The sequence below is a fragment of the Benincasa hispida genome, chromosome 3 (assembly GCF_009727055.1).
Source record: "Benincasa hispida cultivar B227 chromosome 3, ASM972705v1, whole genome shotgun sequence".
Taxonomy (NCBI): domain Eukaryota; kingdom Viridiplantae; phylum Streptophyta; class Magnoliopsida; order Cucurbitales; family Cucurbitaceae; genus Benincasa; species Benincasa hispida.
Genome location: NC_052351.1, coordinates 13,182,097 through 13,254,185, shown reverse-complemented (window position 1 = coordinate 13,254,185; position 72,089 = coordinate 13,182,097). Strand labels below are relative to the sequence as shown.

Here is a 72,089-nt window from a genome sequence, read left to right as displayed (position 1 = left end):
GTAGCACCTGAATCAAGGATCCAGGCAGAATCATCATTCTCTACTAAACACGTCTCCAAGACCAATAAATCACATTTACTATCTTTAGACATCCTCCTTTTTTGGATAATAGTGGGATCAATATCAGAACCTAAATAAGCTCCAAGTTCCATATCAAAGAACACTTCTCTTTTATGAACTTTAACAGAGTCAGCAACACTTCTCTTCTATAAATCACAAAGTCAACTTTCTCTTCCTGGAGTTTAACTTAGGAACTGACACTACTGGTATTGTCATCCATCCCTCTGTGCTCTAAAAGTAAGAACTAATGTTCAAAAAAATCTTGCAACGAGTCCATGATCTCGCGTGCAATAACCATGTGCTCAACCCATTTGGCCAATGCATCAGGTATGCTAGCCAAAATGTGAAGTTGGGCCAATGAATTAGCCTTCATCCACACCTCATATGCATTACGAACATTTCGCGATACATCAAGGGTCAAGACTTGAGGACACTCCTCAACCATGACAAACTCGACGTCGTTTATCATGAAATACAATTTACAAGACTCTTTCCACTGTATGTATTCGGTCAAACTAGAGGCATTAAATGAAAAATCAAACATGTTGTTGAAAACAAAAACACATTGACCCACGTTAGGTTTTAAGCAAATACCCGTTGAAAAAACATACAACATCCAATACGGTTTAGCAAAACTAACATGAACCCTTTGTGACATCTAGTTTTGTAATGACATTTCAAAGGTTTGGGACAAAAGTTGTCGAAGAGTCATCAATTCATCCCTCCTCTTAATTGAGACATTCTCAACCAGCCATTAATACAGAACAACTATTGCTCCGATAATGACTAGCCATCGTTGATTTGGTTAAGAATCATTAACTTACTTAACAATTTCCCGTAAGTGTGACCCGCCATTTTAGGCCCTAGAGTTCCGCCCCAAGCAACCAATCCGAAGGGAAAAATCCGATTGGGATAAAAACTTAAGTGACCCTATCCATTTCTGGAGTTCACCTTGATATTGACCAACTGCACAAAACCCATCCAAAGGGGGACGCTCCCAAGGCGCCACGAGGGAGTATAGAATGATCTCACGGTACGAACCAATGACAAAGACCGAAGGACGTGTTGACACACACCTTTCTCCGTCCACCTTGATATTGACTCATGCAAACACCATCCGAAGGGGGATGCTATCAGGGCATCACGAGGCTAAGCATGAATCTCACGGCATGAACATTCAGGGAGAAACGTGAGAGGAATCATTGACATATCAAATACATCTCTTCCTTCCACTGAGTATTTTATAATCTAGGGTTTAGTTTACTTAGAAAAAAACACGGCTAAGAATTTTAACTAAGTGGTTTTTTAGGTTTGTCCAAGAGTAACTTTTACCTTGGATAGTTGAACAAGTTTTGATCATCATCCATTAAACTCTTTAACGGAGTCTTTGACCAATTGACGCATGCTTCCATAAAATCTATCAAATTCACCTTCCCAGGTAGGTTCTCAGGTAGGGGTGTTCCATTTCTATCAGCTTAAGTACCCTAGCCTAGATAGAACCCGTTTTAGACAAAAGGTCCCTTATAGATAGATTTAATATAATTTTAATCTTTTATGTCAATCAATTTAATCCAATTTTTAAAAAAACTTTTAAAACATGAGTTCACCCTAAGTCCACATGCAACTCTTTCTTATCAATTTTAGTTCTAATTTCTATTATAACTCTTATAACAGAAACAACCAAAACCATGCACAACGCAAAGCAAACACAGACAAGGCATTCATAACACTTATAAATAGTCTAAGTGTCATGTTCCATGCATTGTTCATTCATTACTACCTTTTTATATAACTCTTATACAAACAAGCAACGAACCAAGCAAACATGCTTCCATTCACCCTTATACTATAACGCTTATAATATAAAGATGATGCATGAATATGCTTGTGCACAAATATAACTCTTATATTTCATGATGTATGTGCATGCTCTCTTGTAATTTCATCATGCCATATTATAACACTTATAATGCATGATGCATGAATAATTGCACAACTTAAGGTGGGTTTCAAATCTATATGTCATACACTATACCATATAAACCACATACATCTCATGTATATTAAGCAAAAGTTGATGAACCGGAAAAATTAGCCTCAAATCCTCAAAAAACAAAAACCAACTATTACAAAAGCAAAAAGTCTCCGGTTCAAACAGGTGAACCAGGTCTTGAACCATCCAGTCAAAGTCTGCATCTCCAATGATCGTGTACCAAAATCCAAGCGATCGTCTACACGAAAGAGTAAACGCTTTCCTCAATTGTTTACCGTGCTTCCAGAGCTAAACGATCGTTTAGCAACGATCGTGTACCTTTTACTATGCGATGAAGCATGAGGTACACAATCGTGCAATGTGCAACGCATAATGAAATCTCTAAACGATCGTCTAAATGACAATAATGCGGTGAAGCACGATCATCTAAACGATCGCTGAACGAGCACCTGAGTATCGTATATCGCATGATTGTGTAGGCAATGACTATGCGATGAGCATGCTAACCACACAATCGTTTAGTGCGTGTGTCTTTTACTAAACGATGAGCATCAAATGCTCCCACTTGATCATTTACCTCTAGCGTCTACGCGATCAGGCAACCAACGCTAAGCGATAGAGTAAACACTTTACCCCAGCTAAACGATGGTTTAGTAAATACTACACGATCGCATAGAAAATCTACAAGATCGTTTAGCCATATCTCAACGATCATTTACCTGAGGCTACCCGACACGACCAACTTTTGGTCTTCTTCTTTGCTGAGAACCGCATCTTCATGCTTCGAAACTTCATCACGAACGACTCGAATAAATCAAACACTTTGAATTACAGACTCGATTGCATGTTAATTATGCCCAAAAACACAGGGGCCCTTATAAATTAACACTTTGTAATTGAAAGAAAGTTTTGAACATAGGCAATTAACCCGTAAACATTCATCAATGCCATCCACAAACGCATTTAACACTTAAACGCAAATGCAGAAAACCCACCACGACTGTAAAAGAAGTTCAAAACATAAGTGAATTTTGAAATATCAAAACAACCTGGCTCTGATACCAATTGAAGGAAATCAGATATGAGGATTTCCATGAGCAACGGAATGATCGTTCCAAATTTCATTCATATTTGAACAAACACAATTACAATCAAGATATGGAAACTTACAGGTCATGCATAAAACAAAATTATAGCATGCTTTCAATAAGATCAAGGGATAAAGTATCATACCTTTGAAGACTCATCTTCAAACTCCCTCAATCACAAATGCTTGATCAATCTCCAAGACTGCAATACACGAATGCTCGTCCACCACGATCGTAATACAGCACGATCACAACAACCACGAACACAGTAAAAGGCCTCCAAAAAACTCGACCTCAGTCAAGTTGAGTACGACACCACTACAATGGCTACATTGATATTCTCGATATGAGAATCCAAAAGTGTGGGCTCTGTGTGGACTTGGTTAGAGGAAGAGACGGAGGATTAACAATCGTGTAAACGATTGAGCAACTGGGAGATGACAAAGGTCTATCATATAGACGAATGCCCAATCAATTAACAAATGTTCCGCGATCATTTAGCAAAAGCTCCATGATCGTTTAGCTAATGGCCAACTAAGTGAACTATCGTGTAATGTCACTCCATGATCATTTAATCTCTCTTCAGCTATCGTTTAGTGAATTTTATTCACTTGACATCGATTTTCTATGAGTGATTCCGAGAATGGAAACTCTTGCAACAACGACTAAATTTAGGAAAACATTTTTTCTTTTATCTCATGGTTACCATGAAACTACTAATAACCTCCCATTCAATTGGTTATTAGAGAAAAAGAGATAATTATCCAATAATTAATATTATTATAAATATATATGATAACCAACTTACCATAGTATATTTATAACATATAGTTTTAATATTTTATCTCATGAAACATATAAACCATAGCTCTTTTTTCTATGTCATGATACTTAATGTAAATCTCATTTACATTAATCCTCCACTTGATGTATCTCATACATCACACCGATCATATCATGTATAATCGAATTACCTCTTGTCAATTTGAAATTTTCAAATCAACACCAAGAACTGATTCTCAACTTGAATCCATTGAGCTACTAAAGGGATCTTATGGACCTATAACTCGAAGCTCCAACGATACGTGAATAACTGACTAAACTCTTTAGTCACGGGATCCACCATCCGTTAACTGCCAGGCACTCCACTATAGACCGACAGCTGAAATCTCCTTACTATTGATATATTATGTATCCATATCAACCAATCAACAGTGTAATAACCCTTCATAGATCACTCGTAAGTATAGTTGGGCCAATAATCGTTATACCCCTGTAGTTACATCTAACTCCTTAAGTACCACTGATCCCTCTAATGAACATAAGTCATAGTCCTACTATGACTAAGTTTTCTCTTCCAAAGAGAAGTTGTGGCCACTATGTTCAAGACCCAAAATCATCCCTTAAGGGAGCAATCTATCTACTTACCCCTACTTCGGAGAATGAGTGAATTCCATCTTGTGTAACTGAGTTCCCAACTCCGAAATCAAACAAGTCCCCAAAAAGGTAGGCATGTTGAGTTGGCAATCTGGCCAATCTCACCCATACTAATCAAAGGACCGCCCTCAAAAGTAGGAGTTCACAAAACACTCAAAATTGAGGTCATGTCACCTTTGGTCGTTTAGGTGAGATATAAGTCTTAAGTATCAATGACGTTATATATAGAGACTAGTCATCTCGTGGTCCGATCTTATTCAAACTCTTTGTATAGGACACCCCCGCTCGCATGTCTCCATATTAATGGTCAGGATCTACCATCTATAGTAGTTCAAAACATTTTCAAACCTCTACAAAGCGGGCTATATCCGTAGTGTCACCAGGATCAGGTATCCTTCCTTAATCCTTATACTACAGACCTTTTTAGGTTATCACTTAAAGCATGATCCACTTGTATATCTCATATACGTGCTTAAGTTTTTATACAATAACCATGGAGCTTTGTTTATTGGATATGAGAAAATACCAAATAAAATAACTCTTATTTTATTCATAATATTGTGTACAGTTTACAAACTACGAGACTTTGGGAGAATTAGGACACCAATCCCAATACTAGGCTGGATGGTGGTTTTTCAAGAAGAAGCTGAAGCGGTCGACGGTTTGGACAAGGAAGTGGCCTTTGATGAAGGGGATGGCGATGATGAAGATGAAGGAGAAACAAAAGAGGAGAAGAAGGAGCTCACAACGAGTCTCCGGTGAAGCACAAGGATATGTTTTAACTGTCAGAAATGTCTGACATTGTTCTCTAGTGTTCAAAAGCTTGGAAGAATGGTCGACTAAGAGTGGTCAGACGGCAAGAAGGCTTCGAGAACTCTGAGAACTAGGGTTGAGAATCGGAAGGAAGAAGAAGATGAAGTGGGTTATGAACCCTTTTTATAGAGCAACGCAGGGGAGAGAGAAAGTAGGGGACAAAGTTGACAGGTGCCAACTGCGGGTGACATTTGGGTTGCGCATTAAATGCAGATCTGCAAAGGTGCCTTGGGTCACTCAACCACTCGAGTGGTTTAGCTCCCCATATAACGTCTTTTCCTCTTCCAACGCATGGGTATGCATTGGCTAAATTCTAACGCCTCTACTTTAGTACCATCCCCAAATTTTAAAATCTACAAAGTTGGTTTTTAAATAATCATTCAAAAGTATGCAAGGTCAATAAACATGAAACAAACTTAAAATTTCAAATTCCAAACAAAGATTCAAATAAAGAATCAGAAACAAATGCATAGTATACATAAAGAAAAAAGTAAAGCAAGAAAGAGGAAGCGTCCCTGGAATATATGTCTGTCTGCATGCAAGAACACTTTGACGCGAGCCTCAGGCACCCTCTCGTAGCTTGATGAATGTCTTGTCGTATTCCATATGCCTTTCAAAGTATGGCTTTACCCTCTGGCCATTTACCTTGAAGGCATTAGTGTCACCTCTTGAGTGAGCTCCACGACTCCATAAGGAAAGATTGTTTTGATAACGAATGGCCCTGACCATCTGGGCTAGCGTAAAAAAGAAATACATTTTTTCTTTCAAATCACCATTAAAAAAAATCTCTTATAACTTCATCATTTGAAGAAGAACAAGAACCTAAATATAACATTCTATCACCATCGTCACCTGTAACGACCCTAATTTCCTACAATATTCTAAGACGCTACTTCATGCATGTATAGACTCCATCGTACAACGTCTTTTAAATCATCAAATTAAAGAGCCAAAAATTTTATTTAATAATACTCAAACGAGCAAAGATGGGCAAAAACATAATTAAATAATAATAAATAACTAAACCAAGATAAAATAAAATAATTTACCAGTTAGGGTACCCTTAATTTCTACTAAAACAAATGTTTGAAATTAGGTAGTCAAATAATAAAATTGATATATTTTGCATAATAGTGAAAGACGCCTAACTCCTAAACCAAAATTCAGAACATAATGCGATATGCGAAAGCAGTGAAACGTCCTAATCACCAAGTCACGGATCTCTCTTGTCATGCGCCAGTCTGTCATTACTCTTACCTGAAAAATAGGGAGAGAAAAGGGTGACTATAAAAATATACTCAGTAAGTGGCCCACTACTGGCCCCACTCAGTGACCTATTAGTCTATCCATTGGACCAAAAATGCACAAAAGCATCATAAACATAGGTATAGGCATAGGCATAAGGGGCGAACCTGAAGGTACACTTTCATAAGTAGTGACTCAAAGGTCACAGCATAATTACAACTGGTGATCCCAAAAAGGACACCGTACATAAATATAGGGTGTGGCCCAAAGGCTCACACATGTGATGTGCATGGCCCAATGGTATACTAACAGTCACTAAAATCTCATACGGACATAAGCTTACAAACATCAATATATATTTAAACATAAACATGCAATGAAGGTCATGCATCAACATTAAACTTTAACACCGCTCCCCATATTTCTGCTTCAGTCTACTCTTAACTCATACATCAATACTTACCCATAACTCATACTCATAACTCATACATCAATACTCAACATCAGGCCTTAACACATTATATCCATGCTTCAACCTTATCACAGTATCCTTTAATCCTTACATCCAAATTCATCACAGCAAGAATAATTCAAATTCAACTTATCGAATTCAGCACAACACCCATAGCAGATTCATCACAGTTTCACATATGAAATAAAATATTTCACACCAGGCCTAACAACAACCTAAGGCAACCAGCAGTAAACCCCTTACCTCAAGATAACACACTGTCCCAAAACAAGACCTTACTCCGATTGAGAAGTCTCTTCACCAACATACACTCCTGAAACCAATAACAAATTAGGCCCAAGAATCCCCAAATGACAATGAGCTGCCAAGAAAACAACTTACCCTCAACAAACCGCTCGACCAGACTACCGCGAATCGATGACAACCGACATTGTTCTGGTGCACAAGACGAACGAAGGATGCTCTAACGCGCATTGGGCTTCGACTATTGATGTGTGGCAGACGAAAAGCGGCATGGAAGAGGTTCGCACGACTAGGCCTCGCACGAAACAAAAGCAGATGGCATGGATCGGAGGCTTGCGGCACGGATCGAAGCTTATGGTGCGGAACAGAAGACGGCGTGGCTGGACCTCGAGCGGAACGGACGACGTGGCTTGCGTTGGGTCGAATGGCGGTGGATCGGAAGAGGAGACGACCGGCGAAGGCGACTATAGCAAAGGGGGGGCGGCTAGAGGAAGAAGAATGGGGAAAAACCTCTTTTTTTCTTCTTTTGCACGCATCCCAATGCCACTTTAAAACCCTACTTCCCTTCCTAAAAATAACCAATATTTTCCTCCTTTTTTCCTTTTTTTTTTTTTTTTACAACAAAACTTTGGGACGTTACATCACCTACAGTACTATTAGAAGTAGAAGACCCTTCCAAAGAACAAACACTTACATGAGCAACTAATAGATGTCTACTGATTGCATCTTTAGCCAAAGTCAGATATAAAAAAACATCTTTGTCCTTTTTTATTGGAACCACAGCTTGAATACTACTTTTACCAAAATCCAATCAAACTAACAAATCTACCAACCCATTCAATTGAATCTTTTCATATTAAACTAGCTAAGTCTACTCGATCATCTATCAAAATTCCACCACCCTCATAATTCTCATAGGAATGATAATCATTCCACTATCCTCCATAAAAAATAACTATAGGAATGGTCATGCTATTCTAAAAGATGAAAAAAATATATATAAGAAACTCATAATATAAATATTAATGAACTCATAAAGAAAATATCCAATAGTGATAGATAGAAATTGAGTTCTATCTTTGACTATAAGTGATAGGTAAAGATAGAAATATATTAGTGTCAACTATAAGTGATAGACAAAGATAGAACTCTATTAGTGTCTATCAGATAGAAAATGATACAGTTCTATCTCTATCTATCACTGATAGACAAAGATAATGATAGACAAACATACAGTTCTATCTTTGTCTATGAGTGATAGAAAAAGATAAACTTCTTATTAGGATGTATGCCCTAAAGCCTTGTAGTTTTATGTTAATTGAATCAATGGTTGGTTGATTTTATATTACTTGTGCAATAATCCATTAACCTGAGATCTAAGGTTATCTAATGTAACTTAAACGTGTATGTGGAGACATATAAGTGGATCATGTTTAAGTGATAACCTAAATAGTTTGTAGTATATGGATAAGGTTGGGTGCCTTATCCTAGTAACACTACTAATACGACCCGCTTTGTAGTTGTTACAATCATTGTAAAGTACTAAAAATGATTTGATCTTGATCATTCTTGTGGAGGCATGTAAACAAGGGTATCTTATATAAAAGAGTTTGTATAAGGATCGGACCACAAAATGTTAAGTCTCTCTTTATAACATCGTTACTAGAAGAGACTTACATTTCACTAAGATGACCATAAGTGACTTGACTTTAATCCTAGTTGAGTTCTGAACTCTTGCCTATGAGAGCGATCCTTTTATTTGTATGGGTGAGAGTGACCAAATTCACCGACTCAATAAGTCTACCATTTTGAGGATTCGTCTTATTGGGGAGCTAGTAACACAACTACACAAGAAGGAATTCGCTCCTTCTCTATAGTTAGGGTAAAAAGATAAATTGCTCTCTTAAGAGTTGATTTCAGGGCTTGAACAATGAGGGGTCTCACCCTCTCCTAGCTCGAGAGAGGTTCGATCATAGTTGGACTATGACTAATTGTTCATTAGAGGAATCAGTGGTACTTAAGGAGTTAGATGTAACTACATGGGTAAAACGGTAATTTAACCCAGCTGTACATATGAGCAATTTGTGAAGGGGCAATGCACTATTGATTGGTTATATCCAATGGACACATAAATATATTTATAGTGCAAAGAGTTCAACTGTTGATCTTTAGTGGAGTGACCGACAGTTAATGAATGTTGATTAATTTGATTAAAAGAGTTTAATCAATTAATCTCGTATCATTGAAGTTTCAATTTATAGGTACATAAAGTCCTCTCATTAGCTCAATGAGAACTTATGGGAATCAAATTAATTTTTGTGTGATTTAAATTGTTCAAATTAATTAAAATGAATTAATTGTATAAGATATAGTTGAATAATGTATATTGATACATTTTATAATATAATATATGTTGATACATTTTTATGAGAGAAATAAATATTTGAATATGACTTAAATATTAATTATATGAATATGAATCATATAAAAACTATATGTTAAAATTTAATGTGAATATGATTCATATAAAATTTATATAGTTTTGTGAGAGAAATAAATGTTTGAATATGATTCAAATATTAGTTATATGAATATGATTCATATGGGAACTATATGTTAAAATTAATATGAATATGATTCATATTAAATTTATTTATTTTAGTGAGAGGTATTATAATTTTTATATGATTTAATTATTATTTATATGAACGTGATTCATAAAAACTATAGGTTAAAATTAATGTGAATGTGATTCATATTAATACCTTAGGTTATTTGAGAGAATAATAAACTATGGTTTACTTTATATGTGATATAACATTAACTATAGGTTACATATGTTATATGTGATATAACATATAGTTTGTCTGTATAATATATATATATTAAATTCAAATTTTTTAATTTGAATTTAATAAAATTAAAATGGGGGAGTAGTAACTTCCTCACCCTTTTTTTTCAAGATCTCACCTAACAAACTAGGTGAAAGGAGAGAATTGTTCTCTCTCGTTCTCTCTCTATTTTCTCTTATGCATATGAGTTTTTACAGAGAAGAAAATTTCTCTCAATTCTCTTCTCCTTCCCTCATGTCAATTTTAAGTGCAAGTCTGCCTCTGCACGATTAAGACCATGTGGTGGTGTCCGGTTGCGATGTTTATGAGATCAGGAGAAGACGACACGAATTGGGGAGGAACTCGAAGAATTGGTCTTTAAGTGTATGTGGTTCCCTTTATATCTTTCTTCTCTGTTTGCTTAAGTTAATATTGTTTATCGTATTCGTCTCTCTATATTTTTCTATTCTGTAAAACGAAGTTTAGAGACCAATATATTCAATTGCTTCCGCTGCAGGAAATTCCAATTCCTTCACTTCTATCTCTGTTTATCACCAATACACTCAATCACAATGATGAGTGATATATAAAGATAGTGATATATTATTATCTATCAATGATAGTCAGAGATAGGCATCTATCTCTATCTATCAGGGATATTCAAAGATAGAGTTCTATCTCTGTCTATCACTGATACACCCAATCACAATGATAAGTGATAGATAGAAATAGTGATATATCGTTGTCTATCAATGAATAGTTGTACCTCACTGATACGATATAATACAAAGTAGTGAATTCAATTCAAAATAAAACAGGACAAAATAAAGAGATAGATAAAGATGATTGTCTATCAAGTATAAGCAAAGATAGAGTTTATCTCTGTCTATAGGGATAGGCATCTATCTCTATCTATCTAGTGATAGACAAATAATAGTACAATTCATAATCCTTCCAATATTGATATCCAACTTTTTGTGAAGAAGAAGAAGAAAAAAGAAAGAGACAAAAATCCAAAAAATAAAAGAACTAAGCAATTGATATGGAACTGAACCTTTTCCTCCTCACTTTTTCATATTTCAATTTTCTGGAGAGGTGAATTCTATTTTTTGGATTGAAGAAGAAGAAGAAGAAGTGTACTTGTGATCGATGAAATCTACGAAGAAGAATGAAAACCTGGTGATGATTGATCAAGAAGAAGAAAATGAATTGAAATCAGCGATCAGATGAATTGAATCGAGAATACTAAATTGAAATTGAAGTTGAAATTGTCGTTGAAGTTGAAGGCGTGACTGCAGTTGTAGTTGAAGTTGTCGAAATATTGATCGAGCGAAATTGTGAAGTTGAAAACTATACTCAGAAGTTGTCGTAATTGAAATCAAGCAAAGAAGAAGAAAAAAGAAGAACGAAGAAGCAACGGAAAAAATCGGTGAATTGGCAATATATGCGCAAAAAATTTAAAATATGGAGAGGTAGTTTTGGAATTTTTTAAAAAAATGAAGTTGTTTCCGTTGACATTTTTTTTGTTATAGGATGTAAATAGTTTCCTATTTTTTCATTTTGGACAATTTCTCCTAAAAAAATTTACATATGAAATAAGAGATTTAAATTCGGCTAAAAAGAGGATAGCTCGCATAAATTATACTATCAACCTTAATCTTAAGGCCAAAAATTCGATATTGTAGAGAAAAAAAAAAAAACAAGCGTTTAAATTCTCAACTTATTGAATTTGTTTAAAACTAAACTTATACTTAATATTTAAATTACTTTTATAAATATTTTTATATATTTTTCAATCCAAATGCCCATTACAGGGAAAATTTTTAATTTGTTTTCGTTCCCTTTCTGAAACAGATAATTTTCTTTCATCTACTGTATTATCATATTCTCAACTTATAAATATCCATTGCATTAACCAATCACACGTGAAGAATGATCTTCACCACACATTAAATTCACTTTTTTCTTGATATAAAATGTTATATGGCTTTGACATCCAAAAATTAATTAAAGATTTTCAACATCCAATAAAGTACATCAGCAGCATGTCTAGATAAAGACTGTATAATTTCATAGTAACATTCTGTTTCAACAGAATTGTATAGTCTGTGTACTGTTTCACACAAGAAATGAAATATTATTACTGTTTGATAGATATTTTATAAATGCCCACAATTGACAGAGTTCCCTAATTAGAGCTATGAAAACATATTTTTGAGCATTAGATCTAGAACAGTACAAGAGAAATGAAACTAGAATAAAAAATAAATAAACAAACAGCAATTAAAAATGATCTTATTCGATCTTCATTTTGTGTATTATCTGCCTTCATCTTTTAGCCTGTCTTTGTTCACCACCATGATCTGATCTGCTTCCCTTTGGTACCATTTTCTTAGAATCTGACTTGCTCAAGGACTTGCTATCCTTGCTTATCTCTCTGGTCCTACAACTCTTCACTGACTTCACATCAAGTTCTGATTTATCATCTTTCATTTCCTTCTCAAGTGGCAGCTTCACATCTGCTCTTTTTGTTCTATGTCCATCTCTCTCACTGCATTCAGAGAAGGCCTTTCTTTCTCTTACTTCTTTATCGACGCTACTGTCGATATCTGGTTTTAGCTTACCGTGATTGTCACTGGTGATTGTCGCCTGTTTTTCGACAGAAATCAGCTGTTTTGCAGTGGGTGTGAAACTTGTAAGTTGCGAGCTTTTCTCTTGATCAAAGAACAGGACCTGCACAACAGTTCTCAACGGTAATCGCTCATTCTTTACAGCATGGGCTCGGACTTCAGACGATAACTTTTGGCAGTCTAGAATTCGACACAGTCGCTTTTTATCTGCCTTGCTCAAATCGGGGTGTTCCTGCTCGACGTTAAAATATGTTTTATTAATCAATGTAGGAGAAGTCATAAAATAAAAGGGAAAAAAAGAGTAATATCTTCCTACCTTGAGATACATGTTTATTGCCTTGTAAAGATCGTCATGGTTTGGGCGAGCAATATCTGGCAGAGCTTCAACGAGTTGTATCACTTTAGATACAGGCATGTTGATATCCATCACAACCACCCGAAGATATGAATCAACAAGCTTCCCGACCTTTCTAATATATCTCAAGAAATGACTGTTTTCAGAAGCCCCAGAGTATTGCCTTCGCCACAGTGCTCGAAGACATTCCAACACCGCCACAACCGAGTCGACATCATAGAAGTGCGTATTGGAGGTTGACTGTGAAGGAAAGAGCAAGTCACTCACTCTTGCCTCCTCAAACTGCAGACTCGATCTTCGAATTATTTCAGTTTTGGTCATTGATGATACGGCTAGATAGTTTGCTATGTTAAGGAGTCTGAGCAAGAAGCCAACTGAAACTGATCCCCGATCTGAAGGAATCATACCAACTATTTTCTCGAGAATTTGTCGGCTCTTTTCCAAATCTTCTTTGCTCTGAGTAATCTTAGTCTCTGAAGGCTTGACATTTGCAGCATCAGGTAGCCAACGACAGGCATAGACGTGCAAGGCTTCTCCAATAAGTTGTGGTGGTAGAATGTATGTAGATCTAACCGCCAAAATTATACAGCGGAACAATTCAATGTCAAGATCTGACAGATCCTCAGTCCACCAATCTTTTGGGACACTTTGATTATTTTTTTTCGTGTAACCTGGTCTTGTATAAGTGTAGGACCATGAGACCTGCAAAGAATGATCTAATGTCAGAGCAATTCCAAGAAGAATGGATCCTAGACCCAAATTTTGCCAACTCTATTCCTCTTTCAGTTTAATATCAAGAGTGTTGAATGAATAAATATTCAAGCTGACATGTATTCAGAATAAATTAACGGTTGAATTTGTATTAGTTGAATAACTTCAAACTCTGGGGTTAATAGTACTCCAACATTAAGAAGTCATCTTTTCTCAAAAAAAAAAAAAAAAAAAACTTAAAGAAAGTAAGAATGCAGATTAACCTTCGAATGTGGTGTTAAGATTTTCTCAACAATTGAATCGATGCACTTTCTGACAATTCCAATATTCTCAGACCACTCAGGTAACTTTACGGTGCTTTGTAGGGTGACAATGGAATCCTTCCAGCCAACAAGGATGCACGAGTGGAGGAAAGACTCTAGCTTCAGAACAAGATTGCCCTTCTCCACTGCTTCGGTCATGCGAAGGAACTTAGCAGCACATAATGCGGGTACGAGATTATGGGCACTAATATTAATAGTCATTCCATAACAAAATTTAGCACACAGTTCAAATGCTTCTGCACCTCCAGGAACATCATGAAGTTCAACAGTGGCGATGTTGGAATCTCCCAAGTCAGGGCAGAGATGTTGCAAGAGGCCACACTTTGGTAGAAGCTGAAACTGTAAAGCAAACCAGCAAATAAAAAATCCTGGTAAAGAGGAAATTCTGTGTATATCATTTGTAAACTCTGCAGTGTATGTTAATAAATAGGAAATCCTTTTGTCTTTGATTACACATTTCATCATTTCCGAGTCTAAAAATGATTTACGTTCAGAAACTTGAAAGTTTGAAATTGAAGTTCATATCAAGAAAAAGAAAAGGTATACGATGAGTGAAATGCATAGAGTTAAGAGCTTAGATATGTCATCCTCAAATTATGAAACAGAACAAAAAGTAGACCATTGTCAGTGCTCCTACCTTATGGAGAAGGAAACTAAAGTTGTCGATGCATATAACAATATTGCCTGGGACATCAGAAATAACCGTCCTGCAGTGTACAATTAATGTGTTGTTTAGTCAAGAAACTTTCAGGGTTCGTTTTTGGAGGGTGGTTCTGAATTCTGAAATGATACCTGGTAGCTGCTTCTGTGTAGAAGGAGTCAGGCCTCGTTCCCAATTTCATAAACTTCATTTCTAGAATTGCCTTTTCTTTTCATCGGTCTTCAGTATTTAACTTTGAAGCTCCTTTCATATATAAAAAGCTACATTCAATTCTCAACTACAATGACTGAATGAGGTATAAGAAAAAAGAACAGCCGACAACAGCTTGCTATTGCAGTTATCTGTGCTCTACAGTACAAAACACATAGAATAATTGAATAGAGTGATTTGTATATTTTCTAAACTGTTCTAAACCAACCAGATTCATTGGCAAGTACTGCAAATTAAATGCCAGAGTGAGAAATAGTGGTTGTGTGCAGCGCATATTGCCTTTTTCTACAGAAATGTTAGCTTACATTAAGTAAAGAAGAAAAAAAAAACATGTGGATTTAAGCAATCCATCTATGAAAGCGGAAACTAAGAAGAATTCAATTCAAATCAATTGGAAAGACAATGGCCAGAACCGTCCAACTTGGAAGAAGTCACGATGGAGAAAAATGAGGGAGGCCGATGACTTTATTGATGCAGGAGCATTGCATTAAAAACCAAACGACAAACACCAGTCGGCCCAATTGCAAAAACAGAGGAAACAAAACTTTAAAATTTACAAAAAGAAGAGTTGATAAGAGAGGAAAAAGGAGGAGGATCGAATTGAAGTTGCAAAAAGGAATATAGGCTTTAAACAAGTGAAAAGGAGAACGGTAACACCAAAAAAGTGAAAAGCTACTGTTGCTCCTGGTGGAATAGAATCCAGTATCCTTGTTATAACTTATAAGACAAGAGAAAATGCCTTCCCACGATGGATTATTCGCAATCTGACGTAGCAATAAAACAAGGATTGCGTTTTCACAGACATATGGGGTTAAACAGAATGTTACAGAGAGCTATCTCGTTCCTTTTCCAGAAGGAAAGGTCTCTGAGGTTCTTCTCTCAAAGGGAAATACAGTCATACGTGGAATATGCGCGTTGTAAGACCAATTTTTCCTTTTCTCTCCAATCTTGATTTGCTAGATTCTCGACAAGGTTTTTGATTTGTTCTTTTTGTCCATTTTCTATTGAAAGCATTCTGAAAACGTCCACACCAAGCATAGTGTGGTAAAAAGTATTCTTCCATATAAAAGAGAAGAAAAATGGAAGGTATCTAAGCTAAATTGAAGATTCATTTAAGATATTGCCTATTAAAGTAAAAGGGTTTTGTTTATTTTCACAAGTCAAAAATCCATTACTTTACTTCACTAATCGACAAAATTACTACCATAAATGAGGCCCTGAAGTAAACTCACAAATTAAATCTAGCAAGAAAGAAGAGATGAGAACATTTACCGTCGGAGACGCATACAAAATGCAGTTGACACGGTCCAGTTCCAGAAAAAAAGAGAAAGGGACAAGGTAAAAGCTGCAGAAACACCAAACAAGCCCAGGTGATCGGAGGAAACAACTGAAAAAGCTTCTCTGATTCAGATTCAACCACACAGCGCCATATGTTATGATGCAGAAGATGAGAAAGCCTTAATGGTGAAAAGGGTTTGGAAATCACAAGCTGATTTATTCAGATTTTATGATGGAAAAAAATGGGTGTTAAAAATCTACTGGTGAGGCACGCCAAGTAAAGGCAAATTGGGTTATTGAGTGCATGGGGACAAGGAGAGGGACATGGGTTTGGAATCTCCTGATTAGTCAACCTAGTAATAATCTAAAGCAACGCTATCATAAACCGCTTGAAGATATACAGAAGGGAGATGTAATGAAAAAGTTAATGCAGGCAGTCTTTAGACAAAATGGTGTTCTAATCATAAATCTCCAAATGAATCATGCATAATCAAGATCAAGAAAATTGAAATGCACTGAAACATTTCACATATACAGTCATAAGTTGATCTACAAAAGGTTCGCCAAAGAAATTAAAGCTGAAGTTCGCTGAAAGTCAAAATTGAAACAGGAAATCGAGATTATAAAAGTGAGAATTGAGATAGGGAAAAACAAAAACAAATTGCAGAGGTGGGGTTGGGGCTAGGGTTTAATGCTCTATAGCTAAGAAAAGGGAAAAAGGAGGCTTTACTGGGTCCCTGTGATCCTCGAGATTGAAAGATCGCCAATGGCAGCCTTCATCATGATTCCCCCCACTAACTCCGCTGATTCTTCTTCCATTAATCGTTGGTTGGTTCTTCTTGATCTGCATGTCGGCCACGTGTCGCCGGCTGTATCACTCTGACGTTGGATTACTCTTCTTTTTGTTGGTGGTTTCGGAGGCCAATCGCAGACAACTCTCTCTCTTTCTTTCCAACTATGTCGCCTAATTTCTCCATGCGCGAACGGAACTGCCACAACGCCGCCGCCTGATACGGCGGCGGCCATTTTCCACCGGCGGCGTTCGCTTTGGCTCCAAACAGCGGCGTGAACTTCGTGCAGAACAAACCTTTACCATCGTCTTTCTTACAATTTCATCATTGATTTGATTGCTCAAAATCATGGAAGCCTGCTCAATTCGAATGTAATTTATGTACTCTGTGACCCACCGTTTCTATCTTTACTTTTGTTGGGTTTTTTAGGGGGAAAAAACCTACTTTTAGGGTATTTTATTTATTGGGTTCGAGTCCCCATTACTTTTAACAAATATCAAATAAGACTTTTTAAAAATTCATTAATTTAAAAAATAAATAAAAATGAAAATAACTAGCTTAAGTTTATACTATCAATTTTCCAACTTCAATTAATCCCAATATGATAAAAGAAAGAAAGAGAGGAAAAAAACTACATCTACCATTTAACAAATTCAAATTTTATCACTTGTGTCGTAGTTGTAGTCATGTTTTATGATCCATTCAAGGGACAAAAAAGCTTTTTGACAAAAAAATTACAATTAGAGATAGAAGATTTGAACATAGAACTTGTATTTATTAACACACTAGTATGTCAATTGAATTGATACAAATGTAAATATTATTACAACAATTATTCAAATTTGAGGTAGAAATCGAAGTTTAAGATTCAATTGGATAAATTTAGAAATTTATAATTAAATTTAGATTTAAATACTATTTTAGTCTTTGTATTTTTTGTTTTTGTTTAGTTCGGTCCTTATACTTTCAACTTTAATTTATTTTGATCCCTAAACTTTTAAAATGTTCATTTTAGTTATTGTACTTTCAACTCGAGTTTATTTTGGTCATTGAATTTTCAAAAAGTGACTATTTTTACCTCTTAAAAGTGAAGTAAAAATGAAAATGATGGGACCAAAATGATTCTTGGTCCTTGAACATTAAAAAAAAAAAAAAAAAAAAAAAAAAAAAAAAACTATGACCTTTTAAAAGTGAAAAAAAAATGAAAATGATGGATAAAATGATCCTTGAACTATCATAAAGTGACTATTTTGACCTCTTGAAAGTGAAGTAAAAAAGAAAATGACGGAACTAAAATGGTCAACTTTTGAAATTACAGTATTGAACATGAACATGCTGAAAGTTTAGAGACTAAAATGAGTATTTTAAAAATATATAAACTAAAATAAACCATATTTAAAAATATAGAGATTAAAATAATATTTAAACCTTAAGCTTAATATAAGCAACAATGTCTAAAATAAAATGACTATTTTCTATTTTAATTCGAAATAACGTAATAATTAAACCTTTTTCTTTTTCATTTAAAACAAATAAAACTTTTTATGAGCTCAAACCGAACCCAAAAAAAGGAAATAAAGAAAGGGAATAGAAAGGCAAACTTTTTCTTTAGTTTTTCTTTTTTTTTTTTTTTTTTAAGGTAACAAGAGAGGCAAGCATTTTTAATTATTCTATTGGATTATCGGTAACCTAGGTGATAGCCTAAAATTCATAGGGAATTAGGCTTTATAGTTTTGACTCAAATCTGTCTCTCATTTTGTAATATTTTATAATTTTTATGATTTGGCCTCTTGAAGAAATTATTAAAGCATCATCGACCGAAATGTATCAAAATTGACCGACATTAATATATTTTGTAACATATGATGTTATTTTCACTCTAATATGTTGGAAGATCAATGAAAATCATTTGATAACGATCTCGTAGTTTCGGGATGGTTACAACCTTTTTTTTCCTGAATAATGGTGGATATCACACACTTGATAACTAATTAAAAAAGTTCGTATCTTTTATCTTAAAGCATAATATAATCTAAAACGAGAAGATTTGCATTTGAATTTCTCCCTCTTATGCATTTTTTAATTCAATTATGGATCAAAGTTTTAATTTCTTATATTTTTATCAATACTAATATCTCTATTTAATTGAGCATGACTTGAGTTGACTCTCTTCCATCAATTATGAGATAAGAAATAGGACAAATATCAATTTATACTTCTAAACTTCGGGGGTTGTATCAATTTAAATCATAAACTAAAAGTTATATCAATAAACCTTAAATTTTTTGGGTTGTATCAATTTAAACCCTGAACTTTGGGATTTGTATCAACTTAAACCCTAAATTGAGAATTATATCAATTTAAAACATGGACTTCCATAAGTGTATCAATTTAAACTCTGCACTTTTATAAATATATCAATTTAAACTCCGAACATTCATAAGTGTATCAAAAAATACAATGGAAGGTTTAAGTTGATACAATTATGAAAATTCGGTTTTTAAATTGATACATCTATAAAAGTTCAAGGTTTAAATTGATACACTTATAAATAGGGAAATTATTTCAAATGGTAAAACTGTTGAAAATGTTTACAAAAATATAACAAAATTTTAGAACTATACATTCGTTGATAGACACTGATAGACTTCTATCAGAGTCTATCAATATTAATGATAGTCGCTGATAGACTTCTATCAGTGCCTATCGGTGATAGTTAGAAAATTTTACTATACTTTGTAAATATTTTATTTTATTCTTTATATTTAAAAATAGCCCTAATACTTATAAACATTCGGAGTTTAAATTTATACAATCATTAGTTAGAGATTTAAATTGATACAGTTCACAAAGTTCACAATTTAAATTGATAAAATAATTAGTTTAGGATTTAAATTGATATAACACCAAAAATTTAGAGATATAAATTGATATTTGTCCGAAGAAACATGATAAAATAGAATATTAATCTAAATATTTTTTATGGACTATTTGTGAAAGTTTTATTAACCAATAAAGGCTAAATTTTGATTATAAACTATAATAATCAAACTATAATATTTTTCGAGCGGTAGGGACCAAATTTTATAACTGAATCATTTATTTTTAAGTTTTTTTTTTTTCACCGTTAAAAAAAGAAGAAAAAAAAAACGCTCCACTTGGTTCTCATAATTGTTGTATGTGGTTTTAAAAAATTATAATTATATTTAAACCCTTGAGTTTTCTTTAAAAATAAAAAATAAAAAAATCAAGTTGATCCTTATAACTTGTAAACACTATTTATGTTTTATTTTTATAGGAGAAAAATTGATTCCTCTTGGGTCTTATCATGATTATTGTTTCTCACATTAATGAGAATTTGATTGACGTTGTATAATGATTCGGCTCTGCCGATGTTGTTTTTTTTATCTGATTAAACTTTTTTAATGTATATTGAACTCCAACGTGACCAAACAATCTTAATAAATTTTAACGTCTCATTTAAAATTAATATTAATTATACAAGCGAAGAAGCATCCTCATTTAATCATTATTCATGTTCATAATTTAAACAAAATAAGTTGAGAATGTTTAAATCCTATTTTGATAATTTTATTTTATTTTGATTTCTAACTTCTAAAAACGACCAATGCCATCAAGTACTAAACAACCAAAATTTTTAATGTAAAATGACTTTTGAGTTCTATAGAATATCGCTTTACTACCTAATTCAAAATTGAAAGTCTGCATTTTTTTTAGCGTGATTAATATATTTGGCAGCCTAGTAATCTAAAAATACAAGTAATTTCATCATCTTGTTTGATAGTTAACAAAATTTTAATATGTACCAAAGTAAGCAATTTTAATAGTGTAGGGATTAGAATAAACGTTTCTAAAAGTTTAAGGACCAAAATATAATAAGTTTCGAAATTCATGGACCAAAATAGGATTTAAATCTAAATCTAATTATAAATTTAATCTCTCACATTTAAATTTTGTGTCAATATCTTTTAAAATTATAAAATTAGGATATGATTGAATTGATTAGAAAAAAAATATTTTTTTAAAAAAATATTTTTATTTAAACTCTTTTAATAAAAACGGTTTAAAATACAATGTTTCTCAAACATTTTTGAATGGTTGTTAAGCACTTCAACTTTTTCCAAAATGACTTATTAAAATCAAATACTTAAAAAGTTAAATAAATACACCCTTAATTTCTAAAGTCCCATTTTGTAACCACTGCGTTTTCAGTTTTTTATTTTTGAAAATTAAGTTTATTTCCACTCAATTTCTTATGATGATTTCCAATCCTTTTAATTACAAATATTGAATTCTTAGCTAAATTTTAGAAACAAAAACAAGTTTTTAAAAATACTTTTTTTAGTTTTCAAATGTTTGTTTGATTTTTGAAAATATCAGTAACAAATAGATAACAAATCAAGAAATTTAAAAACAAAAAAACTGTTTATATGCTTAATTTTAAAAAAACAAAAAATCAAAAATCAAATTATTATCAAACGGGACAAATTTTTTTTGAGTTTTTTAAACTTCACCGATCTATTAGACACATAATTACAAGTTTAAGGTTCTGCAAACACAAAATTTATATTTGTATATACTAGATCAATCAAATTTTAAATATATTGAATTTGTTAAATATCCATTAAACACAAAATTAATAATTCAACGTATATCTGACATAAAATTAAAAAAAAAAATTAGCAATTTGTTTTACACTTTTAAAAATTCATGGACAAAATTGACACGTCGTCTTAATTCGTAACCCAAATTAATTACCTGCAAAACGAGCATGCAGGGGCGAGTTGATGACTCCGTATGACAAATGATTTTCAATTTTCATGTTAATTCATCATTTCCAAAAAGTTTTTTCCCCCTTAATTAATTAATTTATTATTATTTTTCTTATTCTTATGTATCGGTTTTGTTATGTCCTTTAGAAAGCTAATCGTTAAGATATCTTATAAGGGAAAAAAAAAACCCTTAAAACTTAAAAAACACTTTTCTCCCTCTAAACTTTTAGATAAATAATAATATAATCTCTACATAGTTGTTTGAGACGTTAATAGAATAGGATTATAATATAATCCAAAACTCATATTTGGATTGAGCGTTTTTTGCTCGATTTGTAATATTAAACTCATTCCGATAGTTTTTAACTCAATCCTCTTTGTCACTGTTTTCACATTTCACGATTCCATTTCCATTCCCACCCTCAATTCCTCATGCATTCCAACATTTCCAACATTCCCCTCATTTTCAGTAATTTTGATTACATTTCAACCTTCCAAACAGTCCTTAAATTTTGATGACGTTTTAGTTCATGTAATTACTACAAAATCTCGTAAAAGTTTGTGACAATTTAGTCTTTAATCCTATTGTGAAAAATCTCATCAAAATTAAGTGTCAACTTTTATTATGTAATAATTCAAACCAACCTTTGTTAGTACACAAATCTGGTAATAAAGACTCGAACTTCTAACTTTTGATCGTGATTGATTTTTTAAAAATATATTTTAAATTTTCTTGTTTTTTTTTTAACTTATATACATTTTTTTTTTGTACTTTCCTATGTTATATACGAGCTAAGTTGTCCAAAAAAAACATGATGCAATGTCATTTATCATGATATACACAAAACTACCAATATAATATATATAAAATACACATTGGTTCAATTGCATGTCACATTTCAAAAGTTTATTATTATTGTTATTATTTAAACATCTAAGCCAAAAGAAAGAATATTTTGATGAGATTGGGATTTGATGATAAGGGTAGTCAAACTCAGCTCCAATATGATGAGTTTATTGATAATTTGGTATGAAAAAAGAAAAGAGAGAGAGAATAAATAAATAAAGCAAAGAGATTTTGATTGGTGGGGGGCAACCACATAACATTGTTGGCTCATTGGGGTATCACTTTGGTTTAGAAAATTAGAAATTGGGTATGCTTTAACTTTAAGAGAGAAAAAAAAGGGGGCCCTTCTCCAACAACTTCAAACCAAAGTAATTAAAGTTGGGATTATATTTGGTTTCCTTTAAAGCTTTACCCAATTAATTAATGCACCCTACTAATGATGTTATAAAGATAGTGGTTGTTTGCCCTAATTGGCCAATCTCTAGTACACATCACCGAATTCTCAACAGCTTTTTGTGCCTCAATTTCAAGCTATGGGAATGGCACTTTAGGAACGTTTTTAGTGAAGATATTGGCATAAATGGATTGGGCCATTGGTGCTCAAAGTCTATGAAAATACAATGTCAATCTAATATAACGTGGGTTCGTAATACATTTTCAAGTGTTTAATTTAAAATATAAGTCATCTAGAAAGAAATTTGAATGTTCGACAACAACTCAAAATAGTGTTTTTGTGTATTTTAATCGGTTTTTATCAAAAGTTTTAAATAAAAATGATTTTTTTGAATTTTTTTTCCCTAAAGTCCATCTAAATGGCCTATAATTTGAATTTTAAAAATACTTTTGGTCTATGAACTTTTAGAAAGTAACGATTTAGTTTTTATAATTTAGTTACTAAATATATTTTCAAATTTATAACCGTTTAGTTTTTTTAAATTTTAATAAGTAATGATTTAGTCTATGTACTTCACATTTTGAACGATCTAGTCTCTATTGTGAAAAATGTTATATGATTTAATAAAAATGTTTACACATGCAAATTGATAAAATAATTAGGAATCAAATTTATTTATAAACTATAAATACTGAGTCGCTGGATGAAAAAAATTGGCACTTATTTTCGATGAAAATTTTCACGATGGAGATTAAATTGTTACTTGATAAAGCTTAAAGACTAAATTATTACAACCTTGAAAATAAATAACTAAATCTTTACTAACAAAAGTTCAATGACTAAATTGTTGTTTTTTACCAAAAGTCTTTTTACTATTTTAGACATCGTATCTTTGACCAAAAAATTAGAAGTTTGTATCTTCGTCATTTATGTTTTTGTTTTGTTTTTCTTTTAAATAGAAGAAATGATTCTATTGATTAATGAAACAAAATTGGTAAAATCTCAAGAACACCTTATTGGTGAATTACAAGAAATAATTTCAATTGAAAATGAGAAAAAGATAAATTATAGGGACCAAAAATATATTGATTTTTATACGAAAGTAGTAGAAAGAAACCTATTTGTAACACGTTCAAAAGAAGAAGCATCACTAATAATGCAATCATTTCGTTCTCATTTGAAGTCAATTCCATCTTAAGCACCTTGAGTCTTTCTAGTTTCATCACATCGGTGTGCGATAGCTAAACTCATATCGGTAATTTGATTTCTTTTTCCCTTAGTTCATGTTGCATACAAAATTGTTGAGTGAAAATTTAACTTTCAAAACAAAGAGGGAACCAACTTTTTTGGTCGGAGAATCCTACATTGAAAAATTTGGTGTTGGAAGTCTCCTTTATGTACTCCAACCTTGTGTTTTAGGTTTGGGTCCCAAGGGGTACCCATATTTTGGAGAGAGTGAGAAGATAGACCAATGTGGGTTCAATGAACGTCCCGTGCCACCATCCGTTCAATGTGGCAAGGCATGACACGCGTGTGTGTGATGATTATTTTTTAATATAAAAAATATTTTATTTTTATTATTTTTTTAACTAGAAAAAAGAAGGAACCGGTTCGTTTGTCCGCGCGTTTCATCCGTACTGTCTGCAGTTCGACGCTGAAGGCCTATAAAAGGCGAGGCCTTCAGCAGTTCAAATACACATAATTCATTTTATTCATTTCCCATTTCGTTTTCCTCTCCTCCTCCATCCTAGCTTTCCGAGCAGTGAGTTTACAAAGGGTGTATGTTCCGGTCAGTAACGACACATTTCTGACCCTTTTTTCATTTGGCTATTTTATCTTGGGGACAACGTGGCAATTTTTAGACTTGCTTGCACATTTGGACAGAGCCGCAAAATGTCTTAAAGAGAGCGAGCTTCGCGACTCAGCCTTAACGAGATTCTGTTTTGCAGGTTTTGCTCTTCGCTCGATTGTTGTGCCTTGACGGTTTACTGTTCGTTGTTATGAGGGTCTTGTCGTTTTCAACAATTTTAAGACATTTTCCACATCATCAATGGCTCTCAATAGCAACAATGACGTTATGATATATGACTTCAACTATCCATTCCGGTTCGAAGGAGCGAACTTCAAGTGGTGAAAGCAAAAGATGTTGTTCTTCCTTACCGTCAGGAAAGTTGTCGAAGCTTGTACCAGCGCTAAGCCGATTGTCCCTTTAGAAGAACCAACTGAACAACAGATAAAAGAAGTTGCTGACTAGGAGGAGAAAGATTTTCTATGTAAGAATTTCATTTTAAATGGTTTGATTGATGATCTGTATGACTACTACAGTACAATGAAGACAGCGAAGGAGGTCTGGGATGCCCTGCAAAAGAGGTATGACACCGAGGAGGTCAGACCGAAGAAATATGCGATTAGCTGTTATCTCAAGTTCCAGATGACGGATGATAAATCCGTGGAGGCCCAATCCCATGAACTCTAGAAGATGGCCCATGAGATAATTACTGAAGGTATGCCTCTAGACGAACAATTCAAAGTTGTTGTTATTATTGATAAACTGCCCCCTTTGTGTAAGGACTTTAAGAACACTTTGAGGCATAAGACCAAAGAGTTCTCCTTGGAGAGTCTTATAACCCGTCTAAGGATCGAGGAGGAAGCCCGAAAGCAGGACCAGAGGGAGGAGGTAAACGCAGTACCTGGGAAACACGCCTCTGTTGTGATAAAACCAGACAAAAAATCTAAGGGGACAAAGAGGAAAGGTTAGAACCGTGCCTCCAACAACTAGAACCAACAGAAAAAACATAAGCCCTATTTAGGAGAAACGGTATATTTCCTTTGCTTTAATTGTAATAAACCTGGACACATGACTAGGAACTGTAGGAACAGGTGTCGTCCTGTTGGTCAGGCGAACCTGACAGAAGAATCGTTAGTCGTCATAATCATAGAAGTAAATGTGATCGGTGGTTGTGAAGGGTGGTGGATAGACACTGGCGTGACGCACCATGTTTGTCACGACCTTAGTTTATTTAAAACTTATACTGAAACTAAGGATAAGAATATTCTGTTAGGAGATCACCACTCCATGAAAGTTGCTGGAACCGACAAGGTGGAACTGAAGTTTACCTCTGGGAATAACCTCACGTGAAGGACGTTCTGCACATTCCAGAGATACGAAAGAATTTGGTTTCAGGCTATCTCTTCAACAAAGTCAGGTTTACTCAAACTATAGGGGCATACCTATATACCCTTACCAAAAATAATGTATTTGTAGGGAAAGGGTATGCAACTAAGGGAATTTTCAAATTAAATTTAGATTTTAATAAAATGAAATCTCCTGTGTATGTGTTGTGTTCTATGAATATTTGGTATGCTGGACTCTGTCACGTGAATAAGAATTTAATTAGTAACATGATTAGGCTAGAAATGATACCTAAGTCATCCATGAATGATTTTGATAAATGCGAGTACTGTAGTCAAACTAAAATTACTAAAACTCCGCATAAATCTGTACTTAGGAATTCTGAGCCTCTAGATTTGATTCATTATGATGTCTGTGAATTTGATGGCATATTGACTAGGAACAATAAAAGATATTTCATTACATTTATTGACGATTGCTCTGATTTTACTTTTGTATACTTGCTGAAAAACAAAAGTGATGCTTTTGATGCTTTAAAACTTTTTGTTTTTGAAATAGAGAATCAGTTTAATAGAAAGGTTAAAAGACTTCGTCGTGATAGGGGCATCGAGTATGATTCAGACAGTTTTAATGAATTCTTTAAGTCACATGGAATAATACACGAAAAGACTGCACCTTATTCTCCTGAAACGAATGGAAAAGCCGAAAGGAAAAATAGAACTTTAGTCGAGCTAGTAATTGTTATTTTACTTAGTTCAGGAGCTGCATTTATTGGTGGGGTGAAATCATCCTTAAACGTGTGTTATGTTCTAAATAGAATCCCGAAATCTAAAAATAAAACTTCACCTTATGAAATTCTCAAGAATAAGAAACCAAACTTTTCCCACTTTAGAACATGGGGTTGTTTAGCCTTTATATGGATTCTTGACCCAAAAAGGAGAAAGTCGACTAGTAGAGCTTATGAGTGTGTCTTTATAGGTTATGCCTTAAATAGTAAAGCCTACAGGTTTTATGATATAATGAACAAAGTGATCATTGAGTCAAATGATGCCGACTTCTTTGAAGATAGGTTTCCTTTTAAATCAAGAAATAGTGGGGGCTCTGGATCAAGTGGTATGACCTTAGTTAGAAATCCTAACCCTAGAGAGGAAACTGACCCATAACCTAAAAGAAGCAAAAGAGCTAGAACCGCCAAGATTTCAGAAATGACTTTCTGACCTACAATGTAGAAGAAGACCCTAAAGATCTAAGAGCTATCCTGTCCTCAGTAGATGCTAACCTATGGAAATAAGCCATAAATGATGAGATGGACTCTCTTGAGTCAAATAGAACTTGGCACTTAGTAGATCTACCCCCAGGATGTAGGGCAATAGGGTGCAAATGGATCTTAAGGAGAAAACTTAGACCTAATGGGACTATCGACAAATTTAAAGCCATGTTAATAGCAAAGGGTTTTAGACGAAGAGAAAACGTAGACTTCTTTGACATCTTCTCCCTTGTCACTAGAATTACCTCTATCCTTGTCCTGTTCTCTCTCGCTACCCTTTATAATCTCATAGTACATCAGATGGATGTAAAAACCGCTTTTTTAAACGGTGAACTTGAAGAAGAGATTTACATGGAACAACCTGAGGGTTTTGTTGTCCATGGTCAAGAAAATAAGGTGTGTAGAAAAATCTCTCTATGGACTAAAACAAGCTCCTAAGCAATGACATGAAAAATTTGACAACCTTATCCTATCTAAAGGTTTCAAGGTCAATGAAAGTGACAAATGCATCTACTGTAAGTTTGATAATAACTTTTGCACTATATTGTGTTTATATGTAGATGATTTATTGATCTTTGGGTCGAACTTGCACGTCATAAATGATGTAAAATCAATATTGAGTGCAAACTTCGACATGAAAGACTTAGGAGAAGCTAGTGTAATCTTAGGCATAAAAGTAAATAGGTCTGAAAATGGAATTTCTTTGGATCAATCTCACTATATAGAAAATATTCTAAATAAATATAATTACTTTGAGTGTAAACCCGTCTGTACTCCTTATGACCTTAGTATCAAGTTGTTCAAGAACATTGGTGACAGTGTTAATCAATCTGAGTATGCGAGCATCATGAGCAGTCTTAGATATGTTGCCGACTGTACTAGGCCTGACATACGTATGCTGTAGGATTACTTTGCAGGTTTACAAGCAGACCTAGTAAAGAGCATTAGAATGCTATAGAAAAGGTCATGAGATACTTAAAGAAAACCCAAAACCTAGGATTATATTATCAAAAGTTTCCCGCTGTCCTGGAAGGGTTCAGCGATGCTGATTGGAACTCTCTTTCGGATGATTCAAAGGCTACAAGTGGCTATATCTTTAATATAGTTGGCGGAACTGTCTCTTGGAAGTCCAAGAAATAAACTATTTTAGCCCAATCTACGATGGAGTCAGAAATGATAGCACTAGCGACAACTAGTGAAGAAGCAGACTGGCTTAGAAGTCTGCTATTAGAGATTCCCTTATGGGAAAAATCGATACCAACCATATTGATCTATTGCGATAGTATTGCAGCAATCGCAAAAGTTCAGAACCGTTACTACAACGGAAAGAGACGTCAAATACGTCGTAAGCACAGTACCATTAGAGAGTTTTCTCACTACTAGTGCAGTTAGAGTGGATCACATACGGACTGATAAAAATTTGGCAGATCCTTTGACGAAAGAACTGGCCAGAGAAAAGATTTTCAAAACCTCAGAAAGGATGGAACTTATGTCTATTGAAAGATGAATCACAGTGAGGAAAACCCAACCTGTAGACTGGAGATCCCAAGAAATAGGTAATAACTGATCAAGAGTGATATACAGTGAATCATGTTAAACCAAACACAGAGTTCCATTCCTATGACTTAAAGTCTGAGCATGATATCCTTAAATGTAAGAAAGGTTGAACTCAGTTCTTAATGAGATCTATACTTGATGACAAGTGGGGTACCAAGCTACAGGAGTACCCTTGATAGACTCACCTGTGTGACTGTGGAAGTGAGGGTCGCTTCCTATGGAGTTTTTTAGGAAAACTCTCTAAAGCATTCATTAAACCGGGATTCACGTGCTAGGCCTTAAAAGCACCGACTTTCGTACTACACCCTAATGACACTCCGTGTGAGATGTTGTTAGAGATAGAGTTCAAAACCAAGGGTTACTCTAGTATATTCTAAATCATCTACACTATGTAAAGGTTCAAGTCGTAAGACACCTTTGCTTAAGCACAGTGTTGTATAGACTGAAACTGCTTGATGAAAATCTTTTCTCTCTTTTCCTTTTGTTTAAATTTCCAAGTGGGGGATTGTTGGGTGAAAAATTAACTTTCAAAATAAAGAGGGAATCAACTTTTTATGTTGGAGAATCCCACATTGAAAATTTTGGTGTTGGAAGTCTCCTTTATGTACTCCAATCTTGTGTTTTGGGTTTGGCCCTAAGTGGTACCCATGTTTTGGAGGGAGTAAGGAGATAGACCAATGTGGGTTCGGTGGACGTCCCACACGCGTGCTGCCGCCGTCCGTCCGGTCGGGCAAGCGTGTGTGTGATGATTATTTTTTAACATAAAAAAAATTATTTTATTTTTTAACCAGAAAAAAGAAGGAAACAGTCCATTCGTCCGTGCATTTCGTCTGCAAATCCCGCTCCATTTCATCCGTTCATTCGTACCATCCACGCACGTTCTGTGGCGGAGCGCTCTTCCCACTCCCTACAGTTCGACGCTGAATGCCTATAAAAGGCAAGGCCTTCAGCAATTCGAATACACATAATATTTTATTCATTTCCCACTTCGTTTTCCTCTCTTCCTCCATCCTAACTTTCCGAGCAGTGAATTTACAAAGGGTGTATCTTCTGATCGATAACGGTGCATTTTTGACCATTTTTCATTTGGCTGTTTTATCCTGGGGACGACGTGGCAATTTTCAGACCTATTTGCACATTTGGGCAGAGCCGCGAAACGTCTTAAAGAGAGTGAGCTCCGCGATTCAGACTTAACGAGTTTATGTTTTGCAAGTTTTGCTCTTCGCTTGACCGCTTTGCCTTGACAGTTTACTGTTCGTTGTTCTGAGGGTCCTGTCGTTTTCAACAAAAATTTTAGGGAATAATATCTTTTTGGTCTCTAAGTTTTGAGTTTAGTTTCTATTTAGTCCCTAAGTTTCAGAATGTTACACATTTAGTTCTTAACTTTTGAGTTTGGTTTTAATTTAGTCCCTAGGTACCTCTTGAGACTGAGATCTCTTTTTTTTATCCTTGATATTTGAATTTTGCTTCAATTTAATCTCTACGTCTCGAGATTTACACTTTTAACCTCCATTTTTTCACTAAATACCTACTTTCCGTCTTTTGGAGTTAATTTATGTTAATAAATTAAAAAATGTTAAAAGAATTATAATTAGAAAAATTATTATAAATAGAAAAATCTAAAAAATATTTATAAATTATAGCAAAAAGTTTCAAAAGTGCTTTTTACTTTTTTTAACTTTTTGCTATAAAGTGTAAATATTTTTAAATATTTTTTTTATATTGTAAAAGGTTCCGAATAAATTAATTAAGTTTCACTATTTTTATCACTTTTAAAATTAAATTTAAAATTTAAATTCTAATTATTTTAAATTAATTAATAGAATTGACGTCAATGATTGAAAGTACATATTTAATGAAAAATTGAGGTTAAAAATATAAAATCTCGAAATCCATGTACCAAATTGAAATAAAATTCAAATCTCAATGATATAATTGTAACTTTTTTAACTTAGGGACTAAATTAAAACAAAATCTAAAACTTAAAGGACTAAATGTAGAATATTTTAAAACCTAAGGACCAAAAGGGTATTATTCTCGAAGTTTAATATTTCATAATAGCATGCAAACAATGTATTTAGTAACAAGTAATACAATCAATAATTGATAATTAAGAATTAGTCCTCCAACCTTGTAGAGTATAGAAAAATCTAAGGGGTTATTTGGGGGCCTAACATGAGATGGTATATCCCCACATCTTATATCATTTCAATGTTTGAATATCCATTATCCTATCTCACCGATTTTAATTGTTTGTGAGTCCATTTTCAGAACGTATTTCATATCTCACCGTCATTTTTCTTCTGTGTATCGTATATAATCTCAGTGCTTGAACATACTCGATTATACTCGATCGTTCATATTCGATCAAAACTCCCTAGACATCAGAACTCTCCAGACATCAGAATTCTTTACATCCTATATCATCTCAATCTCAACGCCCCAAACAATCCCTAACAATATGTGATCATTAGAATTTGAATGATAGTGATGTGAAATTTTATGAGTAAACAAAAACCATGGTTGGTTTAGGGTTGAAGGCACAACAAAACATGGAAACTCTCATGCCGTTGATTATAACAATAATACCTGAAGTGAAACAATCACTTCGAATTCTTTTTGGAGAAGATTAATCCAATGATATCTTTTTAGGAAAAAAAAATCCAATGATCAAACTTGATCATATTTGTTTTTGGTAAAGTGACAATTGATTGTGCTAATTAACTACATTATCCGATTGTTTGAAATACTCTTTCTAAGTCATATTTGTATACCTTTAATTTATAATTTATTCTCATTGTTTATAAATTCAAAACACAGATTTATTACTTTTTTGTCCCGCATACAAGATACTTCAAATTAAACCTATGTAGTTCTTGGATCTCTTTTGATACATTTGGTTATTATTATTATTTTTTCTAAACAAAATACCTCGATATTATTAAGTCTCAACGGGCAAAAACTTACATCATTCGAACTATGGATCATTGTTTCATTAAATGGGTTGAATATCAAATATCTAATTTTATATACGCTCTCATAACAAGAAGAAAATGAGTAAAATGAACGATAAATACATTTAATGATTCATTATGCACTCGTGTCATGCACACTAATATCAAGTAAAAGATCCTAAACATTTAGTTATATACATTTTTGTTTGAAGGTCTTTTTAATTTTCTTTTTTAAATTGTTATATTACAAGTTTAGTCGTTCAAGTGTCTAATAAAGTAATAAGTCCCTCACAAATATGTTTTTTTTTTTAAAAAAATATAGTTGATATATCAGATATATATTTTATTTTATTTTTTGTCTAATAAAATCTTAAATTATCAAACTCTGTCTAATAACTAATATTGAAATTTAAAAATTAAAGACACATAACTCAAATTTGTGATTTAACTATTTTTATCGGAAAAAATACATTATTGGTCTTTAAGTCTTAATTTAGTTCAGTATTTCAAAGTGTTACAATTTTGTCACTTAGATCTGAATTTCATTTCATCTTAGTTTCTAGGTTTCAAAATTTACATTTTTAACCTCAAATTTTCACTAAATACTCATTTTCATGTTTCATATAGGGCGGTTGGGACCAAATTGAAACAAAATTTAAATTTTAAGGATAAAATTTATAATATTTTATAAATCAAATTTGAAACAAAAAGAACTAAAAATTTAACATTTTAAAATCTAAGGGGGCATTTGGGACAAGGAGTTGTTATTATAATCCTATGTGTTTGGCATTTGTTATTATAATAGTTTGTGTTTGGGATGAGATTATTTTGATTTAGGTTATAATAATATGTGTTTGAGGTGTAAATTATTTAGTTTGATGAGGAAATAGTAAACATTGTAGCAAATAATAAAAAATGATGAATATAAAATAGTAAAAACTATAGCAAATGAAAGTGTTGAAATAATGTTGATGGTAGCTAATTGGAGATTATAAAATAGTATGCATTGTAGCAAGAGATGATTATTATAGTCATAGCACAGTCCTTACCCCAAATATATCATAAAACATTAAGGTCTTGTTTGTTTCATAGGTTTTCCATGCGAGACAAACATTTAATATATCGGCTTGTTTTACAAAATTTCACTTTTTAAAACCTAGGATATCGTTATCCAAGTAATATGACATAGGGTTTTTAATACCCTACAAAAGTGTGAGTTTTTTATGTCTGGGAGATGAATAGTAAAAAAATAACTTAATTAATTAATAAATTAATATCAAGAATCAATTAATATTAATTTTAATTATTAATATTTTATACTATCTTAACTATTGAATATAATTATTATTTTTAATTACCAATATTATAATTAATTAACTAATTTAATTACTTTTAGTAACTAATTCAATTAGGTTTAATTAAAAAGTATTATTTTTTTAAATTTAATTTTATTAATTAAATAATTAATTAACATACCAATAAATTAATTAATATCAAATTTAACTGATCTCTTACATTTAATCAAGTAATTATTTACTTTTAATTTCTATATACAAATTTTTTAATTGAACACAAATATTTAACTTTCTAATATTGATTATCCCATACATCCGTTAATTATTTCAGATATTTAAGATATAAACATTCAAATAGTAAATATTTAATATCCCTGCTCATAAAATAATATCTAGATTCAAACGGTCCGGAAGAGATAAGAGCCTTGAACGGTTTTCCCCCTTTTTTTCTTATCTTATCAAAATAGTCGCATACATTTACATTTTTGTTTTCAAAGAATAGTTGCACTTACATGTGAACACATAAAAAATAGCATTTTCTAATTTCCACCTTCTTTCGTCCGCCCGCCACGGAGGAAGAGTAATAAGAAAATGAAAATACCTCTGCGTAATTGGAATTTACAAATTGGACGAACCAATCACCGAATAATCCTCCAACAACACTACAGCCTTTCGATTGCCCTTCCCATACCGTAGCCGGATCCCGACGTCCTGCCGGAGGTATGACCTCTGTCAAAACATCCGCCGAACCCCAGCTACTTTCCTCCGGCAATGCCCGGAATCTGATCCATTCCGTCGAGGCCTTTCTCTTTGATTGCGACGGTATTCTACATTTTGCTTTTCCTCAGTTTCCGTTTCCGCTTGCTTCATCGTTAATGTTTTCTCGATTGCATACTTTTCATGGGTCAGGTGTTATATGGAAGGGCGATAAGCTGATTGATGGCGTCGCTGATACGCTTGAAATGCTTCGGTCTAAGGTAGATTTTTGTTTTTGTTTTTTTTTTTTTATTTATAATCTTATTATTCTTATTCGTACTATGAATTCTTGTTTCCGACTATAACTGTCGTCCGTTTGTAGGGGAAGAAGTTGGTTTTTGTCACTAACAATTCGTCGAAATCAAGAAAGCAATATGCAAAGAAGTTCCATTCCCTTGGAATCTCTGTTTCAGAGGTCGATTAGAACTTGAAACGCTCTCTACTAGTGTTGGGAATGAAACTATTTTTCTTATCTAATTGTTGTTCCATGATTTCTCTTGTAGGATGAAATATTTTCCTCCTCTTTTGCAGCTGCCATGTTCTTGAAAGTCAACAATTTCTCCCCAGAAAAGAAGGTTTGTGAGTTTGTCTATGTATTGGTTTGATTGCAATGACTACAACTGTGTTTGAGAGAAATAACATCGTGAGTAGGATTAGACAATTTGTTGATTATGTTTACAGAATTCATTTCCCCAATGCATGGTTTTTAAACTTCCAGATTTCTTATTTGTCGCTCTGCTGTCGCATTTTATATGTCTTCTTGGTGGTTAGCTAGTCTTAGTAAGTGGGGTTTCTTCTTTTCTCTATGCAGGTTTATGTCATAGGCGAAGCAGGTATCATAGAAGAGCTTCAGCTTGCAGGATTCACTGGTGTTGGTGGTCCAGTAAGTAGATAAGACAACTATCAAGTAATAGTTTTTAAATTCTCTTTTCTTGACTTCATAGGCTTTTTAGTTATTTTGGCGCTTTAACAAGGTATTAAAGAAAACCTCTCTAATTAATAATGATTTTTATTTGTTAGGCCTTTTATAAATTTCTAAGTCTCTAAGTGTTGGAGGGTGTTGAAGTATTGATATAATTAAATTTTTACATATTCTATAAGTTTAAGCTTTTGAGTTGATCTGCACTACTACCTATGGAAAATATCTGCTCACCTTGAATGAAATAGATAACATTATGTGGGTCTTATGGAGTAATGCTCATTGACTTAATTTACCTCTTACCCGGTCTAGCAAATGGAAATGAGTATTTCCTAGTATCTTGTTCGGGTAATGCTCAACAACTTTAGTTTCAAAATTGCAATTAGCTTTTGGTATTCGTTAGTATTCTAGTTCATTGGCATTCACAGTAGTTGAAACTCGTGCAATTTGTTTTAAAATTTTACTGAAGTTTAGTTGGGTAGTACTTTGCATAGTTGTGGAGGCAACTTCTCGTAACTCTAAGAAGCTTACAATTTTATCAATATCTTTTCCTTTGAATAACTGAATTTGATCGAACATTGCTCAAGTGCCTTTCAACTTTGGTGCAGGAAGATGCCAAAATAACTGCAGATCTTCATCTAGATTGTGCAATTGAGCACGACAAGAGTGTAACATGACATATTGGCCAAACTCTAGTGAGCTTTTGCTTCTACTTTCTACATATGATTTATATCTGCCATGTGATGTACCAGGTTGGAGCAGTTGTGGTTGGACTAGATCGGCATATTAATTATTACAAACTTCAGTAAGAAAGTTCAAATCCTACCTATTTTCCCCCAGTCCCATCCTCTTCTTGTTGGCTTCTACAGAGTTGATCTTCTTTGCCTTAAAAAAATGCAGAATCATAAGCTATTCTAATTTAACGGATGGACTACTCCAACTTGTGAATATTTCATAACTCACTTCATTTTGATTTGGGTAAAGACTAGATTATGAACCTGTTTGAAATGAGTTAAAAAATAACTTTTTTAAGCACTTAGGGCCCTATATCTTGTGCTTATTACCTACAGAAGCCTTCAATATGCAGTAAATTACTGCACTTGCTTCCTTGTTGCTGTTCAGTTTCATATACATGGCATTTGCATAATCACTCATCTATGGAATTTTCCTTTTTTACCATCAGGTATGCTACACTTTGCATTCGTGAGAACCCAGGATGCCTCTTTATTGCTACTAATCGTGATGCCGTAGGGCATGTTACTGAATCACAAGAAGCCCCTGGTACATTTCTTTTAACTGACTCTTGATTATCTCATTCTCGATCAACTTGATTGAATGCTGTTTCACATTGGTTGGCTCATTAACTTTGTTAATTCTTTTGATTCAGGTGCTGGTTGCATGGTCGCTGCAGTGTGTGCATCATCTGAGAAGGACCCCATTGTGGTCGGGAAACCATCAACATTCATGATGGACTTTTTATTGCAAAAGTAAGATATATAAAGACTGTCTTGCGCTGTAATTCTTTTTGGTATTTTTTTTTGTAGTTTTCTAGCTTGGTTTTTGAAAACACGGGTAGAAAGTAGATAACAAAGCAAGAAATGTAGAGGTAGAAGGGGTGTTTTTAGGCTTAATTTTCAAAAACTAAAAACCAAAAACCAAATGGTTACTAAACAGGTCCTAAACTTTCAATGTGTCCAATAGATTCATGAAGTTTCAGGTGTCTAAACTTCCAAGTCTATATCAAATAGATCCTTGAATTTTCAAATTCGTGTTGAATAGGTCCTTGGTCTATTTAATAATTTTCAAATTTACGGATAGACACAAAATTGAAAGTTTAGGATTTCATTAGGTATAAAATTTAAATTTTTATCTAAGAGAGGATTTAATTCTTAGAAGTTTCGAAGACGTCAAAGTTCAGGGATCTATTAGACATTTTTCCAGCTCAGAGAACTGTTAGATAGCAGATACAACATTTTTTTTCTTTAAAAAGGACAATAGATACACCATCGAAAGTTCAAAGTCCTATTAGATACTTTTAAAAGTTCAGGGACAAAATAGACGCAAACTTCAAATATTATGGACTAAACTTGTAATTTAACCGAAGAGAAATAACACAGGAAGAGACTATATGTAATCCACTGTGCTTTTTGTTTTCCAGATTTCAGTTTGGTTGCTCTAAAATGTGTATGGTGGGTGATAGACTGGACACAGACATTCTATTTGGCCAGAGCACAGGCTGCAAAACACTTCTCGTCTTTTCAGGTTTGGACTCTAGATTTTTGTCCCATTTTACTGTCAATGAACTGTAAAAAGAGAAAAAATGGAAACAGAACCTCATTCATGAGTACCAAAACCATGACAGGGGTAACAACTCAATCCCATCTTCAAGATCCCTCCAATCATGTTCAACCAGATTACTACACAGCCAAGGTGTCTGACTTGTTAGAATTATTGGGACCATGATGATGATTGAGTTGCAGTTGCACCAAAACTCCTGACTTATTAGTAGATCAGTCATAATAAAGCCATTACTTCTTTTAACTGTTAGATGCATAGTCAATTGAACTATGTGTATTTTGTATACAAAATTGTAACAATTGTAGCTATTGGAGCCCCTGATGGATCTGTGGGGTTAGCCAAATCTCATTTTTTGACCACGCTCATTGAATAAATTATGACTCTGTATCATTACTCTGTTTAAGTTCCCTCTCATTTTGCTGGTTATCTTATTGTTTGTTGCTGAAGTAAAAATTTTAAGCTGGTATCGTATTGATTTATTGTTGAGGATTTATACCTAGGAGTGGTAAAAAAAATCCGACATATCGAGTTGATCGATTGAAACCGACTAAAATTGATATTGGTTGGTCAGTTTAAGGTGTGTTGATTGGTCGGGGGTTGGTTGATTGGCGAGCGGAGGAAGTGTTCAAACCAAGGTTTAAAATATTGTTGTTTATGAAAATATTTAGGTCTAAGTTTTATAGGAATATCGATAGAAATATCAATAAAATGTCAACATTGATGGATATTTTTTGAAGAATTATAAAAATAGAAAAATTCAAAAAGAATATTTACATTGATAAATAAATATTTATGCTCTCTAATCAAGTTAAAATGTTTATTATTTATATTATATTTACATCATTGACGTTTTGCTGCTTATTTTTTATGTTTCATGGATTATTTTTACAATATGATGGAAATGTCAATTTATCGCATGTCAATGAAAATTTAATAAATTTAATATCCTGGTTCAAATTGATTGACTAATAAAATATAATTTATTATTGGTTAAATTACATATTTAATTTGAGAGTTGTATTAACATGATATACTTCAATACTTATTAGATTATTTTGACTAATTATTATAGTTTTATTCTTGAGTAATGAGTAGAAAGATCAAAACAATGTTGAGATAATTGCTCAAAAGATCCATTTTAAAAATCAAAATGGCAAATGAGCAAGTTTTTAAAAATAATTATTATAGTTTTAGTTATGGTATTGCCCTCTTTTTTCTTTTTTCTCTTCGCCTGTGGGAAAAATCTTCTTCTGCATGTTGTCTTCTTCTTCTTTAGCTTCTTCTCCTTTGTACGTCGTCTTCTTCTTCTCCGGCACGATGAGTCCACACGTGCAGCTCCGATGCAACCAACTCCGGTGAGCAAGAGACGAGAGAGAAGAGTGATTTTGTGAGTGAGGAAATGAAGAGAGAGTGAGAGACATAGTGGTTTGTGAGTGAAAAAAAGAAGAGAGAGCGAAACTATTTTTTTGCATGCATGTGAGTATATTTTGGTAATTCACATGAATTTGATGTCAGCAAATGGTCATTCAAACATTTTTTTTAAAATCTGGATCATTTCACATTTTTGGCCTATTTTTTGGGTTATCTATTCGACGGACCCAACAATGTTTTACCTTATCAAAAAAAAAAAAAAAAAAAGGGGAAAAAAAAAGAAAAACACGCGCATACACAAAATTTTGTAAATTGAGAAATAGTTGTAAATAATTAAGGATTTTCAAAATTGGCGCGTTTTTCTTCGTTCACATTCATCTTCTTGTGAGGAAGAAGAAAACGAAGAATGAATTCCGGACCTCAGTCCTCGACGGCACCGATGATTCGCCGTTGACAGGGTTTTGTTGGACTTCTTGAAGGCATATTTCTCCTCGATTGCGATAGTATTCGGTATTTTCGTATCTGTTTTTTAATTCCCCTTCCTCTTCCAACCGGCATGGCGGAATCATCGTTTTCGATTTCTTAATCACTTGAGATTTCTCAATGGCATATATAATTTAGTGCCTGTTCTTCCTAATGATGATAAGTTGATTGATGGTATCGCGAGCACATTTGAAATACTGTTGTCGCGTTTCCCGCCCTAGCCTTTATTTTTAGGGAAAGATGTCAAAATTTGTCCCCAACCATTCGTCAAAATCAAGAATGCTGGAAGCAAATTTTATTAAGTCCATTGGAATCTCTGTTTCAGAGTTTAGTCATATTAGCTAAAATGTTCTCTGCAAGTGATAAATTGTTGTCCGTGGGGATTTCTCTCCCTGGTGGCTCTGGATTTTAAGATGAATATTCTCCTCGTTTTGCTGGCTACCGAGTTATTGAAGTTCTATTGCTTTCTCAGAAAAGGTTCATTTCCCCCCAGCATGCTCAATTATATGATTTTATCATCCTCAACGATCCCACCTGATAAGAGGACCGATTTGAAAGTTGTTATGTGATGGAGAACAATTTCATCAAATTTGTGTTCCACTAGATCACTGATTGAAATCTAACCGACTAGAGAACCAATTTGAAAGTTGGTATGTGGTGGGAGAACATTTTGCATCAAAATTGTGTTCCAACAGATCAGTGATCTTTGATTACTGTAATTTTATTGGTACTCAAGAGAAAAAGTAAGAAGTGACTTGCTCACAAAGTTCACTTCCTCCTTGCACCTCAAACTTTTTAACCCTTCAAGGCGAGGAAGGAATCGTATAAAGCTGCAGCTAGCTGGATTCGGGTCTTGGTGATCCAGTACGTTGGTAGCTGTCAAGACTAACGGCTCATAATTTCCTCTGATAACTTCAAGGTATGATACAACCATACAGATTTTCTTTGCGTTCATCATTTTTACTAATTTTGCATCAGAAAGATTTTGAGTCTGCTTGGTTTTTGATGAGTGACTTTCACACTTCAAGATTTTAACCAAGGCGAGGAAGAAATATTAAAGAGCTGCAGTTGGCTGGATTTCCTGGGTTTTGGCGATTCGGCATTCAAGGTACGATACAATTTATACAAATCTCCATTAATGTTTTTTTGGCATTCACTCTTCATTCTTGCTAATTTTGGATGAAAACATTTTGAGCCTCCATTGGTTTTGGTGGTAAGTGCTTGGGAATGAGAGAAGACATTATAATTCCTCTCCTGATTATACAAATTAGGAACAATTCTTAAATTTTAAATTTAAGACAAGATTACTTTAAAATACGAAACAATCTCATTCCAGTGCATGAGCTTTACATCTTTCTTTTCTTCCTTCTTTCTTCCTAGTACTTATCTTTTTATTTCTAATGTCACAAAAAATTGAACTAATTTAAATGGGAATCCCAATTCTAAATGTTCCTAAACAAAATCAATCCTAATATACCTCACTTATAACTCAATATACTTAAATATGAGCTATTTTTAAATATAAGAAAATGAATCAAAATATTTACAAATATAGCAAAATTTCACTATTTATCTGCGATATATCGCGATAGACTACTATTTGTGTCTATATGCAAATAATATCTATCGTGGTCTATCGTAATCTATCGCAGATAGACTGTTTTATTTTGTTATTATTTGTAAATATTTTCAGCAGTCTTGTCATTTAAAATAATCCCCGTTAATTATTTCCTAAGCATTTGTAAAATTTGTATAATTTTTTAGAAGTTTGAGATAAGGTTAGCATTTTATTCATAAATAAAATTCTACCATACTTGTTTTTGTTTCATTGTATTTTTTTTTTTCCAGAGCTTTTATTATGGTTAAAACAAATTAATAATTTTGTTCTAAATAGAAGCTAAATATTTACATCACTTGCACTACACATCAAATGCCTAGCGAGTCCTAGTATGCTCAGAATGAGGGCTCTAAAGTGAAATGCAGGCTGCCACTGCGAAGAGTATCCATTCAAACGTAGTTCTCACAAGTATAAATCTCTGTTTGTGTCTTCCAAAGAAATCCATTCCATAAGGCTAACACCCGAATAACCATCGTCTCCCATTTCTCGCATCATCTTTCTGACTTTTGCTACATCATTCCACCTCCCTGATGCTGCATAAAGATTTGACATCAACACAAAAAATCCTCCATTTCTGCAGTTAGAGAAAAACAACTTTTTCGCGACAGATTCCCCAAGCTTAACTTCCTGGTGAATGCAACAAGCACTGAGCAATGCTCCCCACACTGCAGAATCTGGATTGATTTCCATGTTCTTGATAAATACAATTGCCTCTTCAAATAATCCTGCCCGACCAAGCAGGCCAACCATGGATGCACAATGTTGTGATTCGGGCACGATACCAAATTCTTTCTTCATGATTTTAAAGTATGTTCTACCTTCTTCGACAAGTCCTCCATGAGTACAAGCAGCTAAAAGGCCTGAAAACGTGATTTTATTGGGCTTGATCCCCTTCTCCATCATTTTAGTATAACAGCGGAGAGCATGATTGTCAAACCCAAATAAGCCATAACCAGAGATCAGTGAGTTCCATGAAGCTAAACATGGGTCTTTCATGCTCTTAAACACCTTTTCAGCTAAATCTATTCTTCCACACTTGACGTACATGTCTATAAGAGCAGTCCCAACAAAATTCTCTAAGTCCAGATTGTTTCTTAGAATATAGCAATGAAGTATCTCCCCAAAATGCAAATTCCCATTTTGGCAACAAGCAGATAGTAAACTAGCTAGTGTAATTGAATCTGGCCCATAACCTGACAACATCATTTGGGAAAACAAAGCCATGGCATCAATTGACCTTCCTGCCTGTGCACAGCTAGATATCACAGAATTCCAGCTGCTCAGTGTCTTTCTATGCATCTCTAGAAATAAAGAAAATACTGCATCGATATTATCAAACTTTGAATACATGCTTATGAAACCATTTGCAACCAAACAATCAATAATTAGCCCACTCTTTAGCCCATAACCGTGGAAAGCAAGTCCAATGCCAAAGTGATCAGGATATGTAATACCTTGGATTATGCCAACCATTGCAACAGCATCTAGTTTCATATCTAAATGCTGCATTCGGGAATATAGCTTCACCACAGATCCCATGTCACCTTTCTCAGCATAGCTAGAAATAATCGCGGTTAATGCAACCAAGTTTTTCTGGAGTTTTGACATATAAATCAGTTCTGCTATTTGTATGCATCCACAGCTTACGTAGGAGCAAACTAGAGAGACAACCACGGAAAGATTTTCCACAAGGCCAGTTTTGGTAGCATAACAATGGATACATCCTGGATTTGCATTTGCAGACAAGATACTCACCATAGTCACCGAGTTAGCATTGACTCTTTCCTCAAGCATTTGCTTGAAGACAAGCATTGCCTCCAAAAAGAACCCATTTTGGTCGAATGCCCCAATCATGGTATTCCAAGAAACAACATTTTTTTCAATAGTCTCTCCAAATAAGAGTTCCACCGCTTCTAAATCTGCACATTTTCCATACATCGATGCAAGAACATTTTTCACTTGGGAGTCCAAATCAAGACCAGCCTTAACACCTAACGCATGAATGCATTTTCCTTGGACGAATAATTGTTGAGTACCACAGGAAGGAATTAAACTTACCAATGTTCTCTGACAAGGGTCGAACCCCCTTCTGCGCATTTCGACAAATAGCTTGAACGCATCATGACTATATCCACTTCGTGAGTACCCCGAAATCAACGCATTCCACGATACTACATCCTTTTCAGGAAATTCATCAAACAAATGTTGAGCAGCTTTAACAAAACCCAATTTTGAGTACAAATCGAGAAAGGCAGTACTGACATACAAAAATTGGTCAAATCCCCATTTAATGAAGTGGGTTTGGAGCTGATTTGCCTCCGCTTTTGCATTCTCAGAACAGGATGATGGGGCAAAAGAAGAAGATGAAGACGATACAACGAAGGCTTTGATGAGTAAGGAGAAGGTAGAATCATTAGGTTTAATCGGATATCTTAGCAGCTGACGGAAAAGCAACAAGGGGGGAGTAAAATTTTTGCCTTCAACGTAAGATTTGAATGCAGAATGGAAGGTAGACAGCGATAGCGTCGCTAGATGACCTACCGAAGATGTAAATTGCATAGCACTGGCCGCTCGTTTTGGCGGTTCCGCACCTATGGAATGTGCATGGTTTTTTTTTTTTGCCTTTGATATTTGGTAAATTGATTTAAATAGAGAAAAACTTGGATACTTTCTTATATGGACCTATTTTTCTGCATCCAAACTATAATCTAATAAAATTGTTGTATCTCGTGATATTTTTTATTTTATGAAAAAAACATTTTTTTTTTAAAATTTTTGTATGTGATAGAAAAGTGAGGAGATTAAGTGATAAATATAGCCTAGATTGCACTAACCATTGCTTATTTAAAAATTAGATACAAATATGTAAGGTCGATTTAAATTAATTTTCAGTTTCATAGGGTAGAAACTAGAAACTAAGCTTCATGAATGCTAAGTTTGTTTACAAACTCTAGGTTTTTCCTTTCTTAGTAGGACATCTGTTCGGTTTTCGATTGGTCTCAAATTGAAGAAACTGAACTGACTCTATTGGAGAAGAAATATATTGTGACTGTGAAGTTAGCATGGTTGTGAACGTTCACATGGAAATTTATTATAAATAGATCAACAATTGGAGCAAGGTTATGAATTATACTGTGTATTTTGTAATTCAGATTTCAGTTCAGTTGGTGGGCGATGGATTGGACATGGGGAAGGGCATATTGTTCAGACAGATTGCTGGCTATGGAAGCGGTGGAACTATTCTCCCTTGCTCTTTCAGGTTCCTTATTCCGATCTCTAGTTTTTATCAATTAACCTTTGTGCTTTATTATCCAAATCAGATTAAGCCAAATTTAAAAGCATCTAACATGACAAAAAGAGCTATAATCTCCAAATATAATCTAACCACCCTTATGAATATTGCTGGGTACAAATATTTTAAAATTTGAAACTCATATTAATTTATCCTATTTATTGAGTTTAAAATTTAGAAGGAAACTAAAGCAAGCGTGGGTAGATGGTAATTGACATAAATTATCTCCCTTGAGGTCCGGAGTTCAAATTTCTATACTCTCACTTACTATGTTGAATAAAGTTGAAAAATATTTTTTCCATTAAGTTAAATATAAAAGAAAAAGAATTAAAAATTCTATGAGAAAAATCAATGTTACTCATAAAACTGGATAAAATATATTAAATTTTATCATAGGATTTTAATTTCACCAAATTGCACCATAAACTTGAGAAATGTTTATTTCAAACTTGAATAATACTTGTAAATTTACCTTTTGATAATTTTTTTGTTGGAAGAACTATTAAGTAAAAAAGTTCATGTGCATTTTATGAACTATAAAATTTATGCTTGATTATTTGATATGAAATTGATAGGATTTTAAATAAAGAAAAGGTTTAAATCCTATTTTGGTACTTCAACTTTGACTTTTGTTTTATTTTGGTCTCTCAACTTTTAAAATGTCTATTTTTGTTCCTAAATTTTTAAAAAGTATTTATTTTGGTCTCTGCGTTCTGTGGTTAGGATTTCATTAACTTTGTAATAGAAGGCTTACATTTTTTTATGGCTTATATTTATTTTTCAACTATAAATCTTTTATGTAAAAAACCCGTATATTTTTTAGATTTGTTTTCAAATATAAGAAAATAAACAAAAATATTTACAAATATAAGAAAACTTCACTATCTATCGCGGTCTATCGTAGATAAACTATGATATTTTACTATTAATTATAAACATTTTCAACAGTTTATCATGTAAAATAATTACCTTTTTTTTTAACTATTAGTGATTTAAGTCTTCATGTTTTTTATGTAAAAAAAAAATGCTACAAGTCCTATTTTTTCAATTAGAATCTCCAAGAAAATTAGAAGAAAATAGAGTAAAATCAAAATATCACATAACTAACATATTAGTGTAGAAGATGTTTCATAAAGGACCTGTCTATTTTCCATGTAAAACTTTTTTTTTCTCAATCAACAATATTTTATTTTCTATGTATTCTTCTCCACTCTATTATGTTATGTCAACTTTTTAAACACAAGAATAAAACATTCCATGACAAGGTAAAATAAACTAAGAAATGCAAAAAAGTGCAACTTATAGGGAAAATAAAATCTAAGAAATTGCAAATAAATATTACCTCAGTGAATCACATAACTAAAAAGAAAGATGAGGAAGAAAGGATTGAGAGGAGCAGAGAAAAATATCTCATTGAACGACTAAAATCTGAAAGGCAAAGTGAATGACTAAATTCTGAAAGGCAAAACGACTATTGCATTTTCTTCATAAAAAAACCAATTCACCCTCTAATTTGAATTCAAAACCCTAGATTTTTTAAGGTGATTAACTTATATGGTATCATAGTCATAAAAAATATAAGTCACCTCAACCTTCTGTTAAAAAGTTAACGGAATCCTAACGACAAGAACCAAAATAAGTATTTTTTAAAAGTTCAGGGACTAAAATGGATGTTTTTGAAAGCTTAGAGACCAAAATAGAATAAGTTTCAAAATTCATGGACCAAAATAGGATTTAAACCTAAAAGAAATTGATATCATAGTTGTTTTTTTGTCATTTTGTTGTGTCGTTTTTTAAAGTAAATGTTACTTGCCTATCAGCTTTGTCAAGCACGATTTTAAGTCACTTTTTTTTTTTTTTAAAAAAATTACAATATTTTTTTTTTTGTTTAAAATGAGTGGATGAATGAGCAAATATGAAATCAAAGATAGAAATTATAACTTTTTCCGAAACTGGATAAAAATTATAACACTCATTTAAATTAAGACCAATTGAATGAAAACGAAAGTTTTAAGGTGAAACATACATGTTTATTATTTATCAAGAAAATGTTTTTGCCCAATTTTTTAAAATTGGGAATAGAAAAACGACAAGCTGAATCTGTTCTGTAAAAAGGTGTTGGGCTGGGCTTATGGCTGGAGCCCATGAACTTAAGCGGTGAAAAGTAACACGTCCTTAGACTTTAGCCTCTCTCGTGTCTTGATGAATCTACCCTTCTCTCTGCCCTTTCTTTTTCCCCATTGCCAAGCAATTTCGTAGCTAGCCTTTTCCTTAAACCCATGAATTACATTTGAAAGCTTTAAGCTCTTTTTATTCTTATAGCTATCCTCTATCTCACTCACCACCTTTAGCCCCTAACTCATAAACCCTCCCTTTCCAACAAATAAAAGATGCCCACTTCATTTTGTAATGGAAAAGCCTTCAAAAGAACAAGATTCACTCAATTGAATAGGAGCTTATGGATTTATTTAATATGATTCTAATGATTGATTGTTTATGGTAAAGAGAGATAATGGTTGAATTAAAACTAGTTAAGTTCAAAAGAAGAAATACAAGGGTGAGGGCGCCATTGTTGGTTGCATCTCTTTGAAAATTAAAAAACAGGGTACCCTTTGATTTTACTGTATTGAAGCATCCAAGATGCTTCGAACAGTGTAGCCATTGAGCCGATCGAAAGGGGGAGAAGCATCTAAGTTTAGCTAAGGAATATATTCCATTGTCATTTTTTAAAAAGAAAAAAGAAAACTGTAGATTCAAATTTACTTTATTAATAAGGCAGATGATGCCAAGTGTCTTCATCTGATTTTACACCCCTTTGTCATGTTTAAGCTACTTGCTATTGTCTAATAATAATCAGATGGGATGAGGACCACCCTTCCACTGCTTAAATACAGGCAATAGACCCTAACTACCTTTTTTTTAATCAAAATTGTTTGATTAAAATATCATGGTTGAATTTTAGTATATTTTCAGATGTTAAATCTTAAATTTAGTCCTATAAATAGTTTATTGTGGATTTTTTAAAGAATTTTTTTGTTATCCATTAATGCTTTTTACTAATTTTTTTTAAAACAATATGCGTGAAAACTATTTATGTTATTATTTAGCCAATTTTAATAAATTAACTTTGAGTGATAAAATTTAGAATTTATTAAAAGTATGGGGCTATAAATGGATATTTGAAAATATATAAACTAAAATTGAACAAACTCTCCCGTACAAAAACTAAAATGATATTTAAGCTAATAATTTTCATGTAAAAGAAAGGAAAATTATTTCAAATGGTAAAACTGTTGAAAATATTTACAAGATATAACAAAATTGTAGAACTATCAGATGCTGATAGTGTCTATCAATGTCACTGATCTGATAGAAGTCTATCATTATCTATCATCATCTATCATTGATAGTTCTAAATTTTTGTTATATCTTGTAAATATTTTGATTCATTTTTTTATATTTGAAAACAGCCCTAAAAGAAAACCATTATGTAAATATGTTTTAAATTTTATAGTAAAAATACTAATAAATAATAAATAGATTTTTGGAAATTTCAACCATAAGGTAGTATTTGAGACTAAAATTTAAAATGGATTAAAATTTGACATATGCCGGTATAAGAATTAAATTGAAAATGTGCATTTGCTTCATGAATTTTCAAAATATAATTTTTTATTCTTGAGTTTTTAAGAATATATACATTTGCCTAATAAATTTTCAAAATGTAAATTTTTAGTCTTTGAGTTTTTAAAAAGAAGTTTAAAAGGTTTATACAATAAGTTTTTAAAATTTTTTTATTCTAAAAATGGGAGACTAAAAAAATGCATTTTGATTTGAAAATTCAAAGATCAAATATACGTAATCTATCAAATATGACGATTAAAAAGATATATTTTGAAAATTAATAACTAATACATTTAATTATCCAAAATTCGGTCTAAAAGTAGGGTTTTTTTTTTTACCTTACATTGAAATTTCAAAATGAAGCGTAGGCACGTGGGACAGGCTGAACAGCTCGCACCTCTAAGCATGGAGCTGTGTGATTCTTAATAACATTGTTTAATTTATATGTGAATTTGAATTCCAATTGCTAAAAACAATGTTCAATCTGTAATAAATTGGCACAGATACGAAGAAAGGAGAAAGCTTTCAATTTGATTGGTTCAATGCTACTGGGATTAATATATGTACACTTCCATTTGGTATTAAAATACAATAGGCTGCCAATAAGGTAAGAATTGAGATTACCCTTTATTTTTTCAACTTACTTTCTAACTCATTTTATTGCTCAAGAGGGTTAAAGTTTTTTTTTTTTTTTTTTTTTTTTTTTTTTTTTTTTTTTTTTTTTTTGAGTTTACTCACTTCTTCTTTAAAGGTTATCGAATGAGATGAGACTATTTATAATGTTTTTCCTCTAATATTTATTTGTAGTTACGTGTAATAACGATAATGTAAGAAGGATTGCGATTCTCGAAGTTGCAGAGTCAGAGGATTAGTATAATTCCTTCGACTCGACTGGTTGACCTAAAATTCGAGGCTTTGACTTTTCTCTTTTAGGACGTGTGTTCTTCAATACCACTTCCTAATTTCCTTGAACTTAGGGGTCCGTTCGTGGGTCTTAGACTTTGCCCGACAACCATTGTCTTACTATAAAAGAATAAGAAAAATGGAATGGAAGAAAAAGGAGTAGAAAGAAGTAGTTTCTTAAGCAAAGTATGGAAAAGTTTAGTTAAGATGTAGATAAGAAAATGGGGAGGTCAAGTCAAAGGGCAGTAATAATATTTCCTTTTTGTGTCCAAATGTGATTTAGATTGGGACTGAATTGTGACTTGAATCGGTAACGTTGTCCACGACCAAGAAGAAACAAACGTAAGTGGGTATCAAAAGTTGATTTGTTGTCTTTTTTTAGTTCTGTAGTGAAAATATATAAACCATTTTAATGCATGCTTTCCCACTTTACATTATTAATAAATATTTCTACCGAAAATTGTAGTGAAAATTAATCAAAACCAGTCCAATAATGTTGACAGGGACATGCTTAATTATATTACCTTAAAATAAAGATGGAGACATGTTTTTCAAATTAATTAATGGTGTTAGACTAATTATATATATTTTTTTCTTGATTAATTATGATTGTACAATTCCAATTATGCACTTTGCTTCTGTAAGCAGGCACTACTAGGGGAAAAAGTGGCAGGAATTTTGGACTATTGCTCTAATTTTCCGAGTCAAATCAGAGTCTTACAACGCATCCTGGCTTGATTTTGGAGGCAAACAACTATTCTTTGTTGACAAACATCGTGAATTTATTCGAAAATTTCAATAAAAAGTAAGTTTGCCAAATCCATATTTTATGGAGACATATACTTTCTCTCCTACCTGAAGTTATTCCTTTTATTTTTAAGAGCTTAAAATTACCCTTTTCTTCAACTATGTTTGTTAGAAAAATCTAAATCAGACGTTATCTGTTTGTTTTTTTTCCTCTTATAATGCAAGTTTTTTATGTTGGAAAAATGATTATACATGTGAGAAAATTTGTGAGCCTTTTTTTTTAAAAAAATTATGGTTTTTTTTTTTTCAAATGATTTAAAATTTAGATGGTTGATATTATTTGTCATAGATTTTGAAAATAATGAAGAATGATCTTTTGTCTTTATCAAAACGTACTAAGAGCATGTTAATTATTCATACCGTCCCTCCACGATTTTAACAAATGAGAAATTACAAGTTCAATTAATCTAATACAATAGTACTCTCACACACTAAAGTGATTCATTTTTTTCTCTTTCGCTAACTCTCTTTCTAACTCTTTCACATGCGCTCGTTACTCCAAATCTTCATTATTAGTATATGAGAGATAGTATAAATAATTAACATGTTTATTTTGAGAATGAAAGAGGATCCTTCCTATGATATTAACCACATAAATTAGAGTTATTCGTACACAGAAAAACCCCAAATTTGATGTGGGAGTGGGAAAGGAAAGAGAAAATAATGTAGTAATGAACTTGGAAATGAAGGATTTCTGTGTAAAGGCGTGATAGACAGTGCGGGACCTCAGAAGATGTTTGGCGACTTCAAATTATTTTCGTTATAGTTCAAATAACCAATAAAAATTTAGAGTAGAAAGAGCATAACTTTATGCCTTTGACCGCTCACCCTCTCTCTACCTCTCCTCCTATTCTAATCCGCCAGAACCAGAGCTAAATTCATTTTTATTACTCTCTTCTCCGTCCCTTTGCCTCCTCTCTCTCTCCCATTTCTCCCAGGGCTGAGCTATTCTGGGAAGTCTTTCTACAGCACCCCTTTTACTGCCAAGAAAAGCAAAGCTGCTCAGCTCCAGTTCTTGAAATTTTCTTCTTCTTCTTCTTCTTCTTCTTCTTCTTCTTTTTTGGGTATACTTTTCGGCTTCTCTCGCTTTGCTTTTTGGTTCTCTTGCCTTTGTTCTTCAAGGGTCTGCATCGTCCTATCTTCTGGTTATGTTTCTCGCATCTGGGTCGCAGCCTGGCTTTGGATCTGTGATGGGGTTTCACTGAAAACTGTGGTTCAGTGAGAAAGATCTGGCTTTTTGGCTCTTACAAGTTCATATTAGTCGTTGATCATGTTTATGGAGTTCGTTTAGTAATTTTGATTCAGTTTTGACTAGTTGAAATTATACCCAGAAACTGCATTTGCAATGGCTATGTTGCTCGACTGATATTTTGATTTGATGGTCATTTCATCTGTTAATTTTTGCCTCAAAATTTTCATTGCTTTTGTTTTCACTTTTTAAGCATCTTCTTTGCCCTCTGCCCGTTTTTCCCCTCTGTAACGCATCTGCATCTGTTCCGTTTGCGTGGGTCATTAAATTCATTTTTCATTTTTTTCATAGATCAATCGTTGCTTTCGGTGGACATGAAGGAGAATTGGGATGGGCTGCTAATGGAAGATAGGATGGTTCGGAGAACAGCTGCTGTGCTATGGACCCTTTCAATCTGATTCATTCTAAGACTCGTTAGTAGCCGTATGGCCTCAATTGCTGGTTCCAAAGCTTCCTCAAATCAGCCACAAAAACCAGCTAATGGTGAAATGGTTAATGGAAAGGATACTGGGCCCTTGCCTCCGCAGATTTCCAAGTTAAGTAAACCTGTATCTGTTACTTCTGACCAGTCTAAATCAGTAAAGAGTACCTCAAAGAAGGATATGGAAATATCTTCCGACAAAAAGTCACCGGTATCGGATCAAAATGGATCTGCTAAGTTGTTGACTGAAAAATTTAATTTTAGCATATCGTCACCTGGTCTGAAACAGACATCAACTGAAGAAGATTCCCCTCACAATGAAACTAAATGCTCACCTGGAAGCTCACTAGACCAAGAGAAGAAAACATCAGAATATGGAAGTGTAAAGAGTAGTTCTTTTTCCGGCAAAGTAAGTGATGGGACTAGCTGTCTTGCGAAAACCAGTGGAAGTACAAAGGTTAGCGACCATGGTAACTATGTTGAGAGTGGAAAGAGCAGTATATGTAGAGGGAGCACAAGCAGTGATATAAGTGATGAGAGCTCTTGCAGTAGTTTTAGTAGTAGTATCAGTAAACCTCACAAAGCAAATGATTTGAGATGGGAGGCCATTCAAGTTGTCCGTGCAAAAGATGGGGCTATGGGATTAGGTCATTTTAGACTTCTGAAGAAGTTGGGTTGTGGGGATATTGGGAGTGTCTATCTCTCTGAGTTAAGGGGAACCAAATGCCATTTCGCAATGAAGGTTATGGATAAAAATACTCTAGCAAGCCGTAAAAAGTTGCTTCGTGCACAGACAGAAAGAGAAATACTTCAATCTCTTGATCACCCCTTCCTTCCAACGTTATACACCCACTTTGAGACAGAAAAGTTTTCATGCTTGGTGATGGAGTTCTGCCCTGGAGGAGACTTGCACACTCTAAGGCAGAGGCAACCAGGGAAGCATTTTCCTGAGCAGGCGGTGAAGTAAGTTAAGAGCAATTATACATCACTTTATTCATACTTACCATTCTTGCAGTTTATGCATGCTAATGGAATGTTTGTGTTCACTGTCCTGGATCTAACTCGATATATCTTGCAGTCTGATTTTCTGCTCTATATCTATCTTGTCTTTTTGTTTGTGCAAACAAAAATCGTCTCTATTTTTCTGCCAGTATCACAAACATTTAAATTGTTTATCACCTCTCCTTCCCTAATAAAAGCTACTAGGAATTGTTTTTGCCCATTCCATTTGCAGCTAATGGGTTTTTGGTCAAATATATCTTAACTTCTCCTCACTGGATGAATTACCTCAACAGCCATTAGGCGATCTGATGAACAATGAGGTGCATATGCAATGGTGCAAGTTACTGATTTTCTTGCTGAGAGTAGGATTCTCAACGGTTTCTACTCAAAATTTCACTTAATATAGTTAGGACATTCATCAAGAACACAAACGCCAATCCACATGCTTATTGTCATGCTGTCATAAGAGTAACATAGTATTTTGAATCGCAGGTTCAGAATGATTCTCTGTGTGATAAACATACAGTATTACCACCATCAGATTCATCTTTTGGGTAATGACTATAGGAATGAAAACTGTTTCACGTTTATGTAGATAAGGGTATTGTGTTTGATTGTTCTTATAAAGACTTTTCCTGCTGTACATTTATTTAAGTTCTTTTTGGATATGTAATAGTATTCCACTATAAATAATAGTACAGTGAAGAAAAAAGGGCAATGAGAATTAGCATCCTCCTAAAACCAGTAGCCTGGAATTACATGAACATATCACGACCTTTATGTAGATGGTTTCATGAGGTTTATGTTATGTTTCCTAGGTTTCTTCTTTGGTTGAGAGATCTCGGCTAATTTTATCTTCTTTCTTTTCTTGTTTTTTATACTTCAATTTTCAGAAGTCTAAGCAGGATTACAGCCATAGATACTACTCAAGTTGGCTCATCTTATCTATGATGGTAGTATTTCTACCTGGTCCTGGCTTAAATTTATGTTTCTTTAGGGTATGAGTAACTCTATGATAGATTCCTACTTAGAATGTTAGTCTTTAAAATGTTCCAATGACTAGATGTTGTAGGCCAAATTAGATTGTCTCATGAAATTGGTCAAGAGGGATTGTCTATTAGAAAAGTATGTTTTCCAACGTACATGACACCTAATCTCTTTCCATTCCTTAGAAATAATAGAAAGTGGCATTTATATTGCATTCCAGTCATCAGGTTTACCTGTTATTGCTCGTAATTTTGTGTTCGGTTCATTTGCATCTATCAACTACACTTTTGGTACTTAATGAATCAGGAAAGGTTGTCTTTGTATTGTTTCCTGATAGAAGTGTTGCTTAAGAATTGAACAGCAGTAACATGAGAATGTCCCTACTTTTTTACCGGACGTTATCTTCCAGGCAAAAGCAGAATGGCTGAAGGACTATATCCCGTGTGAAATTAACATCTGTTCTCTTATATAGTAATATTTGCAAATAAGTTGACAGTGGTACTGAATTTTCCTTCTTTGATAATGCAGATTCTATGTAGCAGAGGTTCTTCTTGCACTGGAATACCTGCATATGCTTGGGATTGTGTACCGTGATCTTAAGCCAGAAAATGTTCTTGTGAGGGAAGATGGACACATCATGCTTTCAGACTTTGACCTATCTCTCCGTTGTGCTGTTAACCCGACTCTTGTAAAAAATCTCTCTGTGGAGTCTGAGGCTTTAAGAAAGAACACAGGTTACTGCGTGCAGCCTGCTTGCATCGAGCCTTCCTGCATCCAACCATCTTGTGTAGTTCCTACAACCTGCTTCTCACCTCGTCTCTTTTCTAGCAAGTCAAAGAAGGAACGAAAACCCAAAATTGATATGGGAAATCAGGTCAGCCCATTGCCAGAGCTCATTGCAGAACCAACCGATGCCCGATCCATGTCTTTTGTTGGAACACATGAGTACTTGGCACCTGAAATAATCAAGGGTGAAGGCCATGGAAGTGCTGTAGATTGGTGGACTTTTGGAATTTTTCTATACGAGCTACTGTTTGGTAAAACTCCTTTTAAGGGGTCTGGAAATCGAGCTACACTATTCAACATTGTTGGTCAGCCACTTCGGTTTCCAGATGCTCCGGTCGTGAGTTTTGCTGCAAAGGATCTGATAAGAGGATTGCTAGTGAAGGAACCACAGCAAAGATTGGCTTATAAACGTGGAGCAACTGAGATCAAGCAGCATCCTTTCTTTGAAGGTGTAAATTGGGCATTAATACGTTGTGCTACTCCTCCTGAAATCCCGAGGCCGGTCGAGATTGAGAGAATACCACATGCAGTGGCCTCAACCAGTGAAAAGGCTGCTGCTATTGCAGCAGCAGCAGCTGCAGATAAAAAAGCTTCCGATAATTATCTTGAGTTTGATTTCTTTTAGAGGGAAATCCGTACACTTTATAGAGGGTGTTTATCAATGAAAGCCTGCCTAAAACATTTCTGTATGGCAGGGGGATTAGTGAGGAAGAAGCATATTGATAGATGATGAAACACTGTAAGTTTGTTGTTGTCTGTTGACAGTTTCAAATTGATGTTGCACAAGTATTGAATGGATTCTTTGCTTGACTCTTTAGAATGTACATCTTTAGCTATTTTCAGCATCAGAATCCAGACTCTCCCCAGTATCCATAGGAACAATCTTTTGCATTCATCTAATCTCATTGAAGTACTGTTACATAGAAATCGAGAATACAAACTTTGAACCTTTATAGGCAGAAGACACCAAAGAACATTGGTATCAAAAAAGCTACACAATATTAGGGACAAGAGATTGTAATGTACTTGATGTACATGTTGCTCAGACAAACCTAGTCTTAAAACACATGCAAGAAATTGAATTGTTTCGTTGTTCTGCTTCTATAATGCTGGAATTAGGATTATTATTGTCCTTGAAGCTATCATCTTGGTAGCGAGGTGAAGAGAGAGGAGAGGGCGATCCACCCAGTTGGCTCATTTCTTTCCCTTCACAAACAACCTTTACCTCGCAAAATTCCGGAGCTTTCTGAAGTATCTCATTAGCTATTCCACTCCCCCCTCGAGATCTCAACTTCCTAATGATTTCCAAGAAACAATGATTAGAAAAACTTGAGTATGGCTAGTTGATTAGTTTGTCTTCACATCTAGAGAGAAGTTACCTGGATTTGTTGACTCCAAGGACTAGCTTCCTTATGTTGAGAATTGGTATAACATCCAAAATTGCCCTTGCCACCATGTCACTTTCAATCAGTACAGTATCTGCCTTAACCTGTTCCATCAATAAGTGAGAGAGAGAACAAATCACAGATTCATTAGGTTAGAAATCAGCCATTTTCTTGTTGGTACCTTAGCAGCAGAACAGGAATCAATAAAATTCTGAAGAAAATCCTTTCTTTTGCTTTCTTCTTGGGCTACATGGATAGCCACTTGTTGTTTACTCACCTGATTAATTGGAATCTTTCCCACTGCCATCACAGAAACAAACAAAGATCACTCCATCATAGATTCATAATTATCTCCAACAGTTTATGACTTTTCTGAATAGATTTCCCTTCAACCAAGATAAAAACCAACGTTCTGGTGTTTCTGTTCATCAATGTTGTCAGTACTAAAAAAAGTAACAACAAAACACTCATCCTCTGTTCCAGTCCAACAGAACCCAGAAAAAAAAAAAAAAAAAAGAAAAAAAACTTCCACTTGTCAAGAAGAATCAGTGTTCAAACTTTTCCACTCTCAAAAACATAAAACTGTAGATCATACCCATGCGCAAAGACCATTAAAGAAGAAGAAGAAGAAGAATCTGAAACAGTAAGTGTCAAATACAACAACAGAAGCAGAGCAGAGATTCTCTAAAAGCAGTAAATCACCTCAGAACCATTCCCATCATGCCAAATGGCCACTTTCCAACTTAAAGCTAAAAGTTCAAACATGAGGCTTTGACCAGAGATAGAGAAAAAAGAGAGAGTATATGGAGTTTTTGACCAAAAATTTTCTGTCAAAAGAAACAAAAAGAGAAACAGAGAGTCCAGAAATATAATTACATGGGCTGGGAATGTAACGTATCTCAGGGAAGACATGTAAGAGATAAACAACAGTGGTGGAAGTTGTAATGGCGTTCTTGAGCGTCCATTGAAGAGCTTCCATACTGGAATCGCTTTTCCCAACTCCAACATAAACACAATCCTCCCATTTCAGAGCATCCGACGAGAAGGAACACCCACCACTGTAATCTTCTCTAATACTCTCTAACGCCGCCGCCGAGACCTTTTTTCCTTTAGTGTCTAACGTCTCTGCCGAATTCTCGTCCTCAATCTCGCTTATGCTGCTGCTGTATCTGTAATTGCTGAACTCACTTTCGAACGCTTCATCGGAGTGAAATTCCCTGGCCTCCGCCGCAGATGGCAACGCCGACATGGCGGATGAAAATGGGGAACTGGGATTGATTTGTTTGAGGTGAGAAATCTTGGGGAAGAAGAAGGTGAAGAAACAGAAATGAAATCCGATATTGAAAAATGGGGGCTTTGATTTTGGGTGTGTGTTACAGTTTTCCAACTTCTTGGAGTGATGTTTTTTGGACGGAGGATGATGCTAATTTAAACGGCTCTTCAAATAACGGATTTGGTTAATTTCATAGGTTTGACTTCTTGTTTTTGTACGGTCTCTTCCACATATTTTATTATCCATTGTGAAATGGTTTTATCTCTATGATAATTTCAATGGGACATCATTTTAAAACTATTTTAATATAAATGGAGGGGTGGTAATCGTAAACACACTCTTAAATTTTCAATTATAAAATTTATGTCCTTAAATTTATAAAGTGTTAAAATTGGACTCCAAAATTTATAATGGAAAAGTTGGAGCCTAAATATTAAAAATTGAACTGTCAAACTCATTGAAAGACTAAATTATTTTATAGTATGGTTAAAAGACTACATAGTTACTATATGAAATTACATGAACTAAATTGCTTGCAAGCGAAAGTTCAAAAACTAAATCCTTAGTTTAATGAATTAGTTTAAGTCATGAAAATTATAGTTTAAATTGAAATTTTATGATAATTATATTTTTAGGTGGATAACAAGAAGTTAAATCATGTGTATTTGAATTAAAGGGAGTATGGTTTACCGTGTGTAAATATGTGTATATATATATTTTGAAGTTGGAAGATACCTATTTGTTGTACTTAAAAAGAGTTTGCATGTATGGATTAGTTTCTTTTTCCTTTTTTTTTTTAATAAATTAATTATAAGTTGCCGTACTTAAATTTATAACCCAAGAAATAATTATATATAGTCTCCAGAGATGCAGGTGGCTGTCAAAGTTGACATAATAGCAAAATACCATTGGAATATTCGAATATCTCTGATAATTGCCATTTATAATATTTCCATTTTTTTTTCTAAGTCAATGTAATGAGATTTAGATTTTTTTTTTAAAAATGCTAATTTGGTACTTATATTTTTAGTTTTTCATCATTTTGGTTCTTATATTTTTAAAAGGTTCATTTTGGTTATTATACTTTCAATTTTGATTCATTTTGATTCTTGAACTTTCAAAATGTTCATTTTAGTCCTCATACATTCAACTTTGGTTTATTTTAGTTAATGAATTTTTAAAATATTTATTTTAGTCTTTATACATTCAATTTTGGTTCATTTTAGTTTATGAACTTTCAAGAAGTGACTATTTTGTGAAATTTTAATAATGAAGTAAAAGTGAAAAATGATGGGATCAAAATGGTCATTTTCTAAAAATATAAGAATCAAAATGAATATTTTAAAAGTATACGAATAAAAATGAACCAAAATTAAAAATATAGGGACTGAAATAAAAACTTTTAAAAATATAGAGACCAAAATACTATTTAAACCTAGTTTTTATTGAGGCTTACTTTGATATTAAAAAAGGACATGGTTAATATATGCTTTTGTCCTCATAATGTTTGGGTATTTTCTTTTCAATTTAGTCTTTTATGTATTAACATTTTTTTGAGTTTAGTTCGTCCACAAATGTAAATTTAGTTGATGATAAACTTAAAGGTACACCACTTGGTAAATTGACAAAAAAATTAGAGAACAAACAAATTTATCTAGGAGTGGAAACTTTCTAGCTCTCTAAATTTATAATAAATTAATAGAAAATTTGAATCTTCTTTTCTTAAATGCTTTTCTTCCAAACTTTTGGATGATTCACTCAGAAGTTATTTGGCGTGCTAACTTGAGTTTATATGTCTGTAAAGTTCACATGTCTATGTTTTGAATATTTGGAATGTCGAGTTCATATGTCAAGGGTAGGATTTGCATCAGTTGGTCAATGTCAATTTTAAGAGAAAATCGACAACGAAAACTAATAAAAAAATGTGAAATCTGACAGACGGTCAATCGAGTCAGTTTTTGTCCTTTTTTTTGGTTTTTTTTGTCTTTTTTTTTTAATAAAAAAAATTTAACAAGCAAAGCCAAGGTGAATGAAAAGAAAATATGAATTGATGAAGTGTTATTGTTAGGTTAATATAATTTGCAACTTTTTAAAATTTAAATTAATAATTTTTTAATGAAAAAAATTTAAATCAATCATGTAATGGATTTGGAAATTAGGCAACATAAAAGAATAATAAATAAATGCTAAGGCAGTAGGCTTGGGATGATGGTAGTGTGCTTACTTTTATACTTATTTTTTTGGTTTAAATACAGGTTTGATCCTTATACTTTTGGCTTTGGTTCATTTTGATCTCTTATACTTTTAAAATGTATATTTTGGTCTCTATACTTTCAAGTTTGGTTTCTTTTGGTCCTTGTACTTTCAAAATATTCATTTTGATCATTGTACTTTCACCTTAAGTTCATTTTGATCATTTAACTCTAAAAAAAGGACCATTTTGATCCCTTAAAAATGAAGTAAAAATGAAAATGAATGGACCATAATAGTCACTTTTTAAAAGTTCAAGGACCAAAATGAATATTTTGAAAGTACAGAGACTAAAATAGTATTTAAACCTATTTTTTTAAAAAATTAAAAAAAATTATATATATTAATCGGTCAGTCGATTTTCCACATTTTTTTATAGGAAAACCGGCAACTAACCGACCAAGCCCTAGTCCCGACCGATCGACCTTAATTCAATCAATTTAGGTCAGTCGAATTAGTTTTCGGTGCCTCTGTGCATACCCTAGTTAGGGATATTTGGTGCTTTTTTTTTTTTTTTTTTTGCATAAATAATCTATTTTTGTGATGATTGTTTTTATTTGGAAACTTTTTTATTCAATACTTCTGCATATATATTTTTAATAAAGTAGAGATTGGACTTTATTTTATTGTTTTTTAAGCATATATGTATTGTTGGGAGTTTTGGAAAATGAAGTTTAGGGTTTACTTTTGGATTAAGCATTTCTTTCTCTCTCTCTTTTTCAATTTACGCAATCATTTTACAACTCTGTGCATGTGACGTTTTAGTTAAGTCATTTTTATTCTAACATTTTTGATAAAAACTGTTTAAAATAAAACACTCATATATCTGGCAATGTTTTTTCAAAAGTTTTTTACATACAATTTTGTTCGATTTAATTTTGTTTGGAAACTTTTTTATTCAATAATTATATATATATTTTTTGAAAACTATAGAATGCACTTTATTTTATTGTTTTTTTAAGCACATATATTGTTGAGAGCTTTGGGAAATGAAGTTTAGGGTTTACTTTTTGGATCATGCATTTCAATTTTTTCAAGCAATCATTTTGTAAATTTGTGCATGTAACGTTTCTAGTTAAGTCATTTTTATTTTAACACTTTTGATAAAAAATTCTTAAAATAAAAATACTCATGTGTCTGACAATTTTTTTCTCAAAAGTGTTTTTACATACGAATTTGTATGATTTCTTACATGATAAAAGTGATCTTATTAATATCAAATTACTATAAACAACGACTATAAAATACTATGAACTAATAAAAAAATCGAGAATTCAACGTTTTGATAGAACTTACGTACTTTTGTGTCAACAAATGTGTTTTTATTGACAATTTTGTGCGTCAACTTAAATATAAATATTTATTGATGTTTTATATGCATTTTTAAATTAATAGTTATTTTTAAGCTTTAATTAAGGTTTTATTGACGATTTTATATCACGAGCGTCAGTAAAACAAAAAACTCATGTGTCGACAAAATGTAACTTTATAGTAGTCCTAATTTAAAATAATGGTCGTTGGAGTTGGTGGAGTGGCTGCTATCGGAGGTTGCCAGAGTTGGTCATTGGTGGTAGTTTTTGAAGTTGGCCGTTAGAGGTGGTAGCCAAAGCTGGTTGTCGTAGTTGAGCATCAAGGAATCCGTGGTGACGAAGGTTGAACGTACTGTTGGTAGACATGGTATTGAGTTGTGTTCATATCTCAACCCATCTCATGCAACAACAATTTGTTTATAATATAGCTTTTATTAACAACATTTTTACAAACGGCTATTAAAAATTCTAAAATTTTGGGCAGGCAAATTAAAAATGTGGCACTTAAACTTTTTATTACTTCACTTTTTTTGTAAGTTGATGAAAGACTAACAGTGCATACATCTTCAAGTATTTTGTGGTCGACTACATAGACAACTAAGTTGGAGTTATTTTGAATTTGATATTGACATATTTTGTAATTTATAAAGTTATGTTTTATTTCATCTCCAAGTTTCTAGTATTCATTAATATATATCTTTTTTGTTGGGATATATGAATCTTGCATTGAATGCTTATTTTGATAATATTTATTTGGGGATTATATAAATATAATTTTATTTGATTTCTTATATGTAGAAATGTATGAAATGCAACAATAGGATTATGAACATATTTGAGAAGTTATTATATATGCAACAATAGGATTCATTAAAGCTATAAAAAGCTAATAAATACTATGAATACAAAACGTTGACACCAAGGCTTATTATAGCTTTCATTAAATAAATAATTATAATTGTAAACAAATGCTATAGTAGACAAATAATAGCTACATATTTTTGCTATAGAAGTGATTTTATACCTTTTTTAGAAACGTTATCTTACGTGTTACAAAGACTAAATGTGCTATTTGAAACTTGTATTTATAGCATCTACAAAACGCTATAAAAACTCAAACATTTCATAGCATTTAGCAAGTGCTATAGAAGGAAGCTTATTATAGCATGTAACAAAACGTTGTAAAAATTTGAACTTTTCGATCGCATTTAAAAAGTACTATAAAAAGCTCAATACTTTTAATAGCATGAGCTGTCACGACTTTGAACAAAATGCAATAATAGACCTACGTATCATTTTTTCAAAGCTATAGTAGACCTTTTTTTTTTCCTATAGTGTCATCTCATCTCCTTATCCCAAACACCCCTTAAGTATTATGAAATGAGAGATTAAATTGAAAATTTCAAAACATTAGATACTATATTGCAACTCTTTAAAAATAAAAACTAAGATACTGTTTGGTAATCATTTTATTTTTTGTTTTTATTTGTTTAAAATTTAAGTCTATATTCTCTCATTTTCTTATTATGATTTGCATCTTTCTTAAGTATAAGAGTTGAATTATTAACCAAAATCTAAAAGCAATAACAAGTTTTTAAAAACTAATCAAATGGAGCCTAAATTAAAGGGTACCCAAACTTATTGAATATTATATTAAAACACCATTTAGCCTAAACATAATCATTTTCTTTATTTTTTTCTTTAATACAACACGATAACACAGTACCAGATTGAACCTCTAACTTTTAGGGAGAAAAGTCATGTCAATTACCATTGAGCTAAACTTACTTTTGACAACTATTTTATTTTTTTGATATTTAAAAAAGTTTTTATTTCTGCTAACAATCATGTGTGATTATCAAATTACTCCATATTCCTGGGAAAAGAAATATCTTGAAAAATAGTCCCAAATTTGTGAAATTTTGATAAAGATAGATTTAATTCCATTGATAAATCATATGCAAATCATCTTCTATTTTAGTATAAAATTAATTAATGTTATTACATATTTCATAATTTCCTAGTCATGCATTGCCTAAAAAAAATAAAAATAAAAATAGTCATATGAAATATATACTTCATTTTTTTTTTCTTAATACCATAAATATGGAGTATGAAGATCCAAACATCTAATCTCAAAAGAGTACATTGTCAATTGTGATTGAGTTCTACTTATGTCCTCCATCAGAGGTGATGGTTGATTTAGTTTTATCGATTTTTGGACCAACCAAGAACCGAACCAAACCAATAGTTATACAAAAAAAAAAAAAAAAAAAAATCCAAACCAATCTCCAATAAAGAACAAAACCATTGGATTGGTTTTTATTTGGTTTGGTTTATCATCGTTTGGTTCTCGACTTTTGGTATTTTCTTTTTAAGGACCATCACGCCACGAATGTCAAAATCAGAGCAGGTTCATTAATGCTGTCAGCGATCAAGCTCCATAAATTGAAGCCGTTGAGCATAATTTCAGATCATCCAAGTTTCAGTCTTTGGGCGGATCCTTGTGATTTAGACGAACGCGTGAGAGGAAAGCTTGAGAGTTCTTCATATCCTTCATCCATTCCGAGCTCGAGAGAGTCTGCTCCACCGCCCATCCATGGTACCACCGGCAGCCTTGACACACATCTGTTGGAAGCAATGGCAAGACATTGCTTCTAGCTGGTCCTTTCATTTTCTCTTCTTTTTTTATATTGTATTGTATTACATTTTGGCTTAAGAAATTAATACATTTTGTGAACAATGCATTTCTATAATTTCTTTGGACTCCATCTCCATCTTCATTACTTAGCATCCTTAACTTTCATTGCATCATTTAGTGAGATTGCTAGAGTATCGCATACTTAGTCATGCGGCATAGGAATATGAAGCATGTAGCAAACCACCGGGAGGTGTGCGTTGCGTGAGTGTTGTGAGAAAACCTTATTTGCTTAGTGTGAAGCTGTAGCAACGCCTGTCTATAGGCGGACGCAATGCTTGTCTATGAGTAAAATCAGTAGCAACTAACTGCTCGGGAGGGTAAGTGGTTAGTCGCATTAAGCAATGTAAACAAGTGTTCACTAGGAATAAGAATGATCTTACATCAACCAGGCTTTTGCGGTTACCTTGTCTTATGCATGCGTCCAATACACCTTTAGAGCTACTTGGGAGAGAGTCTAAAGAAAGAACCTAAGACTTGAGAGAGCTAGGTTAGAATCGAGGCTCGAGAGAGCTAGATTAAGATCGCATAGGCAAGAATGGAGACTTAGGAATAAGTTCCGTTTACTATTACAAATCACGTGCATTTACGGCGGGCGTGTATGGCATGAACGCATTAGTTTGCGTTGGCTGAGGTTTCCCTTGCGGTCAAGCTTAGGGTTACGATAAAGACATCCTCACATTTTATCTATTTTCCACCCATTTTACTACCCGCCGTGTCTTTATCTCTCATTCATATTCCCACTGCTTTGTCTATTAGTTAGGAGTAGGAGTAGTTTACAACTTATACCTCCCCATCATTCTTTTGTTCAATCGCTGCAAGCACATCACCGCATACATTTAGCTACAAGTCCTTGAGTTCGACCTCGGATCACTCGAGAAACTTGCGTTCGTGTTATACTTGGCGTGAGCACAAGAAAACTTGTGACAAGAATGCATGGTTATCGCATATAATAGTAACACATATTTTCATTCCAACGCATGACCACCGATGCATGATAGTAAACGCATACCTTAATACATGCATCACATATTGTGTTCACCATAATTTTAGTCATCAAGTTTTTGACGGCTAATTTCACGTCACCAAATTTTTGGTGCCGTTGCTGGGGACTTGGCAGTTAATTGTTTGTTAAGTTTTGTGTCTCTACAGACAACCTTTTTACCTTGGGAGTATTGTAGCTTGTGCGATCAAGTTGCAAACAATATTGAAGTATAGGCGATGCGCCGAAAGCTAGTATTAACCCCAAGGTAGAAGGGCAATCAGTCGCATGAGTTGAACGTAGTTCTAAGTGCATGATGGCCGTATGCACCCACCAATTGCCGGAAGTTCCAAAGGTCAGGGCAAACCCCTTGACCTAAGCAATCGAGAGCAATCTTCTGCATGGGAGACTCCTTACGGTGACATTACTCCAATTTCTCCAAGGACGTCTTCTACTCTATCTTTACCTTGCTTTTCTAGTTTAGTTATTATTTTTATTGTTATTTTGGATATGCGGTTGCTTCCTTGGTTGTGGTACGTTTGCTCCTTGTAGGTGCGACAATAATTCTCCACGGTGAGTGGTTATAATGGAAGAATTCTCCCCATCTTTCAACGCATGGCTTCGATCGCATGAATTCCAAAGCATGGTCGCATGCAGTATTCCGCCTAAGATCCTTTTCTTGTTATCTTTTATGCATTATCCTTTTGAAATTCTCCTTATCCGATTGCGTTCCTTTGCGATGCATCTATGATGGTACGTATAATTCACCGCATCCACTAACTGAACATCGCAAGGCTCTCCTCACTTTTAAAAGCTTCTTTAAATTTTGAAAGTCTTAAGTTTTATTTTGTGCAAACCTTCACTCAAACATTGGTTATCGAATTCCCGTTAAGTTTGTTTTTAGCTTTGCGGTGAGAACACTGTCGACCTCTAAGTTTGAGGGTGGCAGCAATCTCGGAGAATTGCGTTCATTACATTGCGATCATTTCTTAAAAAAAAATTGAGAATAATAACTCCACTGTCAACGCAATGGGGAAACCCATGTTGATAAGAGTTAAGTTGTGAAATGCTCTTACCCGTAGTTGGATGTCCGCATGACACACATGGGGGCAAGCCCAAACGAAAGTAAGTTGCCAAGATCAACGCATACGCGCAACTCCTCTATCGGGTGCAAGCCAAATCTAGCAAGACAAGAGTTGAGTTGAATATGGAACGCAACCAAAGTTGGATGCCTGCATGACACACGTGGGCAAGCCAAAACGAAGAGCGTAGCCAGGTTCAACGCCACATTTTTAATAAGTGCAAAACAAACGCATTCTCAAAAGCTGAATGCAAAGTTGCGAAGAATGAATAAAATTTTTTTGAGCAAAGGCTTGCCAGATTTAAACTTAGAAAATATCTTTTTGAAGAAGCAACCAAAGTGAAGGAGAACGTTACGGCCATGGTTAGAGGTATGAGTAATTATATTCTGAGAGGCTGGTCATCGCAAAGGAAAGCCAGAAGGTGAGTTAAGAATTTCTTGAGTATAACGCATGCTTGAAGACAAGCATGATTCTAAGTTTGGGGGTGTGATGACATGCAGAAATACACGTCATCTTAGGCCTTTTATTTAGAATTATGAGGGTTGTTAAGCAGAATATGCGGCAATTATGTTAGGAATTCATGAGAAAATGAGTTTGCGTCCATCAGCATTAAAAATCTCAGCTAACCCACTATTATGTGTTATTATGTGTTCAATTGTCTATCTTTGTAGTTGATGCGGGCGCATACGCGGAAGCCGGGCTATCGCATTGACGACCGCATGCGGAGAATTTCTCCATCGCAAAGATGAACGCATATATTCGACACATGGATGTTGTGGCCATCAACCGAATGCGTCCATCGCATAGAAGTTACGGTCGCCAAACGAATGCGGTCATCGCATAGAAGTTGCGGTCGCCAAGCGAATGCGGTCATTGATGAGAAGTTGCAGTCATAGAGTGAATGCAGTCATCTCAAGGACATTGCGGCTACATGATGATGACCATAATAGTGGCATGAACGCAAGGTTGGTGAAATGCAATATGAACACATATCTCGGGAGTATCAAAAGATGATGTTGACATTTCACCTACCACACTGTTAGCAGCAGAGATTCAGAAAAGGACCATCACGCCGTGAATGTCAAAATCAGAGCAGGTCCATTAATGCTGTCGGCGATCAAGCTCTATAAATTGAAGTCGCTGAGCATAATTTCAGATCATCCAAGTTTCGGCCTTCGGGTGGATCTTTGTGATCCAGACGAATGCGTGAGAGAAAAGCTTGAGAGTTCTTCATCTCCTTCATCCATTTCGAGTGACGACCGGAGCCTTTGCTGGAGTTAGAGCTCGAGAGAGTCTGCTCCACCGCCCATCCATGGCACCACCGGCAGCCTTGACACACATCTGTTGGAAGCAAGACATTGCTTTCAGCTGGTCCTTTCATTTTCTCTTTTTTTTCTTATATTGTATTGCATTACATTTTGGCTTAAGGAATTAATACATTTTGTAAATAATGTATTTCTATAATTTCCTTCGACTCCATCTCCATCTTCATTACTTAGCATCCTTAACTTTCATATCATCACTTAGTGAGATTGCTAGAGTATCGCATATTTAGTCATACGACATAGGAATATGAAGCATGTAGCAAACCACCGGGAGGTGTCGTTGCGTGAGTGTTATGAGAAAACCTTATTTGCTTAGTGTGAAGATGTAGCAACGCTTGTCTATAGGCGGACGCAATGCTTGTCTATGAGTACAATCAGCAACAACTAACTACCTGAGAGGGTAAGTGGTTGGTCGCATTAAGTAATGTAAGTAAGTGTTCACTAGGAATAGGAATAATCTTATGTCAACTAGGCTTTTATGGTTACCTTGTCTTATGCATGCATCCAACACACCTTTAGAGCTACTCGGGAGAGAGTCTAAAGAAAGAACCTAAGACTTGAGAGAGTTAGGTTAGAATCGAGGCTCGGAAGATCTAGATTAAGATCGCATAGGCAAGAATGGAGACTTAGGAATAAGTTCCGTTTGCTATTACAAATCACGTGCATTTGCGGCGGGCATATATGGCATGAACGCATTAGTTTGCATTGGCTGAGGTTGCCCTTGCGGTCAAGCTTAGGGTTGCGATGAAGACATCCTAACATTTTATCTATTTTCCACGCATTTTATTATGCGTCAACAGTTTCCGTGTCTCTATCTCTCATTCATATTCCCATTGCTTTGTCAGTTAGATAGAAGTAGGAGTAGTTTATAGCTTATACCTCCCCATCACTCTTTTATTCAACCGTCGCAAGCACATCACTGCATACATTTAGCTACAAGTCCCTGAGTTCGACCTCAGATCACCCGAGAAACTTGTGTTCACGTTATACTTGGCGTGAGTGCAAGAAAACTTGTGACAAGAACGCATGGTCATCGCATATAAGAGTAACATATATTTTCATTCCAATGCATGACCATCGACGCATGATAGTAAACACATACCTTAAGACATGCATCGCATATTGCGTTCACCGTAATTTTAGTCATCAAGTTTTTGACGGCTAATTTCACGTCACCACCTCTATAATTTTAGTTCTACTATGATCGAGTCCTCTCTTCCAAAGAGAAGCTGTGGCCACTATGTTCAAGCCCTGGAATCAGCCCTTAAGGGAGCAATCTCTCTACTTATCCTTGCTTCGGGAAAGAAGTGAATTCTATCTTGTAGATTGAGTTCCCAACTCCTAGATCAGACAAGTCCCTAAAAAGGTAGGCATGTTGAGTTGGCAATCTAGCCACTCTCACCCATATTAATCAAAAGACCGCCCTCAAAGGTAGAAGTTTCCAAAACACTCAGGATTGAGGTCGTGTCACCTATGGTCGTTTAGGTGAGATGTAAGTCTCTAGTATCAACGACGTTATATACAGAGTCTAGTCATCTTGTGGTTCAGGTCTTATACAAACTCTTTGTATAGGACATCCCCACTCGCACATCTCCACATGAATGGTTAGGATCTACCATCTGTAGTAGTTTATAACACTTGCAAACCTCTACAAAACGGGCCGTATCCGTAGTGTAACTAGGATCAGGTATCCCACCTTAATCCTTATACTACAGACCTATTTAGGTTATCACTTAAGGTATGATCTACTTGTATATCACATATACATGCTTAAGTTCACATAAGATAACCAAGGAGCTTTGTTTATTGGATATGAGTAAATGATAGAGTTAAATAACATTTATTTTATTCATCAAACAATGTGTATCTTTACAAAACAACGAGATTTTGGGAGAATTAGGACACCAATCCCAACAATCTCCCACGTGTCCTAATGACTCGGGAGACTAATGTACAATACAATATAAAAAATGTACAATATACAATAAACTAGGGCATACCCCAGTATCATCTCCTACTTACCTTAGACAAGATGCCGCATGTCCCGCAGACCCAGACTCTCAGGTGACCCTCGAACACTTTAGCCGTGAGAGCCTTTGTAAAGGGAACAGCAACGTTGTGCTCCGATACGATCTTCGTGACTATCACATCACCGCGATGCACAATCTCCCTGATCAGGTGATATTTTTGTTCGATGTGCTTACCTCGACGATGACTCCAAGGCTCATTCGAATTTGTCTCAGCCCCGCTGTTATCACAATACAGTGTGATAAGCAAATCCATATTTGGAACAACTTTCAAATCTGAAAGGAATTTTCTCTACCAAACATCCTTCTTAGCTGCTTCACAAGCGGCTATATATCCAACTTCCATAGTGAAGTCCACGATGCATCCTTGCTTGATGCTTCGTTAGACTACAACCTCTCCATTTAGAGTAAACACTGACCCTGATGTCGATTTTCGAGAATCTCTATCGGTCTGAAAGTCAGAGTTTGTGTATCCTGTAAGGATCAAATCCTTATCTCGATACAAGAGCGTGTAGTCCCTTGTTCTCCGAAGATACTTGAGGGTCGTCTTGACCACTGTTAATTGATCAAATCCTGGATTGGACTGATACCGACTGACAATCCCTACTGTATAGTAAATGTCGAATCTGGTACACAACATTGCATACATTAAGCTTCCTACAACAAAAGCATAGGGAATCCATCTCATCTTCTCAACCTCTTGAGGTTTCTTAGGACATTGATCCTTAGACAAAATGATTCCATGCCTGAAGGGTAAAAAACCCCTCTTGGAATCTTGCATCCTGTACCTGATCAACATTTGATTAATGTACGATGCCTGAGACAGGGCTAACCATTTGTTCTTACGATCCTGAATGATCTGGATCCCTAGAACATGCCTCACCCAAATCTTTCATTTGAAACTGGGCAGCTAACCATTTCTTAATGTCAGTCAGATACCCTACATCATTCCCAATGAGTAGGATATCATACACATACAGTACCAGGAAAACTACTGAGTTGTTGATGATCTTCTTGTAAACACAAGACTCATCAACGTTTTGGTCAAAGCCAAACGACTTGACAACAGTGTCAAATATGACGTTCCAAGATCTAAATGCTTGTTTCAGCCCATAAATGGACCTATTAAGCTTGCAAACTTTTTGCTCTTGATCTGGAACAATGAACCCCTCTGGTTGAGTCATATAGATGGTCTTCTCAAGATTACCATTAAGAAAGGTAATCTTAACGTCCATTTACCATATTTCATAATCATAAAATGTGGCTATGGACAGGAGAATCCTGATAGACTTAAGCATGACAATAGGTGAGAAAGTTTCCTCATAGTCAACTCCCTCAACCTGGGTATAACCCTTTGCCACGAGTCTAGCCTTAAAGGTTTGCACCTTTCCATCTAGACCTCTCTTTCCCTTATAGATCCACTTACACTCAATAGGTCTTACCCTATCAGGTGGATCAACAAGCTCCCAGATATTATTGAAGTACATAGACTCCATTTCCTGGTTCATGGCTTTAACCCATTCATCTTTGTCAATATTCTCCATTGCTTTCTTAAAAGACAATGGATCCTCGAACCCATCATTCGTAATGTCGTTGTGGGCTTCAGTCAAACCCATGTAGCGATCCGGTGGGTTCATAACCTACCCATTACATCGAGGTAGTCTCAACTCTTGAGTTGGTTAACTAGATGTCTCAACAACTTTTGTTGATCTGTCAGCCTGTTCAACAACTCTTGTTGACCCTCAGCAGTCTCAGTCTCACTAGAGATCTCACACAAAACGAGCTTACTTCGTGGCTTATGATCCCTCATGTGGTCTTCTTCTAAGAAGATAGCATTTATAGAAACAAATACTTTGTTCTCACTTGGATCATAGAAGTATTCACCTCTCGTTTCCTTGGGGTAGCCTGCAAAGAAGAAAACCTTCAAACTTGGTTCTAACTTTTTTAGGTTAGTCACTAGCACATGTGCCGGACAGACCCAAATCCTGAAGTGGTATAAACTATCTTTACAGCCTCTCCATAACTCAAAAGGTGTTTCAAAAACACTTTTCGAGGGAACGTTGTTCAGAATATAACATGCAGTCTGCACTGCATAATCCCAAAAAGAGTCTGGAAGATGAGCATAACTCATCATAGACTGAACCATATCCAACAAGGTTCTGTTTCTTCTTCAGATACACCATTTTTCTGAGGTGTACTTGGGGCCGAGAGTTGGGACACAATCCCATGTTCTATCATATAGTTTTGGAATTAGAGGTCCGTATACTCTTCACCATGATTAGATCGTAGTATTTTTATCTTCTTACCTAATAAGTTTTCAACTTCAGCCTTATACTACTCCTTGAACTTGTCAAGAGCTTCAGAATTTCGTCGCATTAAGTAGAGATACTCGAACCTTGAATAATCATCTATGAAAGAGATGAAATATTCATACCCATCCCGAGCTCTAACATTCATCGGACCACAGAGCTCTGAATGTACAAGCTCCAAGGCTTCCTTGGCTCTGTAACCTTTTCCAGTAAAAGGTCGTTTGGTTATCTTGCCTTCTAGGCATGATTCACATACTGACAATGAGTTTTCTTCTAAACTCTTTAGAAGTCCACTTTTCACCAACTTCTCAATCCTATTGATGTTGATGTGACCTAACCTTAGATGCCAAAGATGGGCGTTTTTCGTAGGAGAAACCTTTGGTCTTTTAGCTGTTTTCACTGTATTGAACATTTCAGTGTTAACAAGGCCTTTATGACTAACGACCTTAGTACATATAAGTTGTTTTCTATTGAACCATAACTAATCTCCATTCCATTCTTGAAAATAAACACTTTATTCTCAGAAGAGGAGACGGTATAGCCTTGTTCAATGAGACAAAAAACCCAGATTAAGTTTCTCTTAATATGAGGAACTATAAAAATATTATCTAGTAACAGATAACGTTTCTTGTCAACCAATAACTTCAGCCTGCCTACAGCAACATCTGAAACAACCTAACCAGTATCGACTCAAAGAGTCATTTCTCCCTGTGACAACGTTTGTCAGGAACTAAATCCTTGGAAAGAGGAACTGACATGATTGGTAGCACCTGATCTAGGATCCAAGCAGAATCATCATTCTTTATCAGACACATCTTCAAGACCCATAAATCATATTTACTGTCTTGTCTCCTCTTTTGGGGCGTAGTAGGATCGAGGTCGTTTTCCATGAAATTCGTTTCACATGATTCTTTCCACCGTAAGTAGTCGGTCATATTAAAATCTTTAGACAAAAATACTAACGAGTTACTGAAAAGAAAAACACATTGACCTACGTTAGGTTTTAAGAAAATACTCGTTGTAAAACAAAACAACATCCAATAAGGTTTTAGTAAAACTAACATGAACCCCGTGTGACATCTAGTTTCGCAATTACGCTTCAAAGGTTTAGGACAAAAGCCGACGAATGGAGGTTAGTTATCCCTCATTTGAATCGAGAAGTTCTCAACCAGTCATTAATACTAGAACAAATCTTGCTCCTATAACGACTAGCCATCATTGATTTGGCCAAAAGATCATTAACTTACTTAACAATCTCCCGTAAGTGTGACCCGCCATTTTAGGCCCTAGAGGTCCGTCCCAAAAGGCCAATCTGAAGGAAAAAATTCGATTGGGAAAAACCTAAAGCGAACCCTATCCATTTCTAGAGTTCACCTTGATCTTGACCAACTGCACAAAAATCCATCCGAGGGACGGGCTCCAAAGGCGACACGAGAGGTACAGAATGATCTCAACGGTATGAACCAATGACAGAGACCATAGGACTGTTGGACACACACCCCTCACCATTTACTATAACACTCTCTCCGTTCACCTTTGATATTGACCTCA

General features: G+C 34.1%; 5 protein-coding genes across 12 annotated transcripts; 2 read left to right on the top strand and 3 right to left on the bottom strand.

Moving 5' to 3' along the window:
* Positions 1-12,268: 12,268 nt before the first annotated feature.
* Positions 12,269-17,537, bottom strand: LOC120073359 (BTB/POZ domain-containing protein At5g47800). Of its 6 annotated transcripts, none has more exons than XM_039026163.1 (7): positions 17,081-17,537; positions 16,345-16,417; positions 14,994-15,105; positions 14,839-14,908; positions 14,142-14,540; positions 13,129-13,869; positions 12,269-13,044 (listed from the first exon to the last, which is right to left on the bottom strand). In XM_039026163.1, the coding sequence occupies exons 3-7, from the start codon at positions 15,050-15,052 to the stop codon at positions 12,511-12,513; spliced, it is 1,803 nt and encodes a 600-aa protein (XP_038882091.1). In that variant the 5' UTR covers positions 15,053-15,105; positions 16,345-16,417; positions 17,081-17,537; the 3' UTR covers positions 12,269-12,510. The 6 variants fall into 6 exon arrangements, with proteins under 6 accessions (XP_038882091.1, XP_038882090.1, XP_038882089.1 ...); XM_039026162.1 differs by lacking the exons at positions 16,345-16,417; positions 17,081-17,537 and adding exons at positions 15,281-15,357; positions 15,486-16,283; XM_039026161.1 differs by lacking the exons at positions 16,345-16,417; positions 17,081-17,537 and adding an exon at positions 15,281-16,283.
* Positions 17,538-33,885: 16,348 nt separating this feature from the next.
* On the top strand, positions 33,886-37,780 carry LOC120072631 (phosphoglycolate phosphatase 2). The gene is made up of 11 exons (XM_039025051.1): positions 33,886-34,203; positions 34,291-34,358; positions 34,460-34,552; positions 34,641-34,712; positions 34,949-35,020; positions 35,665-35,724; positions 35,809-35,861; positions 36,240-36,337; positions 36,444-36,543; positions 37,215-37,318; positions 37,419-37,780. The coding sequence occupies exons 1-11, from the start codon at positions 34,104-34,106 to the stop codon at positions 37,517-37,519; spliced, it is 921 nt and encodes a 306-aa protein (XP_038880979.1). The 5' UTR covers positions 33,886-34,103; the 3' UTR covers positions 37,520-37,780.
* A 3,235-nt stretch (positions 37,781-41,015) lies between these two features.
* LOC120073942 (pentatricopeptide repeat-containing protein At2g04860) lies at positions 41,016-43,477 on the bottom strand. The gene has a single exon (XM_039026864.1). It carries the CDS (start codon positions 43,383-43,385, stop codon positions 41,229-41,231), a length of 2,157 nt encoding a protein of 718 aa, XP_038882792.1. The 5' UTR covers positions 43,386-43,477; the 3' UTR covers positions 41,016-41,228.
* A 5,955-nt stretch (positions 43,478-49,432) lies between these two features.
* Positions 49,433-54,714, top strand: LOC120073943 (serine/threonine-protein kinase D6PKL2-like). 3 transcript variants are annotated; one of them, XM_039026868.1, is made up of 3 exons: positions 49,433-49,450; positions 50,993-52,085; positions 53,640-54,714. In XM_039026868.1, the coding sequence occupies exons 2-3, from the start codon at positions 51,127-51,129 to the stop codon at positions 54,520-54,522; spliced, it is 1,842 nt and encodes a 613-aa protein (XP_038882796.1). In that variant the 5' UTR covers positions 49,433-49,450; positions 50,993-51,126; the 3' UTR covers positions 54,523-54,714. The 3 variants fall into 3 exon arrangements, with proteins under 3 accessions (XP_038882796.1, XP_038882794.1, XP_038882795.1); XM_039026866.1 differs by lacking the exon at positions 49,433-49,450 and adding an exon at positions 50,231-50,516; XM_039026867.1 differs by lacking the exon at positions 49,433-49,450 and adding an exon at positions 50,231-50,670.
* A 52-nt stretch (positions 54,715-54,766) lies between these two features.
* Positions 54,767-56,837, bottom strand: LOC120073944 (U-box domain-containing protein 35). The gene is made up of 4 exons (XM_039026869.1): positions 56,159-56,837; positions 55,464-55,582; positions 55,277-55,386; positions 54,767-55,192 (listed from the first exon to the last, which is right to left on the bottom strand). The coding sequence occupies exons 1-4, from the start codon at positions 56,529-56,531 to the stop codon at positions 54,940-54,942; spliced, it is 855 nt and encodes a 284-aa protein (XP_038882797.1). The 5' UTR covers positions 56,532-56,837; the 3' UTR covers positions 54,767-54,939.
* Between the last annotated feature and the right edge of the window lie 15,252 nt (positions 56,838-72,089).

Coding starts and splice junctions, on each gene's coding strand:
- LOC120073359 (XM_039026163.1), bottom strand. CDS start 15,052: ATGAAGTTTATGAAATTGGGAACGAGGCCTGACTCCTTCTACACAGAA. Junction 14,541..14,838: donor TTAGTTTCCTTCTCCATAAG/GTAGGAGCACTG, acceptor TTTGCTTTACAG/TTTCAGCTTCTACCAAAGTG. Junction 13,045..13,128: donor CAATAAACATGTATCTCAAG/GTAGGAAGATAT, acceptor AACGTCGAGCAG/GAACACCCCGATTTGAGCAA.
- LOC120073942 (XM_039026864.1), bottom strand. CDS start 43,385: ATGCAATTTACATCTTCGGTAGGTCATCTAGCGACGCTATCGCTGTCT.
- LOC120073944 (XM_039026869.1), bottom strand. CDS start 56,531: ATGTCGGCGTTGCCATCTGCGGCGGAGGCCAGGGAATTTCACTCCGAT. Junction 55,387..55,463: donor ATTCCTGTTCTGCTGCTAAG/GTACCAACAAGA, acceptor TTGATGGAACAG/GTTAAGGCAGATACTGTACT. Junction 55,193..55,276: donor CTTGGAGTCAACAAATCCAG/GTAACTTCTCTC, acceptor GGAAATCATTAG/GAAGTTGAGATCTCGAGGGG.
- LOC120073943 (XM_039026868.1), top strand. CDS start 51,127: ATGGCCTCAATTGCTGGTTCCAAAGCTTCCTCAAATCAGCCACAAAAA. Junction 52,086..53,639: donor TTTCCTGAGCAGGCGGTGAA/GTAAGTTAAGAG, acceptor TTGATAATGCAG/ATTCTATGTAGCAGAGGTTC.
- LOC120072631 (XM_039025051.1), top strand. CDS start 34,104: ATGACCTCTGTCAAAACATCCGCCGAACCCCAGCTACTTTCCTCCGGC. Junction 35,725..35,808: donor CAATTGAGCACGACAAGAGT/GTAACATGACAT, acceptor GTGATGTACCAG/GTTGGAGCAGTTGTGGTTGG. Junction 36,338..36,443: donor TGAATCACAAGAAGCCCCTG/GTACATTTCTTT, acceptor CTTTTGATTCAG/GTGCTGGTTGCATGGTCGCT.